Source organism: Hypanus sabinus, chromosome 3 (genome assembly GCF_030144855.1).
Source record: "Hypanus sabinus isolate sHypSab1 chromosome 3, sHypSab1.hap1, whole genome shotgun sequence".
NCBI lineage: Eukaryota > Metazoa > Chordata > Chondrichthyes > Myliobatiformes > Dasyatidae > Hypanus > Hypanus sabinus.
The window spans coordinates 97,988,420-98,060,508 of NC_082708.1; the positions used below are offsets into that span (position 1 = coordinate 97,988,420).

Genomic DNA, 72,089 nt, shown 5'->3' on the forward strand with positions numbered 1-72,089 from the left:
CATAAAATTAAAGACGAAACATTCTTTTCAACATTTTAAGCAACATTAGCGTATTATTTTTGTTTTGTACGATTTTAGTGTGGAAATAAAGGAAATGAGCACTATGCAAAAGCAAAACCCCAAGAGATTTGAGCTCTCAGATAACTTTTACCAAGGTGTCAGACCTTAATTAGCTTGTTAGGGCTATGGCTTGTTCACAGTCATCGTTAGGAAAGGACAGGTGATGCAAATTTCAAAGCTTTATAAATACCCTCACTCCTCAAACCTTGTCCCAACAATCAGCAGCCATGGGCTTCTCTAAACAGCTACCTAGCTCTCTGAAAATTAAAATAAATGATGTCCATAAAGCAGGAGAAGGCTATATGAAGATAGCAAAGTGTTTTCTGGTAGCTGTTTCCTCTGTTCGGAATGTAATTAAGAAATGGCAGTTAACAGGAATGGTGGAGGTCAAGTTGAGGTCTGGAAGACCAAGAAAACTTTCCGAGAGAACAGCTCATAGGATTGCTAAAAGGCAAATCAAAACCCCCGTTTGACTGCAAAAGACCCTCAGGAAGATTTAGCAGATTCTGGAGTGATGGTGCACTGGAGTACTGTGGAATGAAACCTGCACAAATATGACCTTCATGGAAGAGTAATCAGACGAAAATCTTTCCTGCGTCCTCACCACAAAATTCAGCATCAGAAGTTTGCAAAAGAACATTTAAACAAGCCTGATGCATTTTGGAAACAAGTCCTGTGGACTGATGAAGTTAAAATAGAACATTTTGGCCGCAGTGAGCAAAGGTATGTTTGGGGAAAAAAGGGAGCAGAATTTCATGAAAAGAACACCTTTCCAACTGTTAAGCACAAGGGTGAATCAATCATGCTTTGGGCTTGTGTTGCAGCGAGTGGCATGGGAACATTTCACTGGTAGAGGGAAGAATTAATCCAATTAAATACCAGAAAATTCTGGAAGCAAACATCACACTGTAAAAAAGCTGAAGATTAAAAGAGGATGGCTTCTACAACAGAGTAATGATCCTAAACACACCTCAAATTCCACAATGGACTACCTCAAGAGGTGCAAGCTGAAGGTTTTGCCATGGCCCTCACAGTCCCCCGACCTAAACATCATTGAAAATCTGTGGATAGACCCCAAAAGAGCAGTGCATGCAAGACGGCCCAAGAATCTCACAGAACTAGAAGCTTTTTGCAAGGAAGAATGGGTGAAAATCCCCCAAACAAGAACTGAAAGACTCTTAGTTGGCTACAGAAAGTGTTTACAAGCTGTGATAATTGCCAAAGGGGGTATTACTAAGTACTGATCATGCAGGGTGCCCAAACTTTTGCTTCGGGCCCTTTTCCTTTTTTATTTTGAAACTGAAAAGATTGAAATAAAAAAGTAACCTTGCTTAAAATATTGAAGAAAGGTGTCAGCCTTCTGGAAATCAGGACATCTTTTACTCGCTTAGCTATTCACAGTAAGAGAAATTTTGACCAGGGGTGCCCAAACTTTTGCATTCCACTGAATGTGTAGCAGTGATGTCCCAGGTTGCTATTTTTATGTATAATGTGAGACACTGGATGGATAAATTCAACTATAAAGACATCAGAATCTTCAAGTTACTCATGGCAAACACCAATGGCAATCTGAACAGTTTCCTTAAGCAAACCAAGGAATACTTAGATGAATCAAGATATTAATGGGAAATGAGAGAAAATCTGCAGATGCTGGATATCAAAGTGACACACAGAAAATGCTGGGGGATCTCAGCAGGCCAGGCAGCATCTATGGAAAAGAGTGCAGTCGACATTTCGGGCTGAAACCCTTCGGCAGGTTACGGTCAGTGAAACGCCCCAGTACCATATTGGACTAAATTTTCTTCAAATTACACTAATGCTATTGTGTGTATTACTGTGTCAGCTATGCATAATTTATGTTCTTTTAAATCAATGCTAATTTACTTTTGTCTTCTTTGTAATGACAGGTACTGTCACTTCTGGGATATAAACCCTAGGCATGCATGCTCGTGACAATAAATCCGAACTTGATATGGGGAAAGGACTGTCCAGTGGGATGATTAGACTGTTGTACAGGGAGACTGGGATGGGAAAGGACTGTCCAGTGGGGTGATTAGATTGTTGTACAGGGAGACTGGGATGGGAAAGGACAGTCCAGTAGGGTGATTAGATTGTTGTACAGGGAGACTGGGATGGGAAAGGACTGTCCAGTGGGATGATTAGATTGTTGTACAGGGAGACTGGGATGGGAAAGGACTGTCCAGTGGGGTGATTAGGCTGTTGTACAGGGAGACTGGGATGGGAAAGGACAGTCCAGTGGGGTGATTAGATTGTTGTACAGGGAGACTGGGATGGGAAAGGACAGTCCAGTGGGATTATTAGATTGTTGTACAGGGAGACTGGGATGGGAAAGGACTGTCCAGTGGGGTGATTAGACTGTTGTACAGGGAGACTGGGATGGGAAAGGACAGTCCAGTGGGGTGATTAGATTGTTGTACAGGGAGACTGGGATGGGAAAGGACTGTCCAGTGGGGTGATTAGACTGTTGTACCGGGAGACTGGGATGGGAAAGGACTGTCCAGTGGGGTGATTGGACTGTTGTACCGGGAGACTGGGATGGGAAAGGACAGTCCAGTGGGATTATTAGATTGTTGTACAGGGAGACTGGGATGGGAAAGGACTGTCCAGTGGGATGATTAGATTGTTGTACTGGGAGACTGGGATGGGAAAGGACTGTCCAGTGGGGTGATTAGACTGTTGTACAGGGAGACTGGGATGGGAAAGGACTGTCCAGTGGGGTGATTAGATTGTTGTACAGGGAGACTGGGATGGGAAAGGACAGTCCAGTGGGATTATTAGATTGTTGTACAGGGAGACTGGGATGGGAAAGGACTGTCCAGTGGGGTGATTAGACTGTTGTACAGGGAGACTGGGATGGGAAAGGACAGTCCAGTGGGGTGATTAGACTGTTGTACCGGGAGACTGGGATGGGAAAGGACTGTCCAGTGGGGTGATTGGACTGTTATACCGGGAGACTGGGATGGGAAAGGACAGTCCAGTGGGATTATTAGATTGTTGTACAGGGAGACTGGGATGGGAAAGGACTGTCCAGTGGGATGATTAGATTGTTGTACTGGGAGACTGGGATGGGAAAGGACTGTCCAGTGGGGTGATTAGACTGTTGTACCAGGAGACTGGGATGGGAAAGGACTGTCCAGTGGGGTGATTAGACTGTTGTACAGGGAGACTGGGATGGGAAAGGACAATCCAGTGGGGTGATTAGATTGTTGTACAGGGAGACTGGGATGGGAAAGGACTGTCCAGTGGGGTGATTAGATTGTTGTACTGGGAGACTGGGATGGGAAAGGACTGTCCAGTGGGATGATTAGACTGTTGTACAGGGAGACTGGGATGGGAAAGGACAGTCCAGTGGGGTGATTAGATTGTTGTACTGGGAGACTGGGATGGGAAAGGACTGTCCAGTGGGGTGATTAGATTGTTGTACAGGGAGACTGGGATGGGAAAGGACTGTCCAGTGGGGTGATTAGACTGTTGTACCGGGAGACTGGGATGGGAAAGGACAGTCCAGTGGGATTATTAGATTGTTGTACAGGGAGACTGGGATGGGAAAGGACTGTCCAGTGGGATGATTAGACTGTTGTACCGGGAGACTGGGATGGGAAAGGACAGTCCAGTGGGATTATTAGATTGTTGTACAGGGAGACTGGGATGGGAAAGGACTGTCCAGTGGGATGATTAGATTGTTGTACTGGGAGACTGGGATGGGAAAGGACTGTCCAGTGGGATGATTAGACTGTTGTACAGGGAGACTGGGATGGGAAAGGACTGTCCAGTGGGGTGATTAGACTGTTGTACAGGGAGACTGGGATGGGAAAGGACAATCCAGTGGGGTGATTAGATTGTTGTACAGGGAGACTGGGATGGGAAAGGACTGTCCAGTGGGGTGATTAGATTGTTGTACTGGGAGACTGGGATGGGAAAGGACTGTCCAGTGGGATGATTAGACTGTTGTACAGGGAGACTGGGATGGGAAAGGACAGTCCAGTGGGGTGATTAGATTGTTGTACTGGGAGACTGGGATGGGAAAGGACTGTCCAGTGGGGTGATTAGATTGTTGTACCAGGAGACTGGGATGGGAAAGGACAGTCCAGTGGGGTGATTAGATTGTTGTACTGGGAGACTGGGATGGGAAAGGACTGTCCAGTGGGATGATTAGATTGTTGTACAGGGAGACTGGGATGGGAAAGGACTGTCCAGTGGGGTGATTAGACTGTTGTACCGGGAGACTGGGATGGGAAAGGACAGTCCAGTGGGATTATTAGATTGTTGTACAGGGAGACTGGGATGGGAAAGGACTGTCCAGTGGGATGATTAGATTGTTGTACTGGGAGACTGGGATGGGAAAGGACTGTCCAGTGGGGTGATTAGACTGTTGTACAGGGAGACTGGGATGGGAAAGGACTGTCCAGTGGGGTGATTAGACTGTTGTACAGGGAGACTGGGATGGGAAAGGACAATCCAGTGGGGTGATTAGATTGTTGTACAGGGAGACTGGGATGGGAAAGGACTGTCCAGTGGGGTGATTAGATTGTTGTACTGGGAGACTGGGATGGGAAAGGACTGTCCAGTGGGATGATTAGACTGTTGTACAGGGAGACTGGGATGGGAAAGGACAGTCCAGTGGGGTGATTAGATTGTTGTACTGGGAGACTGGGATGGGAAAGGACTGTCCAGTGGGGTGATTAGATTGTTGTACCGGGAGACTGGGATGGGAAAGGACAGTCCAGTGGGGTGATTAGATTGTTGTACTGGGAGACTGGGATGGGAAAGGACTGTCCAGTGGGATGATTAGATTGTTGTACAGGGAGACTGGGATGGGAAAGGACTGTCCAGTGGGATGATTAGATTGTTGTACAGGGAGACTGGGATGGGAAAGGACTGTCCAGTGGGGTGATTAGATTGTTGTACAGGGAAACTGGGATGGGAAAGGACAGTCCAGTGGGATGATTAGACTGTTGTACCGGGAGACTGGGATGGGAAAGGACTGTCCAGTGGGATGATTAGATTGTTGTACAGGGAGACTGGGACGGGAAAGGACTGTCCAGTGGGATGATTAGATTGTTGTACAGGGAGACTGGGATGGGAAAGGACTGTCCAGTGGGATGATTAGATTGTTGTACAGGGAGACTGGGACGGGAAAGGACTGTCCAGTGGGGTGATTGGACTGTTGTACCGGGAGACTGGGATGGGAAAGGACTGTCCAGTAGGATTATTAGATTGTTGTACTGGGAGACTGGGATGGGAAAGGACTGTCCTGTGGGGTGATTAGACTGTTGTACAGGGAGACTGGGATGGGAAAGGACTGTCCAGTGGGATGATTAGATTGTTGTACCGGGAGACTGGGATGGGAAAGGACTGTCCAGTGGGATGATTAGATTGTTGTACAGGGAGACTGGGATGGGAAAGGACAGTCCAGTGGGGTGATTGGACTGTTGTACCGGGAGACTGGGATGGGAAAGGACAGTCCAGTGGGGTGATTAGACTGTTGTACAGGGAGACTGGGATGACTCCACATTATATCATCTCCAGTGCTAAATAGGTAATAAGAGAAACCAGTGACTGGTCTAGAAACTTTTTCTTGTATGTGCATCAGCCAGTTATTTATGCACAAAATCATCAGAAGGGCCCACTTCACTCTCTAGTTATCTGATGTACGTCACATGATACATTTGACCCCTAAACATACCTTGAAGGAAATCTTCAGCTTCAACCAAAATGCTAAAGGAGTTATATGTGTTAGAAATGTGTGATTCTCTGACTTGGAGTGAATTCAAACTGCAATATTCCAGTACTCTTCGGGACCCTGCCACACACCCTGATTGAACTCTGAACTCCTGGCTCATGTTCTGGACTAATGAGAAAGCTAGTTGGCAAACCATTAGGATTTCTCAGCGCTGAATACTAATTATCAAAGCTTTACTCTGCTCATCTGGGTACAGTATGTAAACTATCCAATTTGAAATGTTAGAATCTGAATATATTCTGTTAAATTTGCAATGTCATTTTCTTCAGCACAGCTGAAGCACTTTGAAACTTTATAAAAAAAAGAGCAAGAATAGCTAGCCTTAGTACCTATCAAAGATAAAATTTTAAAGTTGTATTTAAGACATTGGTGTCTATATTGTGAAATGCGATGAACCTTTTCAGATTTGTAATTCTACAAATTAAATTCTTTTTTATTTTCAAGTAAACTTTAGATGTTCCTATCCCTAGCCTGGATAAAAGCTGTCCTGAATTTTCAATATCATTGCAAGAGTAGGCCTTTCTCTATTCAAATCATTCAATGAGTGAGAGGATTCACACACTGATAAGTATGTATAATGTGATATTACTTTGAACTTGCTGATTAGAGATGTCTGCTATAATAGGAAAGGCTCCTTCTGTGTGAAGTTAGAAACAGTATACGATTCCAAAATGTCTGTAGACCACATGCGCGAGTGCCACATATGCCCACACTCATTAATCCTTTTTCACTTCTCTGGCAGAACCTGGAAAAAACTGTGTCACTGCCCTCTGACAGATAAGGTAAGCATAACCTGTAAGAGCCAGTGTTAATGGTCAGTGCCTCTTATCAAATACCAGGGACTTAGAAAGGCAGCTTCTTGCTTTTTGCTAGAAAGAGTTAAATATTGTTATGTTTCAGTGCATAGCAAGAACGTAATGCTATTTACATAGTAAAATCTTGTGTCTTTGAAGAAGATATTTACAGATCAAAACCTCTGATATATCGCAACAGTTATCTGAGCAGTGGTGATCCCTACCCTCCTTTACATTTCTGAGACTTGGTCTATTTCAACACCGAACGAAGACACTAAAACTATTTCCCTGAAACCCATCCACTGGAAGGATAAGCAAACTGTCCTTCCTCCAGGTTCATCAGTGAGAGCCTGTTTGCTCTTAGGTACCTCCATTGTGTAGGCCACATTGTTCAAACTCTTCACTCCCTGTGGTGAACTACATTAACCTGTCTGGAGACGCCCCCCCCCCCCCCCCGCTGACTGCTCCTGTGGCTCCCCCCACTGACCGTGGCTCCTCCCATGGACCCCAATATAAAGGCGATTGGAGACACAGCCCCGGCCTCAGTCTCCAGGATGCAGTGTGGTGGTCATTTACTGCTTGTTCTTTCTTCCAGCCAATAAAAGCCTATATCTCGCCTCACGTCTCCGAGAGTTATTGACGGTGCATCAATTTTATTGGCTGGATGTTTTAAAACATGCAAAGTATTTTACGTCCGGAAAAATTAGACTTGGACCCCCAAGCTCCAGAAGCAGCTCTTGCCTTTGAACTCTTGCATGCTTGCATGCTTCCAATCATACTTGGAAGCGATTCCAGTGACTGAGCCTGCCACAATGTACAAAATCCTCCTTTCCAGAGTCAGTCCGAAAGTATTCTCCCTTATCAGAGACCTGCCGACCTACCAAGAGGCACTGGACACCCTCAAAAGACAGTACCTGCGGCTGGTGAACACCGTCTACGCGAGATATCGCTTAGCGACGTGGCGGCAGCGAACCGGCAAGTCAAGCGGGGAGATTCTCCGAGCCCTACAGACACTCGTGTGGGCCTGTGACTGCAAGGGACCGACGGGGAAACAACATGCAGAGCTGCTAGTACGAGACTCCTTCATTACAGGGATCAGGTCAGTGTACGTGCGCCAGCGGCTGCTGGAAAATGTCGATCTTACCTTACGCTTGGCGATCGAGACGGCCGACACGCTGGAGGCTGCTCTGCACAACGCTGAAGCTGTCCAGCCACGCGATCCCCCGCCAGTTCCATGGACACCTCAGACCCCGCCACCCGCGAGCGAATTCACTGCCACCGCTGCCAGTCACGAGTCCATGAACTCCCCGAAACCGACCACAGCTGCTGCCAGTCGCAAGTTCGTGCAGTGTTTCTGTGGACTCAAAAAGCACCCCTGAAAACGCTGCCCGGCCCGAGAAGCTACCTGCTCCAGCTGCGGAAAGAAGGGCCATTTCACCAAGGTCTGTAAGTCTGAACCATGAGCGGGGTCGGGCAGCGCCGCATGTGAGGCATGGGGGCCGCCATCTTGCCTGCCCGCCTCGTGTGAGACATGGGGGCAGCCATCTTTGTTGGCGCCACCTCGCCCCGCCCCTGACCCACGGGTGCTTACCGGGCACCAAGACGGCGGTTCAACTCTGGCCTCCATAACCCTCGACCAAAGCGCCCCACACCAGCTTGCAAGGTCAATGATGGACATCCTGGTGGAGGGGCACAGGACTAACTGCCTGTTTGACACGGGCAGCACTGAGAGTTTTATTGACCCGGACACAGTGCAACGCAGCGGGGCAAAATCAAAAATGATAAAATTTTGCAGTGGAGTATAGAGCTCTCCACCTACAACTATGATATCCTGTACCGGCCTGGAAGGCTCAATGAGCCCCCTGATGCCCTACCCCGGGGAGCGTGCGCCAGCACGCAGCTCGACCAGCTATACGCCCTCCATGCAGATCTTTGCCACCCGGGGGTCACCCGATTTTACCATATCATGAAAGCCTGGAACCTGCCATACTCCCTTGAGGACATCAGGACGATAACCAGGGACTCTCAAGTCTGTGCTGAGTGCAAACCGCACTTCTACTGTCCTGAAAAGGCACAACTTATCAAGGCCACCCGCCCTTTTGAGCGACTGTTGACTTTAAGGGCTCCCTTCCCTCCACCGACCGCAATGTCTACTTTCCCAACATTATCGACGAGTACTCGCGGTTCCCCTTTGCCATCCCCTGTCCCGACACCACTGCCACGTCCGTCATAAAAGCCCTGCCCCAGCTCTTCACTCTGTGCAGATATCCCTGCTATATCCACAGTGATAGAGGGTCCTCCTTTATGAGTGACGAGCTGAGCCAGTACCTGCTAGCTAGGGGCATTGCTACTAGTAGGACCACGAGCTATAATCCCCGGGGAAATGGACAGATGGAGAGGGAGAATGCCACAGTGTGGAAGGCTACACTTTTAGCCCTTAAGTCAAAAGGGTTGCCGGTCTCTCGATGGCAGGAGGTCCTCCCCAAGGCACTCCACTCTATCCGCTCTCTGTTATGTACGTCCACCAATGCCACCCCTCATGAGCACCTATTCTCTTTTCCCAGGAAGTCTGCCACTGGGACCACCCTACCGGCTTGGCTGACGTCCCCAGGGCCAGTGCTGCTCTGGAAACATGCGCGGAGCAATAAATATTCCCCGCAGGTCAAGAGGGTTCACCTACTACATGCGAACCCCCAGTATGCCTACGTGATCTTACCTGATGGGCGGGAGGACACAGTCTCCGTCCGCGACCTGGCACCCGCAGGTGCAGCAGACCACTACCCCGAACACTCCACGGTAACTATGAACCCTGTACCCGAGGTGACACCGCGCACACCAAGCCCTACACAGACTCCTCATGACACTCCCATACTGGGCGTCTCACACGTGCATATACCAGGCACCTCGTACACACATGAGGGATCACTGACGCCCAGTGGGCTGACATCTCCAGTCAGGCCGGAACCAGCACAACCCCCGTCTCTGGTGCAATCACCGCCGGCACCTGTGCAATCACAGCCGGTGCTACGTAGATCGCAGCGACAGATTCAACCACCTTATAGACTTAACCTGTAAGAAACTTTGCCACATGGGGACTCTCTTTTAAAGCAAAGGGGGGGGGGGTGAATATGGTGAACTACATATACCTGTCTGGACACGCCCCTCTGCTGACTGCTCCTGTGGCTCCTCCCACTGACCCCGGTATAAAGGCGATTGGAGACACCGCCCCGGCCTCAGTCTCCAGGATGCAGTGTGGTGGTCACTTGCTGCTTGTTCTTTCTTCCGGTCAATAAAAGCCTATATCTCGCCTAGCGTCTCCGAGAGTTATTGATGGTGCAGCACTCCCTAAGCAGGCTCTTTATGCTAGGTATTACTAGGTATCAGAGTAAAGATTAGCAACACCCTCAAAGCTTCCTTGAGAAAATGCAACAACATCACTGACTCCTGGAAATTTCTGGCCAATAATCAGTCAAAATGATGAAGGATCATTCAGCACATTATGTGGAATATCCAAGCCCTGCATTTAGAACCACAGAGGCCCTGCTGAAATAGTGGTAAGAGAGCTCAGCTTCACAAACTACTCCCTGCCCCATTTGTTTAAGAATCTGGTTCCCATATTCACCTCACTGGCCATCCAAAAAGAGTGAAGCTAGTTGTCCTCAGTTCCAGGAGACTGCCAAAAAAGGAATTACATAAATTTCTGCAATGTAATAATGACAATTATATGGAACAATGCACCAGAAATCCAGGCAAGTGGTGCCAGCCAGTCTAATATAGATCACTCTAGCAGAAAGGACATTTACATTTCTAGCTGGAAGTGTGCCAGCTGCCTTAATGGGTAAACTGAATGTACATATCATTAACATTAATTAAATCAGGCTTGTTTCTTTAAGGTTGCTATAGCCGGGGGTGGTAATAGGGATAAGCTCCAACTACCCGTGTCTCCGGTAGTCTCTGACAACCAAGTCTATCTCCGTGCGGTTTAGCTAAACTGTTTCTGTTGACAGAAAGAGTTCTCTAACTCAAAAATCAGCAGCAAACTCTTAAGAGAGTGAGAGAGAAAGAGATCAGAGTACAGAGCCCTCGGACAGCTGATTTGCTGTTCCTGATATTCTTTTCTCTTCCTGTGACACTTCCGTCAGTGGCACCAGCATAAAATTGGCTTGTCCCCAGGGCTGCAAAATCATGGAACTCCAAAGGCACACTTGTCTTCCAGGCCGTTTCCTTGGGATATCGAAAAACGGCTAGTCAGTGAGCCCCGAGAGCAGGAACCAATGTCGTGAAGAACCGAAGTTTGTGTGCAGCTATAGGTCAGGGTCTTCGACAGAACCACATCCACCTTGAAAACCGAGCAGAGGGATTAACAGTAAAAATTAATGTTTCCGCAGATGAGTGCGAAGAAGCTGCTGTCTAGCGCCATCATAACAGAGACTAGGAGCAGCCACCAGAAGTGAAAGGCAAATCTGGAAGAGACTGGGAAGATGTCAGAGAGTACTATATGTAACCCATTCACAAACGAGAAAATCTGCACGTACTGGGAATCCAAGCAACACGTACAAAAGGCTGGAGGGAGTCAGCAGGCCAGGCAGCATCTATGGAAAACAGTCAACATTTCAGGCCGAAACCCTTCAGCAGGACAACCCCATCTGAGCTTTCTTGGGAGAAATGTGTACCTTGGGAGTTTTCATTTCACCATCACTAAGGTGTTTCCTATAAACTGCATAGATTTTCAAAGAATTCACAAAATATAATAGCATAACATGCTCTGTGAATTTATAATTTTAACTATTGCATCTGAAGTAGAAGGTTGTTGTCCTACGATAAGGAAAATGTTGCTGTTATCATCTGTTGCAATCTGAAAGGAACCCAGAGTACGGCTACCTGAAGCTTAAAGTTCCAGGCTTGAGTTGTGAGCGCGGGAAGCCAGCTGACAAGAATGCAGTGTTCCTTACTGTCTCTGCCAGCTCACAGGACAGACAGGTATTCAGGAGGCCAGTGAGGCCCCTCTCCTCTCATGCACAAAAGGATGCCATTTGTCACACTTTTACAAAGACTTGTACAATTAGTCCTTCATCCCTCTTCTTTCCCCTTTCTCCCAGAAATTTGTTCTCTTCAATAATTTATTCAATTCCCATCAAACATGTTTATTGAACTTGATTCGCCATCCTATCCAGGTAATACATTCCAAGCTAGACAATAGTCAGGATTTTTAAAAACTCATACCGTGCTTGTTTTCCTTGCCAAAAATTTGTTGAATCTATTCAACGTACAATGAATTCGTTTTTAACACAATCAAACTGGCTGCCTTCCAGATAGAAATCTTCATGCTTGATTATTCCTAATTCATTTCCATAACCATTCTAAACAACAATAATGATTGTTATTCCCAAATCCCTGGCCAATCAGACATGATTTACTTGCAACTTTTTATTTAGAATTGGATAGAGCATTGCATTCTTTCACTTTGTATTGAAAATGCACTTAACCCTGAAATATGTTCTTTTGACGCATTTTAAGTCTGCTGTAGTTCCCCTATTTTCTTTTCCACTGCTTCTCAAGATTGTATCAGAACTATTGTAACACCCCCCTTATGCTTTTTATATCTTTCTACAATTTCTGTTTTTCCTGATTGTAATGAAGTGTATTTGCTCCCCTCAAACGCTATTACCTTGTTTTTCATTTCCTTGATTAGTGCTGCCTTTCCCACCTCTGTTTCCTGCCAATATTTCCTGTGAGATGTGAGATCTCAGGGCAGATAACAGTCTCCCTGATGACTATATCTGCAGGAAGTGCACCCAGTTTCAGTTCCTGACTGACCAGGTCTAGAGACTGGAACGGGAGCTGGAGATACTTGGGACCATCTCGGAGGCTGAAAACCTCGTGGATGGAACTTTGACTGAGGTGGTCACACCCAGAGTGTAGGCTTCAGATAGTAAATGGGTTGCCGCCAGAAATGAGAGCAGTAAGCAGTCAGTGTAGGGTTCCCCTGAGGCCAGTCCCCTCAACCACAAGTAAAAACCTTTTGGATACTGTTGGTGGGGGGTGGGGGGGGTTGCGGTATGACCAATCAGAGTCCAGCAGCAGCCAGGACAGTGACATGGTGGCCAGCTCTGAGGCTCAGCAGGGAAGGGTTAAGTCAGGCAGAGCGATAGTGATAGGAGACTCAATTGTTATGGGTACAGACAGGAGATTCTGTGACCACAATAGAGACGCCAGGATGCTGTATTGCCTCCTAGGTGCTAGGGTCCAGGATGTCTCCGAGTGGCTGCAGAATATTCTCAAGAGGGAGGGTAGGCTGTCAGATATCGTGGGGCACATTGACACCAATGACATAGGTAGAAAGGGGGAAGGGGTCCCCCTTTTCTACTGGTACCCAAGATTATAGCAGTGACTTATGGAATGCTTGCTTTTATTAGTTCAAAAGTCAGGAGGTTATGTTGCAACTTCATAGAAGTGCTGTGAGTATTGGGAATTCAGAAAAAGGTTGAAGAGCAGACCCTCCGAGATAGTAATCTCGGGATTTGTCAGGGCAGGAATAGGATGACAGTACAGGTGAATGAGTGGCTGAGGAGCTGATGCAGGGAGCCAGGTTTCAGTTTTCTGAATCGTTGGAACCTCTTCTAGGATAGGGATAACCTGTAAAGGGGGACAGGTTGCACCTAAACTGCAGGGGAGCAAATATCCTGGCCAGGAGGCTCATAAGTCCTACTCGAGAAGGTTTAACCTGGTTTGGTAGGGGAATAGGAACCAGCGCAGTAGAAGGGTGGAGAGTAAGGCCAATGAAAGCAGGTAGCAGCAAAGTAACAGGTATGCTGGGATGGGTAGTTTGAAGTGTGTGTACATTAATGCTAGGAGTATTTTGGATAAAGGTGATGAACTTAGTGCATGGATCAGTACCTGGAACTATACTGCTGTTGCTATTACAGAGACTTGGTGCTGAATACTCCAGGGTTTTGATGGTTTAGCAAAGATGGTGAGAAGGGCTGGTCGTGATGAATCAGCATATAGGCTGATATCTGGCTGAGTGGTGTCATAACAACTTCATTTCAGCAAGACCAAGGAATTGATTATAGACCAGAAGAGGGTCTATATCCCTTTAAGAGCTCTTTATCTTTTTATCTCATGTTCTTGTTATTTATTGCTATTGTTTTATCAGAATCAGAATCAGAATCAGACTTTAATCGCCAAGTACCTGTGCACATACAAGGAATTTACTTCCGGCAGATGTTGTCTCTCTGCTCATAACAATATTAATGATAAATATAAATGAAAATATAGATTATACATACAAGTAGTGCAATCCAAGTAATAGTTAGCCGACAGTTAACCGGCAGTTAACTGTTCAGCAAAGTGACCGCAGTAGGGAAAGAACTTCTCCAGTGCCTATTAGTCTTAGTCTGGAGGGATCTGAAGTGCCTACCAGACGTAAGTAGTTCAAACAGTCCGTGCGCAGGATGGAAGGAGTCCTTTATGAAGTTCCCCGCCCTCTTCTTCAACCTGGAAGAGTACAGGTCCACAATAGAGGGCAGGGAGGCTCCAATGATGCGCTCGGCAGTCCTCACTGTGCGCTGTAGTCTGGTTCTATCCTGCTTGGTGGCGGCTCCAAACCACACAGTGATGGAGGTGCACAGAACAGACTCAATGACTGCAGTGTAGAACTGCAGCAGCAATTCCTGAGGCAGACCATATTTCCTCAAGAGCCGCAGGAAGTACATCCACTGCTGGGCCTTCTTCAGGATGGAGCTGATGTTATTTGCATTTGCACAGTTTGTTGTCTTCTGCACATTGATCTTTAATTGAGACTGTTGTAGTTACTATAATTTACTGAATGCTTGCAGGAAAATGAATCTCAGGGTTGTATATGGTGACATATATTTAGTTCAATAATAAAATTCACTTTGGACTTGAATTTTTTTTGTAATTTTAAGGGAAAGGTTTCATTTATTTATTTAGAGATGCCTGATGGTAACAGACCCTTCCATTTAATTTATGAGGTGGAAATGGTTGAGTTTTATGAAAACCAGAATTTTTTTCTCAGTTAGCATATGCTTTCATGTTCTTGACCTAAGAGGTAGGTAGCTTGTGCACTTCTCTGTGGGTTGTCACCTTGCCGTGGTGGAGAAGCTTGTGTGGTCCTGAGATCCAGAGAGCGATGCCGTCTGGAGCTATCCTCCTGGTAGGGTCACCCATGGCGGTAAGGTCGAGGGTGAGGTCCCTGACAAAGAACAATCCAACCAAGACCTCAACGGTGGATCAGGCGGACAAAGTTACTTTGAACTCAATTGTTGTGAAGGCAGATGAAGGCTGCAACAAATCTATCAGCTCCAATCGTTGTGGTTTCCATGCCATTGGAATCAGTTGGTTGATTTGTGAAGTATCGTTTGCTTCTCGGAGTGCAACATCAAGTACACATTAAACAAATACATGCACAGGCGTCTTCGCTCTGTGGAAATGGAATGAAGACCATCATCCTCAACCTCGGGGGATAGCCAAGATGACGACGAGCTTGTGGAGGAAGGTAGATGGTGAAAGCACCTGCAGTTTCACACAGTATAGATGTGCCCCCATTGCATTAATCTACTGGCATCAGCAGAGATGTTTTGGTGGCTTGACAATGGAAATTGTGTGATCACTATCCTTGTGTCCTTTGAGTCCTGATGAAGGGACTTGGCCTGAAACGTGGACTATTTATTTTCCTCCATAGATGCTGCCTGACCTGATTTGCCCAATTTGTTTGTGATCCTTGAATCAATTCCTCCAACAACTATCCCAAGTAAGGCAGAAAGTTGTTTATATCTGTCCAAGTCTTCTACCTCAGATACCATTCTGACTGATGTCCTGGAAACATAGTGGTTTGTCAAGAGGTTAACACATTGATCACTCATTGTGATCATTCAAAACAGAGACTGAGAGATTTCTGAACATTTTAAGGGAATCAACGGACTTTGGGATAGTGTTGAATGGTGACACTGAATTAGAAGGTTTTCAGGAATTACAGAATAAAGTTTAACAGCAAAAAGGATGTGTAAAAATAAGATGTAAACTAGAAGCCCCTCCTCGCACACTCAGTGATTCAGGAATAGCTTCTTCCCTTCTGCCATCTGATTCCTGAATGGACATTGAACCCATGAACACTACCTCAACATTTTTTTATTTCTGTTATTTTGAACTACTTATTTTAACTTAACTATTATATACTTAATATAACTGGTTTTTCTCCATTTATTTATCGTGTTATTGTACTGCTGCCATAGTTAACACATTTCAAGATGTATGCCAGTGATATTAAACACGATTCTGATTCCTCCCCTTTCTTCTATGTTCCACTCTCCTCTCCTTCCTTCTCCTGCCCTTTACCTTCCCACCAACATGGCTTCATCTACCACTTTCGAGCTAGTCCTCTTCCCTCTCCCCACCTTTTTATTCTGGCACTTTTCACCCTCCATTCTACTGCTGAAGAAGGCTCTCAGCCAGAAATGTCAGCTGTTTATTAATTTCCATAGATGCTGCCTGACCTGCTGCGTTCTTCCAGCATTTTGTGTGTGTTACACAAATACAATGCTATGTGTGCTAAATCCAGGAAAAAACTCAGCAGTCTGGTCACATTCAACCATGAATAAAGGTTGACAATTAACCAATTAACAAGGAAGTACCACAGACATCCCAGTCCTCACAACACTGGGACCCAACTTGTGACTCTGCAAGACAAGGACAAAGCATTAAAATTGAATTGAATTAGCTGGGACTCGATTCTCAAATTGGTTAACTCAACCTCTCTTTGTGCTCGCCACTGCCTTTTACAGTTTAAGATTGTTCATAGAGCCCATATGTCTAAATCTAAACTGTCTCGATTCTACCCTGACATTAGTTGGCTCTGTGATAAATGCAAGAGGGGCGTGGCCTCTCGCATTCATATGTACTGGTTCTGTCCTAGCTTGGAGAAATTTTGAAAAGATGTCTTCACTACGTTATCGTATATTCTGAATCAGCACCTAGAACCAAACCCCTTAATTGCTTTGTTCGGTTTCTGGGGCGAGACAGATTTACGTCGGAGTCCAACCAAATGCCGAATATTATCCTTTGCCTCTCTCCTGGCTAGACGCTTGATCCTCCTCAGATGGAGAGATGTTGCCCTGCCCACTCATGCTCAATGGCTTAACAACATTATGGCCTGTTTGGACCTCGAAAAAATTCATTATTCAGTTCTCAACTTGGATCTAAAGTTCCATAAGGTCTGGGGACCTTTTATCGAGTACTTTCATAACCTTCCTCTTGACTAGGGTTTTTTTTCTTTTCGGTCCCTTGCTTTCAGCTCCTTTTTTCCCTGGTAGTAGGCATTATTATCCTCTGTTGCTAAGTGTATTCATGGTCTGGGAGTTTGATTGTCCTGATTTATATTCTCTATATTGTGTTGTGGTTGGTCTGGAGTTTTTTTTGTGTTGTGGGGCTTGGGGAGGATACTAAGTTTACTTGTCTTCAATTTAGGTGCTTTTTTTAAAATTCTCTTTCTCTGTATCATATTGTCATTGTATGCTTAATTTTGCACTGTATTAATGTTCCTCATTGTGATTTGGGTTTTTTTAATCTGTAAAATGTATTTAAAAAACTAATAAACTGTGGGTACTTTACAGCCAAAAAAAATTGAATTGAATTGACTATTACTTACATCCTTCATATACATGAGGAGTAAAAAATCTTTACGTTAAGTGTGATGTGCGATTTATAGTAATTTGTAATAAATAGTATGTACAACAAGATAATCAATGTAACATAGAAATACAATTGTATCAGCATTAATTAATCGGTCTGATGGCCTGGTGGAAGAAGCTGTCCCGGAGCCTGTTGGTCCTGGCTTTAATATTGCAGTACCATTTCCCAGTTGATAGCAGCTGGAACAGTTTGTGGTTGGGGTGACTCAGGTCCCCAATGATCCTTTGGGCCCTTTTTACATACTTGGCTTTGTAGATGTCCTGAATAGTGGGAGGTTCACAACTACAGATGCGCTGGGCCCTTTTTACATACTTGGCTTTGTAGATGTCCTGAATAGTGGGAGGTTCACAACTACAGATGCGCTGGGCTGTCTGCACCACTCTCTGCTGAGTCCTGCGATTGAGGGAAGTACAGTTCCCATACCAGGCAGTGATACCAGGCACTTCAGCCAGAAGTGCTGCACATTTCAGCCAACTCTGCTCCTTGGAGGGTCACGAGCTGAGAAGCCAGCCTTCAGCCAATTTGCTTCAGCTGTAGGATATCCAGAAACACGCAGGGGCGGAATCAGAACCAGAACCAGATTTATTATCAGCGGCATGTGACATGAAATTTGTTAACTTTGCAGCAGCAGTTCAATGCAATACATAATCTAGCAGAGAGAGGAAAAAAATAAAATAAAACATAATAATAAATAAACAAGTAAATTACGTGTATTGAATAGATTATTAAAAATGTGCAAAAACAGAAATACTGTATTTTTTTTAAAGTGATGTAGTGTTGCAAAGCTTCAATGTCCATTTAGGAATCGAATGGCAGAGAGGAAAATGCTGTTCCTGAATCACTGAATGTGTGCCTTCAGGCTTCTGTATCTCCTACCTGATGGTAACAGTGAGAAAAGGGCATGCCCTGGGTGCTGGAGATCCTTAATAATGGACACTGCCTTTCTGAGACAGCACTCTCTAACGATGTCCTGGGTACTTTGTACTAAAGATGTCCTGGGTACTATTGATATCTGAGCTCAAGTACTGAAAACGTGTGCCTGAGAACCACGTTTGTATACTGTAGCCACAAACATCTGTGAAGATCCAAAATTGCTCAGGCATACCTTGACCACAATTGAATGATCTGTTTGTTCAGCTTAAACACATAGGCTGGTTTCTCACGAGGTACTCAGGATGTTTCGGGCGAAAGAGTGTGAGTGGAATCAGTGCCAAATGGAGTCATTGCAGCATTATAAAGAGACTTCCATTGAGCAGGAACTTAGTGCAAAGCCCTGTCCATCTCCACATTGCCGTGCTGGGAACGGGTTGAGGGATTAGACCTACTAACACGACTGCAACACTGAAGTACTCAAGGCAATCTCATCGCTGAGGGATCAGTCTAAACTGAGGCAATGTGCAGTGAGTGCCCGTGTAGAAAGGATGGAACATGGAGCTTGGGGCTGCTCTCTGGCTGGCGAAGTGACTGGGGAACTGGTGACACCTGCTCCATGTTTCTTCCAACACCCCCAGAGATCTCTCTATAGTAAGAAGTTCAGTGCTGTTGCTGGTGACTGTGCTTAATACTGGCACAACAATGCACAACCCCAATGATATCTTTTTTAAGAATACAGTAGAGTGTGTTTGGACTCTGGTAGTATAACAATCGGTGCCCTGCATTAACACAGGGTTACCTGTACACAGTGATAGAAAGGATCACTTACACTGTTGATGTATGGAACTCGCACGTGCATAACCAGCTCAAAGAAGCTTTGCTTGTTCCACAAGCAGCAGTAAATTCTAAACCTTATTACAGTTTGATCTGCCTTTTCCGCACAGCTCAGGCATGGGAGGAATATGTGCAACAATTACATAGAAGTTGTTGCCTTATAGAACAAGGCAGCCAAACTGATTTAAGCCAGTGCACCTTTTTAAACTACTGGCCTGTCATGACTGCTCTCTATATAATTGAAAGGGTTCCTTTATAGTAACTCAGCATTGAATTATCATTGCTAGTCAATAATTGTGAATAATATGTTAGTTTAAGTTTGTTAACATCACCAATCTGCTGGAGGGACAGAGCAGGTCAACGTCTGTTGACGTTTTTACCTGAAATGTGGACAATCCCTCTCTTCCCACAGAGGCTGCTTGACCTGCTGAGATCTTCCAGCAGATTATTTATTGCTGTAGATTCCAGCAACTTCTATTTGTTCTCGACCTGTAATGCACTGTACTACAAAATCTCTAATTTTGACTACATTGAATATCCTGTGTATTTATGTTAGTGACAAATAATTAACTTGATATTGACCTTGTAAATATTCGTCTCATTTTAATGTTCACAGGATGCTGAAATGTACCAAATGAGTTCTGATATTGTACAACTGTATTGCTCTAAAATGTCTTGATTTTTGCCCGTTTGGCACATAATCAGATCGAGATTAATGTATTTTAACTTTTAAAATATGCATATCGAAATGTTTATTGTTGATCATTTTGAGATAATATTGGTCTTTGTTTTGTCTTATGAAAAGCTTCCGATCACAAAGTGCATGTTGCAATGGAATTGGATGTAATGCATTGATCGCGGAGGTCGGAGGAATCGTTTCCAATGTGTAATCGGTACCCACTGGTTAGTACGTGACACGGGCTATAAACGGGAAAAAGTTACAGGCGTTTGCCGAAGCGATCGCTCGGCTTTCCGATTAATCCACCGCATGATCAACTCTCGATTACCCCCGCCTGCCCGAATTCGAAATGAACTTTGCACGTCGATCGTTACGCGTCATAGGAAGGACGTTCCTGATTAGCTGGAGCGAGTTGCGTGCGTGGTTACGTTGGAGAGCGTGCGGAGCGATGGCCATGGCGACCTGGTGCTGGGGCACGCGAGCGCTGCGGAGTGGCGGCCGCTTCCTGTTGGCCCGGCCCGGCGGCAGGTGGGGCAGCGGGGTGAGGGCAGCGGGGTTGTTCGGGCCATGGAGCCCTTTCTCAGTCGCATTTACACATGGGTGATTATTGCCGGCCTGCCCACGAATCCCACCATCCAAGCCGCCTGCTTCCGACCTTGTCCTTTTCTTTCCGCTTCATTTCTGGGATACCGGCCTTTGATTTCAGTCTCGTACCCCCGGTTCAAACTGAATCGTTGCTACCTTCGTATGCCTTCGGGGTTGCTTAATATTGCATCAGTATAGCTGCTGCTCCGTCACTGTTTTGGCAATTGGCAGCATATTACTAAACCAGCTTGTAATCCATCTGATTTTCAAAAAATTATTTACAGTTAGTTGTTTCTGAAAGGCCATCATGTTAGCCCATCGTAAGAGAAAATTTATTTTCTTTGTTTCTATTCACTTAAACTATTAATAGAAACATAGAAAATAGGCACAGCAGTAGGCCATTGGGCCCTTCGAGCCTGCACCGCCATTCAGTATGATCGTGGCTGATCATCCAACTCAGAACCCTGTACCTGCTTTCTCTCCATACCCCCTGATCCCTTTAGCCACAGGGGCCATATCTAACTTCCTCTTAAATATAGCCAATGAACCGGCCTCAACTGTTTCCTGTGGCAGAGAATTCCACAGATTCACCACTCTCTGTGTGAAGAAGTTTTTCCTCATCTCGGTCCCAAAAGGGTTCCCCTTTATCCTTAAACTGTGACCCCTTGTTCTGGACTTCCCCAACATCGGAAACAATCTTCCTGCATCTAGCCTGTCCAATCCCTTTAGAATTTTATATGTTTCAATAAGATCCCCCCTCAATCTTCTAAATTCCAGTGAGTATAAGCCTAGTCGATCCAGTCTTTCTTCATGTGAAAGTGCTGCCATCCCAGGAATCAATCTGGTGAACCTTCTCTGTACTCCCTCAATGGCAAGAATGTACTTCCTCAGATTAGGGCACAAAACTGCACACAATATTCTAGGTGAAGTCTCACCAAGGCCTTGTACAACTGCAGTAGAACCTCCCTGCTCCTGTACACAATTCCTTTTGCTATGAATGCTAGCACACCATTTGCCTTTTTCACTGCCTGCTGTACCTGCATGCTCACCTTCAATGACTGATGTACAATGACACCCAGGTCTCGTTGCATCTCCCCTTTTCCTAATCGGCCATTGTTCAAATAATAATCTGTTTCCCTGTTCTTGCAACCAAAGTGGATAACCTCACATTTATCTACATTAAATTGCATCTGCCATGAATTTGCCCACTCACCTAACCTATCCAAGTCACCCTGCATCCTCTTAGCATCCTCCTCACAGCAAACACCGCCGCGCAGTTTCGTGTCATCCGCAAACTTGGAGATGCTGCATTTAATTCCCTCGTCTAAATTATTAATATATATTGTAAACAACTGGGATCCCAGCACTGAACCTTGCGGTACCCCACTAGTCACTACCTGCCATTCTGAAAAGGTCCCGTTTACTCCCACTCTTTGCTTCCTGTCTGCCAACCAATTCTCTATCCACATCAATACCATACCCCCAATACCGTGTGCTTTAAGTTTGCACACTAATCTGTGTGGGACCTTGTCAAAAGCCTTTTGAAAATCTAAATATACCACATCCACTGGCTCTCCCCTATCCACGCTACTAGTTACATCTTCAAAAAATTCTATAAGATTCGTCAGACATGATTTTCCTTTCACAAATCCATGCTGACTTTGTCCGATGATTTCACCTCTTTCCAAATGTGCTGTTATCACATCTTTGATAACCGACTGTAGCATTTTCCCCACCACTGATGTCAGACTAACCGGTCCATAATTCCCCGGTTTCTCTCTCCCTTTTTTAAAAAGTGGGGTTACATTAGCCACCCTCCAATCCTCAGGAACTAATCCAGAATCTAAGGAGTTTTGAAAAATTATTACTAATGCATCCACTTATTTCTTGGGCTACTTCCTTAAACACTCTGGGATGTAGACCATCTGGCCCTGGGGATTTATCTGCCTTTAATCCCTTCAATTTTCCTAACACCACTTCCCTACTAACATGTATTTCCTTCAGTTCCACCATCTCACTAGACCCTCAGTCCCTTACTATTTCCGGAAGATTATTTATGTCCTCCTTAGTGAAGACAGAACCAAAGTAGTTATTCAATGGGTCTGCCATGTCTTTGTTCCCTATGATCAATTCACCTGTTTCTGACTGTAAATGACCTACATTTGTCTTGACCAATCTTTTTCTTTTCACGTATCTATAAAAGCTTTTACAGTCAGTTTTTATGTTCCCTGCCAGCTTTCTCTCATAATCTTTTTTCCCTTTCCTAATTAAGCCCTTTGTCCTCCTCTGCTGGTCTCTGAATTTCTCCCAGTCCTCTGGTGTGCCGCTTTTTTTTGCTAATTTTTATGTTTCTTCTTTGGACTTGATACTATCCCTAATTTCCCTTGTCAGCCACAGGTGCACTACCTTCCCTGGTTTATTCTTTTGCCAAACTGGGATGAACAATTGTTGCAGTTCATCCATGCGATCTTTAAATGCTTGCCATTGCATATCTACCGTCAACCCTTTTAAGTATCATTTGCCAGTCTATCTTAGCTAATTCACGTCTCATACCTTCAAAGTTACCCTTCTTTAAGTTCAGAACCTTTGTTTCTGAATTAACTATGTCACTCTCCATCTTAATGAAGAATTCCACCATATTATAGTCACTCTTACCCAAGGGGCCTCACACAACAAGATTGCTAACTAACCCTTCCTCATTGCTCAATACCCAATCTAGAATGGCCTGCTCTCTACTTGGTTCCACGACATGTTGGTTCAGAAAACCATCCCACATACATTCCAGGAAATCCTCTTCCTCAGCACTCTTACCAATTTGGTTCACCTAATCTATATGTAGATTGAAGTCACCCATTATAACTACTGTTCCTTTATTGCTCGCATTTCTAATTTCCTGTTTAATGCCATCCCCAACCTCACTACTACTGTTAGGTGGCCTGTACACAACTCCCACCAGCATTTTCTGCCCCTTAATGTTATGCAGCTCTACCCATATCGATTCCACATCCTCCAGGCTAATGTCCTTCCTTTCTATTGCGTTAATCTCCTCTCTAACCAGCAATGCTACCCCACCTCCTTTTCTTTCCTGTCTATCCCTCCTGAATATTGAATATCCCTGGATGTTGAGCTCCCATCCTTGGTCACCCTGGAGCCATGTCTCTGTGATCCCAACTATATCATATTCATTAATAACTATCTTTAATCTTTACTAAGGTAATTAGTTTTCATTGTGAATAATCTCATTTTGGTAGAAATAATGTTTTTAAGTAGTACTTTAATTGGGTTGTGTGTGCTCTTGATTTGGTACTGGTCTGTGTCATTGTCTTTAAAAATGAGGTGAAAGCTATTCAACAAAGTGAGGTCTCGTCTGTAATTTATTGCCAGCCTGTATCCTCTTACTTTGTCCGTTAACTTAACAAATCTGATGACTATATGAACAAACAATACATTCTACAAAAATGATGTGAGGTTCTACATTAGTTCTGTTTAATGTCATTGATGTAAACAGCTTTTTACTAATGTTCAAGCTTTATTTGTGGATTAAAGTGAGTAATGTCTGTTTGAATTTCTGTTTTATTTAATGAACTGAAATGAACACATTCTCTAGGTTATTCTGCACTGCTACACAGCAAAAAAACACAAAACAAAGCTATGAAGATGACCAGAGCAATCCTCAGAATGAAGACAAAGGGGAACTAAGCTCAACAGAGAAAACGCTGATAGAAGAAAAGGCTAAGCTAGAGGAGCAACTCAAGGATCTTACAGTAAGCATCAAATGGCAATATTCAAACTTTTCATTGATGTTTTAGTTATATTTCTACCATGCAAAATGGGCTCAAATCCTTAAACAATCTTTACCAACGTATACCTCAGTTTTAAGTAACCACTCTCTTGTAGTTCCGTCCTCTTATTCTAGACTGTTCCACTAGAGAAGACATCTACCCTGTGGAATCCCCTTAGTATCTTGTGTGTTTGAATAAGGTTACTCATTTTTTCTAAACTCCAAGAAATATCAGCCCAAATTAATTAGTTTGACTTGGTAGAACACCTCTTGTCCCAAGGATTAGCCTGGTGAATCTCTTTTGTACTGCTCCGAAAGTTATTTCATTTTTCTTCATGTAACTAATCAGACAGGGCTCTTGAGAACTGTAAAATAGCCGTGAAGGAGCTTAGGGTGCAACTTAGAGCTAGAAGGGGGCTTGGCAAATAGGACTGAGGAAAACCCTAAGGTGTAAACAGGAGAATGACTAGGGTGAGGGTAGGGACAATCAAGGATAACAGTGGAAACCTACCTGGACTCTAAGGAGGTAGTGAAGGTCCTTGATGATTATTTTATCAGTGAGAGGCACCTAGATGTTTGTGAAGACAGTGACAAACAGGCCGATATTTAAAATAAGTCAATGTTTCAAAAGGGGATGTGCTGGAACTTCTGAAAAACATTAGAATAGGTAAGTCCCTGGGCCAGATGGGATTTACCTCAAGCGAGGGAAGAGGTGGCTTTGCCTTTGGCAATGGTGTCTGAGTCCTCACTGGCCATAGAGATAGTACCACATGGTTGGAGAGAGGCAAATGTTATTTCATTGTTCAGGAAAAGGAGTAAGGAAAGGCCTGGGGATTATAGATCAGTGACTCTTACATCAGTAGTGGGCAAACTAATGGAGAGGAATTTTAGAGACAGTATTTACGTCCCATTATGTTTAGTCAGCATGGCTTTGTGAGGGGCCAGGTTGTGCCCCATGAACCTGATTGAATTCTTTGAGGTTGTGATCAAACAATTTGAAAGTAGAGCAGTGGATGTGGTGTATGTCAATTTTAAGTAAGGCATTCGACGAGGTAAGTTTATTCAGGAAGTCAGGAGGCATGAGATCTAGGGAAACTTAGCTGTATGGATAAGCATATAGATGATAGGAAAATAGAGGGTTTTGTAGGAGGGAAGGAGTAGATTGATCTTAGAGTAGGTTAAAAGGTTGGCACAACTCTGTGGGCCAAAGGACCTGTACTGGGCTTTAATGTTCTATTGAGAGGTGGTAGGTTTAGAGACTACTCCCATATGTGTACTCTTTTCTCTGCTATGCATGATTCCAACCCACAAGGATTCTTGTCACTACTCAGTGTATTTATATCAAGGCTAAGCATTGCTCTGCTGCCTTTCTTGATTAATAACTCCAGTCCACTTCTTTTTCCCTTTCTTTTTTTACACTATGGTGTAAACCTAGAATCACATTTCTGTAAAAGCTGTTTCATCACACTCATATGTTGCAATCTGTACATCAACGTGTAGTAATTGTAATAAGATGGACAACTTTTCAATTACTCATTAAGCTTTGATCTTTGTTAATTTATTTACGGCTTTGGATTTGTTCCTGAGTTTTGAATCATCCTACCAGTATCCTAAGTCATTGGAATCCCATTCCCATTGTAGTATTTGTGCTCTGTCACGCATAATAACTTGTATATAATAATGACTTTTAATATGTGTCATGAACAATGTTATTTATAATAATGACTTGGATGTTGGTCATAGACTTCCAAGCACAAAAACAACTACCAACATCATTATCTGTCTCCAGTTTTGGATTCAATTTGTATTAGATTCCATGGGCACAAACCTGACTTCTATGGAGGAAACTATGTCAAATGTTCATGAATTCTACATCAAGTGTTGTCTTTACCTTTACACCTAGCCAAATCTTTGAAGAATTCCGTTAAATTAGGCTGTCCTTAGTTAACTCCTATCTCTAGATTGCTCAATGTTTTTCAAAAATCTTCCCCACTGCTAACAGGAATTTCTGGTCTGTAATAATTTGGTATATCCCTGCTACCCTTGAATAAAGGAACCACATTTGCAATTCTTCAGTCTTCTGGCACCTCATTTTTGGTCTACAATGGTTTTTAAAAACCTGTCGGGTATTTTATCATCACCTTCATTTTGGATATTTTATGGGGAGCCTAGCCTATACACCTTTATGTTCATTAAAACAACTCGCATTTCTTAATATGATGGGCTCTTGGAATAACATCATCTCCCTCCCCGAAATCTCCACAAGTCTCCTTGAAGTTTGTGTAAGTGTTTTAACTATAGCATACTCTTGGCAACTTCACTTTAATTATTGGTTAAGCATACTCGGTTACTATTTTCCCAAGGTAACTTGAGATTCAAATGAATGCAATAATTATGAAAAGCACTTACTTGTTTCTTTCAATCATTTTAAGCGTATACAAGGTTGTGTGTGTGAGTGACAAGCCTTGCCAATTAGCTTAGATTTACACATAACCCCTCAACTGTATGCAAAGTCTCAGAATTTGTTGCAAGGCGTGGACGTATTGATGGGAAGTACTGGACAAAAGCCTAGGCATCCCAGAAAATCTGGCTGTGCTATATTCTTTCATAATGCAGTTGGGTTGTTTTGCTTTAGGACTGTTATTTCTTTCTAAAATCTCTATTGTAAGTGCAGAAGCTGGCTTTATTTTTGCATATGTATGTTTATTCCAAAGTAGTGATATGATCTATTAATTGTTTCCCCATTTCCTCTCATTTCATTTGAACTCCAGTAACTTATTCTGCTAGAAGCTCTCCAGATAGGAGTTTAGAAAGGGAATTTCATCAGACAGTTTGATACCAGCCAAATACAATTCTGATTGCGTGTGTGTGTGCGCGCGCGCTATACCAGCACACAATTTCAAAACAATGGTCAAGATGAACATTTTATTTTTCTACCTCAGAGTGTTCGGGGTAGATTGTACCCATATCATTGTTTCTGATTGGTTATTGTAATTCAGGTAATTGTTGATTTAATTGGGAATTATGATGTAAAATTCTGTGGATAGTAAGTAATAGAAATGGCTTATTTATTTATTGAGATACAGTGCGTAATATCCCCCTTCTGACCCTTCGAGTTGCGCTGCCCGGCAACTTCCGACTTAACCCTTGTCTAACCACAGGACCAATTATATCAACCAACCAGTACGTCTTCGGGCTGTGGGAGGAATCGGGAACACCCCAGGAAACCCATGCAGTCGGTCATGGGGAGAATGCACAAACTCTTTACAGGCAGCAGCAGGAATTGAACCCATGTCACTGGTACTAAAAAAGTGGCGTGCTTGGAACTATGCTACTGTACCACTGGTATAAAAAAAATTGCAGATTTATGTCTATTTGAGGTTAAATGTGTGGATTCTTTTTTAGGACAAATATAAAAGAGCACTGGCAGATACTGAAAACTTGCGTCAAAGAAGTCAAAAGCTTGTTGAAGAAGCTAAGTTGTATGGTAAGAGATCACAGATTATGTAGTAATTTCACTTGCAGATTGTTATTGGGAATTGTGGAATAATTATTGTACTGGCCTGACAAGTACCTCGGTTACGTGTGTGCCTATAGTTTGGATTAATCAACCTGACGTTACTCGGCATGGGTATTTCCTGTAGGGGATGGATATCCTTTAACTATAATACATCTGAACTTGCTGACATGTGGAAGAGGTACTGACTCGCCATTAATAGATCTTTCAATATTGCTTGTAAATATTGTTCCAGTCCTATTTGCTGAGGCATTGGGGAGAGACATTGTTTTGTACTGTCAACTCAAAGTTATTAAGGACTTTTGATTGTCTATGACATTAAGAAATAAAATGTTTAAAAAGTTACAATTTTGGTAAAATTTCAAAAGTACAATGTAAATTGCATTATTAGATTCATAATCAATCACCGTACTCCGAAAACTCCAACATTCTGGTTTGGTGTTATGCTTCTTAGTGTCACGTACCCTGTGACTGGGTTACTGAACCAGCAGAAATGGAATAATACGTTGGAGTCTGGTATTACTGTAACTAATGGTGTTTATTAGTAAACTAAGTAATACAGTACTATAAAATGCAAATATATATAAAACAGGTTAGCACTGATATATACAGAAATGTGAAAATATGAATCAAAACCAAGCTCTATCGAAGTCTAGGAGTAGAGTTCAGTTCAGTTTCTCTGGTGCACATTAAACTTCCTAGAGAAATAAGCCACTGGGTGTCTAGGGAGAAGGGTTTTGAAAAGTCAGGCGCTTTTAACACAGGATAGTAGCACAAAATAGTTTTCAGCCTCTCGAAGGCTTGTTGGCAAAGGTCACTCCACACAAATTTTTTGTTCTTTTGTAAGAGGGAGGGCATTATCTGCAAAGTTCTTACAAAACTTCCATAGTACCCCACCATTCCCAGAAACCTTCTCAGAGCTCTCTTATCAGTCGGGACAGGAACTGCAGAAATAGCCTGCACAGGAGCCAGCTGCCCCTGTCCTACCACATACCCCAGCTATGTGACTGTAGTGTGGCCAAACTCACTTTTGGCGAGATTCACTGTGAGATTGGCTTCAGGCAGCCATTTAAACAGTTCCTCCACAGTCACAAGGTGCTCGTCCCATGTATCACTCCAGACCACTAAGTCGTCAATGTAAGCCCCTGTGTTCTTTAACCCTTTAATCACTGAGTCAATCATCCTTTGAAATGTCCCTGGAACATTTTCCATTCCAAAAGGCAAGACATTATACTCATAGAACCCTGATGGTGTGACAAATGCTGAAATTTCTCGAGCCCTGTCAGTTAAAGGAACACACCAATACCCTTTTAGTAAGTCAGTCTTCGTGATGTACTTAGCCTTTCCCACTCTATCAATGCAATCACCCACCCTTGGGATAGGATAAGCATCAGTCTTTGTGATGGCATTCACTTTCCTGTAATCTGTACAAAACCTTGCACTACCATCAGGCTTCGGGCCAACCACACATGGAGATGCCTAGTTCAAGGTAGATCGCCTGATAATACCTGTAGCTAGCATATGTTCAATTTCTTTTTCCACTAGCTTGCTCTTTTCTAAATTCATCCTATAGGGATGTTGCTTAATAGGCTGGGCTGCATTAACAATAACATCATGTACTGCGACCGTACATCTCCGAGGTACATCTGGACATAAATCTGTATGCCAGTTAATTAGTTTTGTCAGCTGTTCTCTCTGCTCAGACTTCAAATGACAGACCTTATGAGCAAAGTTGGTCAAAACAACAAAGTTCTCTAATCTGGTGGGTACTATATTTATCTTTTCAAAATGCTCTTGCCCCTCATCAGCACTCATTTGTTTTCATGACAGCACTGTGACTGGTGTGGCCTTAGGATCATGATAAGCTTTCAACATATTAATATGAACTAATTGAGTTGGTTTGCGCCGATTAGGGGTTTCAATAACATAATTCAAAGAATCTATCTTCTTAATTACCTTGTATGAACTTTGGAATCTCGCCTGCAGGGGTTGGTCACCAAGGGAAATAAAACCAGGACCTTATCACCAACCTGAAACACCTGTTCTCATGCTCATTTGTCATACCACTGCTTCATTTTGACTTGGGAGTCTTGGAGATTTCTCTTTGCAAGGTCACATTTCTTAATAAGCCTCTCATGGAATTTCAAAACATAGTCAATCACATTGACATGCACTGTCAGGTTAAACCATTTCTCTTTAAATAGGGACAGAGGTCCCTTGGGCCTATGACCGAAAACAAGCTCAAATGTGCTGAACCCCAGCGACCCCTGAACCGTGTCCCTCACTGCGGACAGCAGGCGGGGTAATCCATCATTCCAGTCTCTAATATTCTCCTGGCAGTAGGTTTTTATCGTGTTTTTCAGTCGAGTGAAACCGCTCCAAAGCCCCTTGGGACTCCAGGTGGTATGCAGAGGACAAAATATGTTTAACTCCCATCTCAGGCATCATCCGTTGGAATGTACTCCCCTGATCAGACTGAATCTCTTTAGGCAATCCTACCATAGTGAAAAACTTAACAAGTGCCTTTACCACCGTGTGAGTTTTTATGCTCCCCAGAGGTACAGCCTCCAGGAATCTAGAGGCAGCACACATAATAGTCAGTACATACTGATGCCCAGCCGTGGTCCTAGGCAAGGGACCCACACAATCTGCGATGACTCGGGAGAAAGGTTCCCCAAAGGCAGGTAACGGCTGAAGAGGTGCCTTAGGAATGACCTGATTCGGCTTTCCTACCACCTGACATGTGACTCCTCTTACTATAATCAATAATGTCCTTCCTCATATTTGGCCAGTAGAATTCTCTCATAACCCTATCTATTGTTTTCCTTACTCCAAAATGTCCACCTAGGGGTGTCTTGTGGGCCAGGTTCAATATTTCGTCCCAATAAACCTTCAGAACTACCACCTGGTGTACAATCGCCCAATCCTCATCTGTAGGCACTGTAGCCGGTCTCCACTTTCTCATTAATACTCCCTCTTTAATGTAGAATCCCACTGGTTCCTTTTTAATTCCCTCCTCCAAGAGAGCTGTCTCCTTCAAAGCCACAAGTTCCTCATCTTTCCTCTGTTCCCTCACAAATTCTTTCCTCGATAATGGTAAATCCATCTTGCCCCTCTTTATCTCCTCAACTTCACTGTCCTTTAACCCCTTCTTTCTTTTCAAATTTTTTTATTGTTATTATCCAAAAGTAGCACAAGTACATCGAAATAAAAACACTTACAATGCCTCATAAAAGAGGAAATTATCTTAAGGATTGAAAATTGTGAATAAAAAAAACCCTACTAAGCAAGAAAAGTGAGGAAAAAAGAAACCCATTGGAGGTACAACGCCAGAGCCATGTGTCATACAAAAAGCTTCTAAAAATAAACATCAAACCGCCAACAAGGAAAAAAGATATATCAAAAAAATTTATATTTAGATCGTGGAGGAAATCTATTAGTTAACTGAAATGATAATAATGAGCAAATGAGCCCCATCTCTTCTCAAAATCAAATAAAGGTTCAAAGGTTCGACTTCTAATTTTCTTAAAGCTAAGTCACAGCATCACTTGAGAGAACCATTGTGACAAAGTAGGAGCTGATATATCCTTCCATTTCAACAAGATGGCCCTCCTAGTTATCAATGTAACAAACGAACGCAATAACATGTTGGTCAGACACAGAAATACCATGGATATTTTGAGGAATTATTCCAAAAAGCACAGTCAATTTATTAGGTTGTAAATTGATTCTGAGGGCTTTAGAAATTGTCGAAAAGACTGACTTCCAAAACTGTTTTAATATAGAACATGACCAGAACATACGTGTCAGTGTAGCTATCTCAGTTTTACATCTATCACAGTACTTGTCAACACTGGGAAGTATTTTAGAAAGTCTCTCCTTCATCAAATGGTAACGATGTACAATTTTAAATTGAATCAGTGCATGACTAGCACGGATCGAAGAAGAGTTAACCAGCTTCAGAATCCGTGTCCAATCCTCCCATATAAAAGTCAAATTGAGCTCCTTCTCCCAATCCTGTTTAATCTTAAGTAAGGGACCCTTATCCCATTGTAATAATAAATTATAAATTCTTCCAACAGAACCTTTCAACGAGGGGTTCATATTCATAATAGTATCGAACAAGTCAGCCTCCAATATGTAAGGAAAATTACTTAAATATTTTTGTTAAAAATGTCTAACTTGAAGATATTGTAAAAAGTGTGAATATGAGAGAGAATACTTATCGACTAATTGTTCAAAAGACATCAATCTGCCTTCTTTAAATAAATCCAAAAAAGAATTAATACCTTTATTTTTCCAAAGTAAAAAAATTGGATCATTCCAAGAAGGTTTAAAAAAGTAATTACGATAAATTGTACTGCAAAGTTTAAATTTTTTAAGATTAAAAAAAATTGCGGAACTGGATCCAAATTTGTAAAGGGTGCTTAACCACAGGATATAGAATTAAATTAGCAACTTTAGCTTATTATATAGGTAGAGCAACTCCTAATAACCGAAGTTAAATAAAACTGTTTCACGGCTCTTAGTTCCAGGTCAACCCAAATTGGCCGATCATTCCTATTATCCCTATGTAACCAAAAGGACATATACTGCAAATTAACAGCCCAATAATACATTCTTAGATTAGGCAAAGCAAGACTTACGTCCTTTTTCAACTTTTGCAAGTGACATTTACCAATTCTTGGTCTTTTATTATCCCAAATAAAAGATAGAATAATAGAATCAATCCGATCAAAAAACTTCTTAGTCAAAAAGATAGGAATATTCTGAAAAAAATATAAAAATTTTGGTAAAATCATTTTAAATACATGAATACGACCAACAAGTGAAAATGTAAGTGGGCTCCATCTACTAAAGGAATACTTCATAGAGTCCACTAAAGGAGGGAAATTGGCTTTATAAAGATCCTTATTTTTTTTAGTAATTATAACACCTAAATATCTAAAAGAATCTGTAACTTTAAAAGGAATATTATTATATATAGAGACAGATTCATTTAAAGGAAGTAATTAACCTACTAAAGTTTATATCCTGAAAAGTCTCCAAATTTATCAAATAATTTTAGCAAAGCAGGAATAGATTCTTCAGGCTTAGATATATATATATATATATATATATATATATATACCAATAAATCATCAGCGTAAAGAGAGATCTTGTGCATGGTCTCATTCACAAAAATCCCATGAATATTTTTGGCTTCACGAAGAGCAATAGCAAGAGGTTCTAATACTAAGTTGAATAACAAAGGACTTAATGGACAACCGTGTCTTGCCCCCGTGAAAGCTGAAAAAAAGGAGACCTACAGTTATTAGTGACAACAGTAGCAATAGAAGCTTTATATATAATTTTAATCCAATTATTAAAATTAATACCAAAACCAAATTTTTCTAAAACATTAAATAAATATTTGCATTCAACTCGATCAAATGCTTTTTCAGCAACCAAGGATATAACGCATTGTGGAGTTTTAGAAGAAGGCGAATATATAATGTTAAATAATCTCCAAACATTTGAGAAAGAATAACGACCCTTTATAAAGCCTGTTTGATCTTTAAAAATGATTTCACCCAATGTATTCTCCAACTGATTGGCCATTACCTTTGAGAGAATCTTAGCATCAGCATTCAATAATGAAATAGGTCTGTATGAGGCACAATCAGTAGGATCTTTATCCTTTTTGTGAATTGAAATAGAAGCTTCATAAAAAGTGGAGGGTAAATCACTTTTCACAAAAGATTCTTTAAACATCTCCAACATATATTGAGAAAGCAATTTTCCAAATTTTTTATAAAATTCTACAGAATAACCATCATGTCCCAGGGCCTTACCAGATTGCATTGAAAAAATAGCTTTATGAATTTCGGATTCAGTAATTTGGGCATCAAGAGTTCTTTTGATCCTCAGCAGAAATTTTAGGAAAAGCAATCTTTCGTAAAAAAGCATTCATTTCAGAAGAGTCTACTGGACTTTGAGATTTAGAAAGTTCAGTATAAGAATCTTGAAAAATCTTATTAATTTCTTCATAATCCCAAGCCAGGGTACCATCTTTTCTATGAATTTTCAAAATTTGCCTCTTGGCTCCAGTTGATTTTAATGGAGATGCAAGTAGTTTATTATTTTTATCTCCAAACATATAAAATTGATTCTTTAACTTAAGTAGATAACCTTCAATTGGATGATTTAATAATAGGTTATATTGTGATTGAAGTTCCACCCTTTTTTTAAAATAAGTCAATATTAGGGGAAGTTGCATAGATATTATCTAAATCTTTAATTTGTCTTGAAATTTTACCTAACTTTGCTTTAGTCTGTTTTTTTAGTTGAATAAGAAATAATCTGACCACGTAAAAACGCTTTGAATGTATCCCATATAATTAATTTAGACATACCTGCTATATCATTAGAAAGAAAAAATTCTTTTATCTGGCTTTCGATAAAACTGATGAAGTCAGAGTTTTGCAATAAAGTCTGAGACATGCGCCATGATGGATGGCCAAAAATGACATTGTCATATTCACAGTTTTTAACATTAGGCAAAAGACGGGATCAACTATAATATAATCAATCCTCGAATATTTTTTTATAAACATGATAAAAAAGAATATTCTCTTATCAGGGTGTAAATGCCTCCATAATTCGATCACCCCAAAATCGGTCAAAAAGGAGTTAATAACTGACGCAGAACGATTTGAAAGTCGTTAATTAGTTGAGCTCTTATCAATCATAGGATTTAAACAACAGTTAAAATCCCCACCCATTATCAACATATACTCATTTAAATCTGGCAGTAAAGCAAATTTTTTTTTTGAAAAGGATCATCTAAATTAGGACCATACAAATTAACCAAAACAACCTTTCTATTACAAATCACTCCTTTAACAATTAAAAATCTACCATTAGAATCTGATTCAGTATCCTCGAGTAAATATATTAGATTTAATAAAGATAGACACGCCCTTAGTTTTGCTCTGAGAAGGAGCATGGAGTTGTATTCCATTCCACCAGCGAAAAAATCTATTTTGATCTCCTGCCTTGATATGCGTCTCCTGAGCAAAAATTATATCAGGTTGGAATCGATTAATAATTTTAAGTCTTTTTTCGTTTAATAGGATGATTCCAACCATGTACATTCCAACTTATTACATTAATCCGTTTAACTGCCATACTATAATTTTATTCCAATTTACTTTATACATGCGCAGAACACATACCAATACGGGATTATCAAAAATGGCAGTGATGAAGAATACAGCCATATAGAAAACATGCATGCTCCAGAACCACCCAATGGGGAAAAAACACCTAGCTCTAAACCCACCCACCCTCCCAAAAGCCCGAAAAAAAGGCAAGTTAACTAAGATAGATGCGAAGTCATGGGCTGCTCTGTCGGTCTCGTCTCTCCCTCCCCCCAGACAGTACACAAAAAAAATGACCTTGCAAGAAAGACAGTAACGTCTCGACAAAGGAAAGTGTTTACATTCCATCATACATTAAACAAAAAAGAACCAAAATAATATAATCTCTTAGAGAGAAAAACTAGCGCCATCTTAAGTTTAGCTTTAAATCCCTAAGAAAACTTTAAATTTGTTTATAAGGCGCTATAATAAAACATAAAAAAGGTTAATAGTATACTTAACCAAACTAAATTTATGAAAATATTAATTAGTAATATCATAGTAACTAAACCCTCCCAGATATATATAAAGAAACCCTATTGGTAGGAAAAAAACTACCAGTAATTCAAGAAACAACAAAAAAAAATCAAGCCAAATATTAGATAAAAGGAACAAGTCCTTTTATCCTCTTTTCTCAGTCAAATATGTAATTAACCATTTAAACAATCAAACTTGATCCGTAAATTTTCTTTCCAAAAAAAAAATCCAATAGGGTGTAATGATGAGCAGGTTTTCTTCTTTTATTAATCTGTCAATGAAATATCCAAATAGCCTTCATATATCTTCTTTTCGAAATGTGAGTAATATACAGATAATCAAGCAGCTTTTCAGATAGATCATTCGGTAGTACTGTCGATGGCGGTGACAGGTATCGCCTGGACAAAATCCAGTGTGGGTATGTGGGGAAGAATTAGGAGGAAAAAACTTTAATTCTTGTCGGGTAACTCAAAGAGGGAAATAGTTTCTTATCATATGCTTGTTTCATTACCAAAGCAAATCTTGCTGTTTGTTCCATTACTTCTTTCAGATAATCTTCATAAAAACGAAGCTCAGACTCGTTGAATTTGAAAACTCTCTGTTTTCTTGCCTGTCGCATTATTTGATCTTTAATTTTAAAGTGATGAAAACAAACCAAAATAAATCTTGGTCTGGTTGAGTCTTTAAATTGCGAAGTGGACAGCCTGTGCGCTCTTTCGATAGCAGACCCCTGTGATAAAATAGTCAGAAATAGATCATGAATGAGCTTACCAAAGTAAACCGTTAAGTCTCCATTTTCAGCTCCTTCTTGCAGTCCAATGATTTGTATGTTGTTTCAGCGAGACCTGGTTTCCAGGTCAATAATCTTATTACAGTATTTTTCCAAACGGGTTGTAGTTTCAGACAGTTTTTGCTTAGTTAACTTCAATTCCTCTTCATGTTTAGTAACTTGAGTTTCCACATCTTTAAGTTTTCCCAGAAATAACTTCATTTCATTATTATTCTTTTCCAGTTGATCTTTAATTGCCTTATTCTGATCCTGAATTGATTTCAGTGTATGAACGATATCTTGAGTCCATGTTGGCATTTCATCAGATCTTTCCTTCGGCATCTTTCCTTTTCCATTACCTTTATCAGTAGATTCATGCGGATTCTTCCCACTTCTCGTAGACATAGACATATTACTCCCCTTCAAGAATCAGCAATTAAAAATTTCAAATTCAAAATTACAGCTGGGGGGAGGGAGAGAAAACTAAGAGCAGCACAGAATTAGTGCTACTCCATCGACAGATAAAGGCGGTCTCCTCAAACCCCTTTTGATACAGGGACGGTAAAAACGTCTCAGCTAAATCAACGTCTGCCGCAGCTACATTAGGGTTTGTTTCAGCAGCCCTTCTCGCCATGCTTCGGATTACTGCGCAAGTGGGATAAACTTCAGAATCTGTAGGTGGGTCCTCAGCACTTACAGGCTTACTCGTGAGCTGAACTGTTGGGAACACGTCCCTCCCCTGTCAGGCCATTCCCGAGTAAGACATCCACATCACGTATCGGGAATGTAGAGACCGCACCCCAATCGTGACTGGTCTGGATACCAACTCACACTTCAAAAATATTTTATGCAACGGTACTGCCTCTGTCCCTTTTCCAATCCCTTCTATCACCACGTCACCCGTCTCAGTCTCAGTCTCAGCACTGAAATCCAACACACTGCTTAGGATTAAGGACTGAAAAGCCCCAGTGTTTCTCCAGATTCTCACTGGCACTGGGATTGATCCCTCCTTCACAGATACCAACCCGGTCAAAAGAAATTTCTCCCATCCCTCCTGAGCTCGGCTTGGCTCCTCCTCCTTTAGCGACATTTCAGCCTGCTTAATGCAGGCAGTTGGGGTTGGCGCCTTTCCCTTTCCTGTCTCTTTCTTTGGAGCTAGACACTTAGATGCTATGTGACCAGCTTTCCCACAATTATAACACGTAAAGCTAGGAAACTTCCTTCCAGTCTGCTTTTCCTCCTCCTTACCCTTTCCACTAGTCCCTGGCTTACTCTCTGACTTAGCCGGTGGGCTTTCTCTACCATCCCCACTACCCCTCTGGTAGCTCTTACTTGGGGAAAACTTTACCTTATGGGTTAAGGCGTATTCATCTGCTAACTTGGCAGATTCTGATATGGACTTAATCTTCTTCTCATTCAGGTATGTCCGGGTATTATCCGGATCACAACTTTTAAATTCTTTGGTCAGGATAAACTCCCTCAAGTGGTAAAAATCTTCCTCCATCCTTTCTGCAGCGCACCAACAGTCAAAGTACACACGCTTCTCGTATGCAAACTCCGTGAACGTCTGATTCCACTGCTTTCTTGAGTCCCTGAACTTTTGTCTATACACCTCGGGCACCAACTCATAAGCCTGAAGTATAGCCTGTTTTGCTTCCTCATAATCATCTGCAACCTCCGCAGACAATGCTGCATACGCTCATTGAGCCTTTTCTTTAAGTACACTCTGTAACAACACAGCCCCCTTATCTCGCGGCCACTTCTGGTTTGCGGCCACTTTTTCAAAATGCAGGAAGTACCGATCAATGTCCGTCTCCTCAAACAGATGTACCAACCTAATCTCCTGACTAACATTAAACTTCTCCCCACGGTCTGCCCCGCTATCTACATGTTGCCATCTTTCCCTCTGGAATGGTCGCCGTCTTTTTGCCTCCTCTCTCTGCCTTTCTGCTTCCTCTGCATCTAACTTAATTCTCTCCAGCCGCATCTCTTCCAGGCGTATCTGGACCTCCCCTTTCCCTACAGGAAAGTGCTCTAACACCTCTGCTTTGAATGTCCTCATCATGACATAATATTCAGCTATCTTCTCTTGTATTTCTGCCTTTGTCATCCCTTTCTTAACCTCCTTGAGTTCCAAGGTCTCCACAACTTCCCACGACTCAGCCTTTTTAGCATTCTTTAAACCTGCGTGGTCTGGTCTTGACAGAAATCCCTCAACATCCATTTCTGCTGTTTTCCTGTTTTTGGTTTTCCACGCAACCAAATCAGATAAGGGAATTTACCCCAATCAGTTCAACAGCCCCCTCAATTTGATGTTCAGAATCCCGGACTGAGGCCCCAATTTCTCAGGTACCCCGTGACCAGGTTACTGAACCAGCAGAAATGGAATAAGACGTTGGAGTCTGGTATTACTTTAACTAATGGTGTTTATTAGTAAACTAAGTAATACAGTACTATAAAATGCAAATATGTGTAAAACAGGTTAGCAATGATATATATACAGGTGTGAAAATGGGAATTAAAACCAAGCTCTATCGAAGTCTAGGGGTAAATGAATAGTCTTAAGATGGTGCAGAGTTCAGTTTAGCTTAAGTCGAGGTAGTTGCTGTTGGACAGTTGGGGAGAGAGCGCGCGAGAAGTGATGCAGTTGCAGGCAAACCTTCCATTGTCTTCTTGTCCTGTTGTGGTCACCAACTGTGACCCCTCCATACCAGGCCAGACCGTTCTTCAGTGGTAGGCTTGTCACCCAGGCGAGAATGGACACACACAAGCCCCCAACGGTCTGCCTTCACACACTGTGAGCCTCTGATCGATTCCCCCAAATCGATCCTCCAAACCCCCACTTTTGCATAGGTACACAGTGCTCTTTCAATGTCCCATGGTGTGTCTGCTTGTATCTCAGAAGATTTGCTTTTTATCTCTCCTGATGGGGTACCAGCCATCCATCAGCTGCCCACCTTGTTGTCACAGCAGGAATCCACACAAGCAGGCAAAGTGTCCTTGGAGCAACGTATACAATTATCGAAGAAGCCATAATACTAAATCGCTTTCTCTTTCTCATTATCAGCATCTGCAGCAGGATGCCTCCCCCCTCCTCTTCTCTCTCTCTCGTTAGCAGCATAGTTCACAGTGGGGGTCAACTCTGGACCCCATCTCAGCCTGGTTTGCTCATCACACCTCACATTAGAAACAGATTAAAGTTTTCTCTCCCCAAATTGGCACATGCAACTGATTCATCCATGCTGATTGTGATATGAGACATCTCAGGGAATCAGGTTATTTTTTTAAAAACTAAAAAGATTGGCTACCTGGCAATTAAAATGGGAAAATCAACAGCAGAATAATAGATACTGCCACTTTAATAAATTTACAATGCTTCCTTTGTTAACAGCAAGAGGAAATTCATCTAGGATTTATTTTACAATTCTCTTTCTGGTGCTTTATAGCCTTTTCTGTACTTTAACTGGGATACTGTCACTGTTTTGATTGTATTTTACCCTCTTCTTAGGTATTCAAGGATTCTGCAAGGATCTTTTGGAGGTGGCAGATGTCCTTGAAAAAGCAACAGAGAGTGTACCCAAAGAGGAAATCACTGAAGCGAACCATCACCTTAAGCACCTCTACGAAGGTCTCGTCATGACAGAAGGGCAACTTCAGAAAGTGTTTTCGAAGCATGGCCTTGTCAGACTGAATCCCATTGGAGCCAAGTTTGATCCCTATGAGCATGAAGCTCTTTTCCATAGTCCTGTGGAAGGGAAGGAGCCAGGCTCTGTGGCACTCGTGTCCAAGATAGGCTATAAGCTCCATGGACGCACTCTACGACCAGCTTTAGTTGGGGTTGTCAAAGGAATAGAATAATGGTGATTAGGACTGCCTGGTGCACAGTAATTCCAGAAAGACCATGATAGATCAGATTCTTTGACTAATGGATTTTTATGTCTGACTGTTTCTGAAGTATTGAAAATGGTACTGAATTCTGCAACGAATAAGGATCTGCGATATGTAAAAGGTTTCCCTATTAAAGGTGTGCTGACTTAAAATTAACTACTTTTTCTGTTTCCGGTATTGATCATCAATATTCAGATATTTATTAAGCATCTCCCAAGTTTAAATGTTGCAATGGCCCACTTGCATTCAGTACCTACACAGAGCTACTTTAATGACAATTATCTGTTGGCAGCAGGCCTCATCTCACTCTTCCCTCCTGATTACACTTACATCCAGGTTTTTTTGTTACAACAATCTTCATTTCAGACAGGAAGAAAATAGTCCATTTTTCAAAGTGTTCACTTGTATGGCTTTATATTACAAATCTTGGATTAAAGGGTATTACATCTTTAAAATTGTGAATTGTACACTGTACAAAATTGAATTTATTTAAATTCTTCTTTTGGAAAATCAATTTATCCTTTGTTGGATATTGTGAAAATTATTCCGTACATGTCCTGAGATTTCTGTATGTGAATAGTTTTTCTTCAGTTGTGGAATCTGCAAGAAGCTAGTACATTCATTGAACGTACTGCAATATTTAAAATAAAATTGACCAATTAAGAATGGTTTGAATGTATTCTAAATATTGGATTAAATTGGGATTGCAAATTTTAATTATCAGTTTGAAAGGAATATGTTTTTTGTCCATGAGAGAGAAAGGGGGAGTAAAACTCAATTTTAATTAAGTTATACGATAATACTTTCTTTATCCAGTCTCTAACATTAAGAATGAAATAAATTTAATAATAAAGTCCTTTTTTTTTCAATTCATCTCATGGAGACTTGCACAATTGTATATTACACCATGTTATATTCAATAAAAAGCAAAACTCAAGATACTGGAGTCATTACGTCTGAAGTTGGTGAAGGGCACTATAAGTTAATATTTTGGAAGATTTTGTGGACTATTTAAAACTAGCAGGGTCATGAGAACGGTGTGATGGGGCAGTTGGTGTAAAGGTAGATACTGTGTAGAGACAGGCAATAGAAAGGACAGTAGTCAGTTGGATGAGTTAGAATATGTTCTGCTGGATGTTCTGGAGTTTAAATGGTTCAAAAGGGGCAGGAAGGGAGGTAAAACAGGTGGGGAGTAGCATTGCTAAGGAGGGCATCCTGGAGGTATTGTCTTCTGAATTGGTGGAAGTATGAAACAAGGAGCAATCAATTTATTGGATAGCAACAGACACACTGAGGTGCAGATTTTAGAAAAATGCAGTAATAACAGGATCATTGTCATAACTTAACTAATATTGATTGGCACCACCTCAATGCAAAGGTTTAGAAGGGGCCGAATTTGTAAGATGGGTCCGGGAAGGATTGCTGACACGGTATGTAGGGAAGCCAACTAGAGAAGCCAAACTGGATGTGGTATTGGGCAGTGAATCTGGTCAAGTAACCAGAACTCCCTGACCTTTAGCATAATTTTAGAAAGGAACAGGAATAGACAGTATGGGGAAGTCTTTACCGTGGAGAGCAAATTTACGATGCTAATAGGCAGGAACATAGAATAAATTGGGAATGGAAATGCACAATTGAAATATTGAAGTTGTTTGGGGAAGCACCTACATGGGGTTCGGGATACATTTGTCCCATTGAGGCAGGGAAAGGGTTGTGGAGTGGAAAAAACTATGGTTGACAGGAGATGTGGAAAATCTAGTCAAGAGGGAAGAAGTATATTTAAGGTTTAGAAAGCAAGGATTCAGCAGGGCTCCTGAGAGTTAAAAGGAAATAGCTTAAGAATGCACTTAGGAGAGCCAGAAGGGGGCATGAGAAGGCCTTGGCAAGTAGGGTTAAGGAAAACCCCAATGTGTTCTACATGTATGTATAGAATGGGGGATGACAAGAATCAGGGTTAAAAGAGGAAACCTGCCTCAAGATAGAGGAGGTACTTTGCCAGTGAGAGGGACCTTGATGAATGTGAGCTGACATGCTAGAACATGTTGACATTAAGAAGAGATCGGCTGGAATGTTTGAAAAACATTAGGTAAGTTCCTGGGAAAGAGATTGCTGCACATTTAGCAATGATCTTTGCCTCCTCACTGGCACGGGAAGGTAGAAAATATTATTCCTTCAGTCAAGAAAGGTAATAAGGATCATCTTGGGAATTATAGACCAGTGAGTCTTCCATTGATGTGGGCAGCTATTGGAGAGGATTATTATAGGCAAGATTTACAATCATTTGGAGAAACCTTATCTGACCAGGGATAGTCAATGTGGCTTTGTGAGGGGCAGGTTGTGCATCATAAGCCTGACAGAATTTTTTGCAGTAAATGACAACATATTGATGAATGCTGAGCAATAGATTTGGTGCATATGAATTTTAGTAAGGCATTTGACAAGGTATCCAGAAAATTATTATGTTACTTTAGAAGGTGGAACTTCAAGGCAGAATAGATGGTTAATGGCAGGATTCTTAACAGTGTGGAGGAACAGAGAGGTCTTGTCCATATCCATAGATCCTTCAAAAAAAAGGAAAACAAAAGTAATCTTGGAATAGCATATTTTTATGGTGTACTTGAACATACGGATTGAGCAGTGGCCAGTCTGCGATCAGAAGCCTGAGGAGATGTAGCTCACTCACTCAGGTTCACCAAATCAGTACATAAGGCATTAATTTGCAGCTGTTTGGTGTTTGAGCAGCGGTCAATGAGCAATTGGAATTGATTTACAAGAACAAATTTTCAAAAGACAGCAAGTGGATTGGCTACTGTTAGAGTGGACAGTGTTAGAATGGAGTCAGCAAGGAGTCTTGAGTGCGAGAAGGTGAAAAGCTGTAAAGTTATAGATAGATTCCCCATCCCCAAGCTCATTTATTGCTTTCCTTCTTTATATTTGGACAGTGAGAACAGAAGGGATGCCAGGCAGGATAGCAGAATGCTCTTCCTGTGGGATGTCTCTGATGACTACACCTGTGAAAAATGCTCCAGCTGCAGCTCCTAGTATTCCACATTAAGGAGTTGGAACTGGATGAACTCCAGATTATTTGGGAGGTTGAGGGGGAGATAGGACACATAAGGAGGTAGTTACACCCAAGGTGCAGGACACAGGAGGTTGAGTGATAGGGAAAAGGGGTTAAACAACCAGTGCAGAGCAGGTATAGACAGGTAGGAACAAGTGAGGTACTTCTGGATTATGAGAGATGCAAGAGACCACTTTAGAAATAAATCAGGAGGGCTAAAATAAGAGGCACAAGATTGCTCTAGCAAAAAGGAGAAGGAGAATCCTAAGAAATTCTACAGATAAATTAAGAGCAAAAGGATTGAAAAGGACAAAATTGGTCCTCTGGAAGATCTGAATGGTAATCCAGGCGTCGAACCAAAGGAGATGAGGGAGATCTTCAATGGGTATTTTTGCATCTGTATTTATTTGGAAGATGGGCACAAAGTGTATAAGTGAGGCAAAGCAGGCATGAGTTCATGGACCTGATGCAGATTACAGAGGAGGATGTGCTTGCTGTCTTGAAGCAAATGAAAATGGATAAATCCCCAGGACCTGAAAATGGGGTTCCCTCAGACCCTGTGGGAGGCAAGTACAGAAATTGTAGGGGTCCTAGCGGAGGTATTTAATTCATCCTTAGTAACAGGTGAGGTACTGGAGGATTGGAGGAGAGCTAATGTTCTGTTTTTTTTTAAAAGGCTCTAAAAATATACCAGAAATTAAAGTATGGTGAGCCTGAAATCAGTAGTGGGAACGTTATTGGAAGGCATTCTAAAGGAGCAGATAGATATTCACTGATTAAGGATAGTCAACATGGCTTTGTGCATGGCAGGCCACATCTAACCAATCTCAAAGAATTTACCAGGAAAGTTGATGAAGGTAATGCAATGGGTGTTGTCTACATAGACTTTAGCAAAGCAGTTGACAGTTAGCAAAGATTTAAAAGGGAAACGATCATATTTTCAGCAGTTTGATTGGGGCACTACTGTGCAAGTGCATGGACGTCAGCCAGTGAGAACAGCAAGAAGAGTTTAAAAGAAGACACTTAATAGCGCTTGAATAGATTGAGACAGAATGGGAAGGCTTTGGTTCAACAAAGCTTAGGCGTTAACGGGTCAAGGTGAGGTTGCCTGAGTAGAATACATACAGGATGTATGTGTGTGAGGCCGGTGTTCTGTGCTCAGTGTCAGATGTGGAAGGTCCAGGAGACTCCCAGCCTCCCAAACGGCCACATCTGCACCAGGTGCATTGAGCTGCAGCTCCTTAGGGACCATGTTAGGGAACTGGAGATGCAGTTCGATGACCTTTGTCTGGTCAGGAAGAGTGAGGAGGTGATAAAGACGAGCTATAGGCAAGTAGTCACAATAGGGCCTGGAGAGACAGATAAGTGGGTAACAGTCAGGAGGGGGAAGGGGAGGAGTCAGATGCTAGAGAGCACCCCTGTGGCTGTACCCCTGCTTGAGTACTGTTGGGAGGAATGGCCTATCTGGGGGAAGCAACAGTGGCCGTGCCTCTGGAACAGAGTCTGGCCCTGTGGCTCAGAACAGTAGGATGGTAGGAGGAGTAGGAAGAGGATGGTAGCAGTCATAGCTGATTCTGAGGATGCAGGAAAGAAGCACGGATGGTAGTTTACCTCCCAGGTACCAGGGTCCGGGATGTTTCTGATCAAGTCCATGATATCCTGAAGTGGGAAGGAGAACAGCCAGAGGTTGTGGTACATATTGGTACCAATGACATAGGCAGGAAAAGGGAGGAGGTCCTGAAAGCAGATCACAGGGAGTTAGGAAGGAAGTTGAGAAGCAGGACCACAAAGGAAGTCAACTCGGGATTACTGCCTGTGCCATGCAACAGTGAGTACAGGAATAGAGTGAGGTGGAGGATAAATGTGTTGCTGAGGGATTGAAGTCGGGGTAGGGATTCAGATTTCTGGATCATTGGGACCTCTTTTGGGACAGGAGTGACCTGTACAAAAAGGACGGGTTGCACTTGAATTCCAGGGGGACCAATATCCTGGTGGGGAGGTTTGCTAAGGCTATTGGGGAGAGACTAAACTAGGATTGCTGGGGTAGGGGGTGGGGGGGTAGGAAACAAACTGAAGAAGCGGTTGGCTCACAAATAGAGAAAGTTTGGAGACAGTGCGAAAGGGAGGATAGGCAGGTGATCGAGGAGGGATGCACTCAGACTGATGGTTTGAGATGTGTCTATTTTAATGCAAGGAGTATTATGAACAAAGCGGATGAGCTTAGAGCGTGAATCAGTACTTGGAGCTATGATGTTGTGGTGTTACAGAGACTTGGATGGCTCAGGGGCAGGAATAGTTACTTCGAGAGCCAGGCTTTAGATGTTTCAGAAAGGACAGGGAGGGAGGGAAGAGAAGTGGGGGATGTGGCAGTGTTGCTCAGAAATAGTGTCACAGCTGTAGAAAAGGAGGAAGACATGGAGGGATTGTCTACGGAGTCTCTGTGGGTGGAAGTTAGGAACAGGAAGGGTTCAATAACTCTACTGGGTGTTTTTTTTTATATAGACTACCCAATAGTAACAGGGACATCGAGGAGTAGATAGGGAGACAGATTCTGGAAAGGTGTAATAATAACAAGGTTGTCATGGTGGGAGATTTCAATTTCCCAAATATTGATTGACATGCCCCTAGACCGAGGGGTTTAAATGGGATGGAGTTTGTTAGGTGTCTTCAAGAAGGTTTCTTAACTCAATATATCGATAAGCCTATAAGAGGAAAGGCTGTACTTGATCTGGAATTAGGAAATAAACCTGGTCAAGTGTCAAGTCTCTCAGTGGCAGAGCATTTGGAGATAGTGATCACAACTTTATCTCCTTTACCATAGCATAGGAGAGGGATAGGAACAGACACATTAGGGAAGTGTTTAATTGGAGTAAGGAGAAATATGAGGCTATCAGGCAAGAACTTAGAAGCATAAATTGGGAACAGATGTTCTCAGGGAAATGTACGGAAGAAATGTGGCAAATGTTCAAGGATATTTGCATGGAGTTCTGCATAGGTACATTTCTATGAGACAGGGAAAGAATGGTAGGGTACAGGAACCATGGTGTACAAAGGATGTTGAAAACCTAGTCAAGAATAAAAGAGCTTATGAAAGGTTCAAAAGGCTAGGTAATGATAGAGATATAGAAGATTATAAGGCTAGCAGGAAGAAGCTCAAGAAAGAAATTTGGAGAGCCAGAAGGGAACATGAGAAGGCCTTGGCAGACAGGAATAAGGAAAACCCTAAGGTATTCCAGTAGTATGTGAAGACCAAGAGGATAAGGCATGAAAGAATAGGAGCAATCAAGTGTGACAGTGCAAAAGTGTGTATGGAACCGGAGGAGATAGCAGAGGTACCTAATGAATAGCTGGTTCAGTATTCACCACGGAAATGGATCTTGGTGATTGTCAAGATGACTTTCAGTGGACTGAAAAGCTTGAGCAAGTAGATATTAAGAAAGAGGATGTGTGGGAGCTTTTGGAAAACATCAAGTTGGTTAAGTCACTGGGACCAGATGAGATGTACACCAGGCTACTGTGGGAGGCAAGGGAGGAGATGGCTGATCCTCTTGCGATGATCTTTGCATCATCAACGGGGATGGGAGAGGTTCTGGAGGATTGGAGGGTTGCGGATGTTGTTCCCTTATGCAAGAAAGGGAATAGAGATAGCCCAGGAAATTATAGACCAATGAGCCTTACTTCAGTGGTTGGTAAGATGATGGAGAAGAGCCTGAAAGGCAGGATTTATGAACATTTGGAGAAGCACAATATGATTAGAAATAGTCAGCATGGCTTTGTGAAAGGCAGGTACATTACAAGCCTGATTGAATTTTTTGAGGATGTGACTAAACACATTGATTATGGTAGAGTAGTAGATGTCGTATAAATGGATTTCAGCAAGGCATTTGACAAGGTACCCCATGCAAGGCTTATTGAGAAAGTAAGGAGGCATGGGATCCAAGGGGACATTGCTTTGTGGATCCAGAACTGGCTTGCCCACATAAGGCAAAGAGTGGTTGCAGACAGGTCATATTCTGCATGGAGGTTGGTCACCAGTGGTGTGCCTCAGGGATCTGTTCTGGGACCCCAACTCTTCATGATTTTTATAAATGACCTGGATGAGGAAGTGACGGGATGTGTTAAGTTTACCTCACTATAGGAAGGATATGGAAACCATAGAAAGGGTGTGAAGGAGATTGACAAAGATGTTGCCTGGATTGGGGAGTGTGCCTTACCAGAATAGGTTGAGTGAACTCGGCCTTTTCTCCTTGGTGCGATGGAGGATGAGAGGTGACCTGCTAGAGGTGTATAAGATGATGTGAGGCATTAATCTTGTGGATAGTCAGAGGCTTTCTCCCATGGCTGAAATGGTTAGCACAAAAGGGCACAGTTTTAAGGTGCTTGGAAGTAGGTCCAGGGGAGATATCAGGTTAAGTTTTTTTTGCGCAGAGACTAGTGAGTGTGTGGAATGGGCTGCAGGCGATGGTAGTAGATTTGGATACGATAAGGTCTTTTAAGAGACTCCTGGACAGGTGTATGGAGCTCAGAAAAATATAGAGCTTTATGGGTAACCCTAGGTAATTTCTCAGGTAAGGATTTAGGATCTTACTTTGTGGGCCAAAGGGCCTGTATTGTGCTGTAGGCTTTCTATGATTCTAAGTCTGGCGTGAGAGGTTGGTCAAGAAGGTTCAGTCACTCAGCATTCAAGATAAGGTAGGAAATTGGATTAGTCATTGGCTTTGTGGGAGAAGCCAGAGTGGTAATAAATGGTTGCCTCTCTGACTGGAAGCCAGAACACCGCAAAGATTGGTGCTCAGTCCATTGTTGTTTGTCATGACAAGTGTTATGAGTGATGAACAGACCTGATGGAAAATGGGGTGCAGAGTTAACCATTCCTTCCCCTCCCCCAAGAACTATTAACTATTGCTGTTGCTATGCTGCTACTGAGAGAGAGAGAGATGATGCCCAGGCAAGAACATCTGCTACAGATAAGAGGGAGAGAGAGAGACTGTTGATTTACTGTATTTTGACTCTTCCTGGATTATTCACCTTCCACTACAAGGACTTTACTTTGCTCGTTAACATTACTCAGGAGACAGCAGGAATGGCCTGATTTGATGGACACAGTCATTCAGAGTTGATGGATAGCTGAGACCCCGTTAGTAGGGATAAAAGACAGGTCTGGAAAGACACCCTTCAGACACACCAGTGGCCACTGACCGAGGGTTGTGGACCCACAAGAAAGGTGGGGGTTTCAGAGACCAAATCAGGAGATCGGCCAAAAAAGCTCAGTGATACGGCAGGGCCGGTGGGGACTTGTGTGTGTGTCCACTCATGCCAGAGTGACGAGTCCACCACAGAAGAACAGTCTAGCTGAAGAACAGAGGGGTCATAGCTGAATGACCACCACAAAGACATGACAGAATAAGCCAGCCACAGGTTTGCCTGCTGCAGCTGTTACATCTCGCTCGCTCTCTCTCTCCAACGATTACAACACAACAGCCATAACTACCTCAGCACGCATGAACTGAACTGAACTTTATACTTTTCTATGACAATTCATTTACCCCTAGACATCGATAGAGTTTATTATTGCTTATTATTATTCCTACACTTTTAGGTTTATTATTGCTAACTTGTTTTATATGTATATTTGCATTTTTGATACTGTATTGTGTAGTTTACTAATAAACACCTTTAGTTTTGGTACCACCAGACTCCAACGGATTCTTCTTTCTCTGCTGGTCAGACACCCAGTTACGGGGTACGTAACACAAGAAGATTGGTAGTGTGCTGGACAGTGAGGAAGACTATCAGAGCTTGAAGCAGGATCTGGATCAGCTGGAAAAATAGCAGACATAATTTAATGTACACAAATGTGAGGTGCTGCACTTTCTTAAGACCAACTAGGGTAGGTCTTATAATGTGAATGGTTGTGCACAATGGAGTGTGGTAGAACAAAGGAATCTGGGAATACAGGTTCATAATTCATTGAAAATGGTGACACCTGTAGGCAGAGTTGTAAAGAAAGCTTTGCCACTTTGGCCTTCATAAATCAAAAATAGTATTGTGTACAGGAGATGGGATGTAATGTTGAAATTGAGTAAGACATTGGTGAGGCCTAAGTATTGTGTGCAATTTTGGTGACCTATCTACAGGAAAGATGTAAATATGGTCAAAAGAACAGAGAAAAATCACAAGGATGTTGTTGGGATCAGAGGAGCTTATTTATAAGGACAGATTGATGGGAGATTTGATAGTGGTAGACTAAATTATGAGACACACACAGAGTATAGTGTAAATGCAAAGTCTTCTTCCATTGAGATTGGGTGGGCTAAGTGTGAAAGGCGAAAAGTTTAAGGGAAACATGAGGAAAAACTTCTTCACTTAGTCTTGAGAGTGTGGAAGGAGCTGAAGTTTGGATACATACATGAAATGGAGTAGGCTGTTTAAATAGCTTAGCAAGGACTAGATAGGCCAAAGGGCCTGTTTCTGTGCTGTACTTTTCTATGACTATGAAATCATGATCAAATATACTAGAATTTCTAATGCAGCACAGCACTTAAATTATACTGGTATCAGATTCAACATTGTATTGAAATAGAATCAGTGCGGCAAATAAAATCTGATTTAGAAATCAGTTTGATATTAAAACTTCCACAAGCTGTTTCATCATTAATCAAGTACCTTTGTAAGTGTTTTTGAACTCAAGTCTAACAGTCAATTACTAAAAATAATCTCTTGTAACAAGAATGAGAGATCACTTGTGTTTGGTGATTCAATAATTTCATTTCCTGTACAAAAACAGAAGAAAAAAAAAGACCTTGAAAATCCTGGAAATTTGTTGCATTGTGTCTGTCTCTCGATGTCTCTGCCTGTGTGTGCAGGGATGGATTTGCAGTCCAATATCCAGAGGATGCATCCAATAGTGTATTTTCTTAACTCCAGCAGTTAATAAAAGGAGTTTTGCAATCAGTATTATTCAACCCACTAAATAATCTAACAGAGCTGAAGAGCTTAATGGTTGGTATCAGAAATTCAAATACCTTAATGATGTTTCCTGTGTGGGGGGAGGATTTTATTTTCTCAATGCTGGTGAGATTTGACTGGCACTAGTAGAAATGAAATCAATTTTCTAAGTTTGCCACTGGGCTGCAATGGGCTCATTTCTCAGCAGCATCTGTTGCTTACATTGTGTAATATAGACAGCAATCTGTTCCTCCCATTAGATCCTGAATGACTATCCCTAGGCACAAGGGTCAGTAGATGCTGAAATTTAAGAGCAAAAGAACACTGCTGGAGAAAATATGGGCCAATGTTTTCAGTTGAGTTCCTGCATCGAGGGAGTGTATAGGGGATAGCCACTACAGAGGCCAGGAACATGAGTGGTATCAAGTGAATAGGGATCCAATGGGTAGGAAAGTGAAATTAGGAGACATAACTGGAGGGGTGGGTCAGTGGGTGGGGGTGTGGAAGGGTGACCTAGTTGTGGGGGTGTTGAGGGGTGGGAGACATAACTCAGTGAGCTCAACATAGGTAGGGTATGGGCATGGGATTAGAAAAGGGAGGCTGGAAACTACGTTACAGGCGCTGACAAGGAAGATGTGGAACCAGATAACGGTGGAACAGGGGAAGAGGTAAGACAACAAAGAGCAGTGCATAAGCAGAGGGAACCAGGTGGGGGAAGAGGGCCAGAAGGGCAGAAAGAAGTACAATGAATTGTGGTTACAAAAATTTAGTGTTAATGCCAGAGTTGTAGACTACTAAAGCAATGAGGTATTGATCTCCTACTTTGCATTGCATCTCAGCCCGACAGTAGAGAGATCCAAGGACTGAGTTGACAGGTCAATGGAGGTAGTTGAAATGGCACACACCTGGGAAGTCAGACACAGCGTACATTAGGTGACAATTTTGCATGTTTGAGCTCACTGAGGTAGAAGATTCCAAATTAAGGGCACTGAATGCAGTAGACAATGGTAAATCTTTGACCTACAAGGGCTGAGCAGGTTGAGGATGGTGATGAGGGAGGTGGCATAGGGACAAGTGCTGTACTTCCTATAGTTGAAAGAAAGAGTGACAAAATGAGCAGTCAAATAGATGTAAAGAGAATAGAACCCCTGAAAGCAGAAGTGAAAGATATGATTGATGTTGGAATCCTGCTGCTGCAGGCAGAAATGACAAGGATGCGTATCAACTAATGAAATGAAAAATGGAGACTAAGGGAACTCTGCCTCTGTGCTGGGTGGCATATGGGGTAGAACCAGTAGAGCAGGAAATAGAAAATTCAAGTGAGGGCTCCATCAAGCAGTAGATGAGAGTTCGCATACCCTCAAGATACTTCAAACATCCTAGAATAAAGCTTTCCTGAGAAGAGGCAGCAGGAACAAAAAAAAATTGTCAACGGAACAAAGTTGTTATAAGAGACTAGATGGGTTCAGGTAGCTATGGAGTCAGTGGTATTATTGTAAATGTCAGTAATTCTCCTACAGAGACAAGGCAATCCAGGAGACATCAGAATTGACTACATTGAATTTGAGGGCAAGGTGCAAACTCACAGTGAAGGTAATACAATTGACAAGTTCTGCTTGAGTGCAGGATGCAGCACTAATGCAGTTGTGAACGTGCCAATGAACTATAGTTCTATTACTTTTGTGGGTTTGTCCAGGTTGAAGGACTAAATGGAACAATTTTATGAAAATTTTAATCAATTACTATAACTTCTTGCTACTCCTCTCACCCAAAGATCCATAATGCAACACTTCCTGTTCTGCTGCTTGGATTCGTCATTCAAAACTTCTAAGTTCCACCCACTGAAAGACTAGTCTTCACACTCTACCCTATATACCCCTTTAGTCTGTTATACAGCCATTCAACATTGGGTACCTTGATCTGTCAGTGTTTGGACCACTCAACTCAACTGAAACATTTATATTCTCATCATTCAACTTAACCCCAGCCAAAGCTGCTGAATTCCAATGGTTCCCTTCAACAAAATTAAATCAAATTGAACATTCAATTCCCGAGATCATGTTATTTTCTTATTCAGCAAGAACATTGGAGACAATTTTGTGATCCTAGTGGGAAACAGGAGCTAGATTGTTATGGATCCTGGATAAAATTACCATTCAGTGCAGAAATTACAAGTTGCTTAATAATATGCATCAACAAAAAGAAACATTGAGACTTTCTTTTAAAAAACAAAATGTAAAAACCAAATAATGAACCTCCATAAAGTGGAGGCTATGTTTAAATTTATGGATCAATAACACCACAACAACAGCTTTCACTGAAGTTTTTAATTAATAAACATGACAATAAATTCTTCCTCAACAATTAGGATTGCAGAATAAGCCCATTATGCACAGCACTTAGGCAGTGTAGTGTAACAAATATACATTAGAAAAATAAAAGTTGAAGATATTGGAAAAACAGCACGTTGATTTAATAGGGGCAGCTAGGATGCAAGTTAGTTCATAAAACAGAAAAGGATTAAATCTTTACAATAATTAACCTATGTAATATGCTATGTGGGCAGTAGGAGTGAGGAAAAATAAGGACAACTGATTTCAAAATTATACATGAGTTTAAAGTGATTTATTATCTGGAACACAATAAAAATTTTAAGTAGGCCATTCGCTGGCACATATCTGATCTAGCATCAAGATCAAGGTTGATCTTTTACTTCCATGCTACCTTATCATATCCCAATATCCAAAAATCATTTTCTCACAGGCCTCCTATATTGACTCCCAGAGCAACTCCATCAGTCCTCCAACCAAGGAACCAGGATTTTAAATTAAAAATCTTACCCTGCACTGACAATTGTTAAACCCCTTGTAATGACTTTCTTTAATGATTAAACCATTGCTACAGATAAAAAAAATTCAAGGAATAAATTGTTCAACCAATTTTAAGAGCATTATGGCAGATTACATACCAGCTTCTATAGACGAAAGATAAATAGAGGACTATGTGGGAGTGAAGTATTAGATTGATCTCAGATTAAATTAACAATATCGTGTGCCAAAAGCCCAATACTGTGCTCTACTATCCTATGTTATAATTAATTTCTTATGAAATAAAAAGGTAACAGACATTTGATACCTTTCTGGGCATTTTAAATCGGTACTGCACATACTATATTGAAATGACATACCTTTGCAAAACAATTAAACTAGAATTTAATATCAAAAAAATCCTGGAACGCTATAATTAAATATTTTCAGTGATGTAGCTAGTGGCTACTGCTTCCACAGGTCTAGTCACCCCGGTGTTACTGAATGCAGTTTGTATTCTTCGTAGGAAGAAGCTCAACCCAAATGTTCCAAAGATACAGGTATACAGGTTGGTAAGTGATTGACCACTATAGCGTCCCTAATGTGTAGAAATGGTTTGATGGTAAAATGGGGGAAGCAGAAAATAAGTATTTAATGAAGAGCTTTATGGCTGACAAATGGCCTGTTTCCAAACTGTCCTATATCATTGAGTTTTGACAATGGTCATTACAGAGTTTTGACTCAGTAATACCTTTCTCTGACCCTTATTCTATGCAAGTAGACCAGATGTCTTATACAGCACATCACCAGGAATAGTCAGATGCCAGCCTTGGCAATAGTCATGGTCAGAAATGCCCTTCGACTGGTAATCATAATATTTAGACACTTACATCCTGTTAATAGAGCACAGAATCACCACCTATTCTGTGCAATGCAAAGTAAGCAATTTGATTACGCTTAGAACACATTCACTGTGACGTACATTTTTAATAGTAGCGAAGGGTGGAATGAACAGAAATTACTTTCACAATACTGAACAAGAGGGAAGTATAACCAGAAACTTTAAGCATCCAATTTAAAAATGTTTAGTGTCCTATACATTCATTCCAAAAACAAGCAGCAATGCTGAAAGTATCAACTACAGGCAGCATTTAAACTTTGAAATTAAAAACTCTCAAATCATTAAAAATTGTGAACGTATTCAACACTATTGCAAATGCAAGTGCCCTGCAAATCTTTGTAGGCAGCTAATCTATCCTTTGAACAGCAAGCAATAAAATACTCCAAAATAATAATTTATCTAAAATGTAATTTTAAAAACTCTGAACTGACACTAAAGATTCAATAAAAACCCTCTATTCTTCCTTTAACTTCCATCTCAGAAAGTTTCATCTTTTTAAAAATTGCCACTCACAACCAATATTCAGAGGGTAATAACATTATATAACATGTAATACTTATGTTTACAAAATATATTAATAGCAAAACAAGTTGTTTACAGTGTATACAGGATTATCTTTGCATTGTACCCTGTTGCATGAAATGACATCTGTTTCCCCTTCCAAGGGCAGTAAAGGCAATAAATTAAATGGTATAAGATGAGAAATAAATTCAAAATCCTGAAATGTGTTTTGTCACTGTACTTCTGAACACCATTTTCAAACTGCATTCAGGGTATTGACTTTCCTAGTAAAGCCAAGTACATTTTAAAATGGCATCTTCCTCTTCACAAATTAATTTCAGTACCATCCTTTAAGACACCAAAAGTCAGTTAAAAATAGATAGTCAAAAGGGTTTCCATCTGACACACATCAACACGACTCTACTAACTGGACACATTTTATACTGTTGGAATAGAATTGTCTAAGAGTAATTTCATTCTTTGACCAAAATGTCTTTCTACTCTGGTGGTACTAGAAGTGCTTCCTAGCACTTAAGTCAGATTTTAAGTTCAAGCCAACAAAAGGAAAGAACGTCTCTGCCTTGCCAGTAACAAAAATAAAATTAAGCTACATGCCTTTGATTTTCTAAGAGATACCCCAGCACCAAATTAGGTGCTTTACCACTTATCCAGATACCAATTAACTTAGGCACACAAGATGTAAAACCTTGTTCAAATTATTTATCCTCAGCTGGAGTCATTCCTATCACATTAACTTCCTAAAAGACATTTAAAAAGAATATGATTCATATATTACACTGTATGTTTATACATCACAGTTATGACCTTTCACTATGCTGTCTGCCACATTTAGCTGCTGGATAGGTAAATTGTGCAAGCAGCAGAAAAGTAATTTCACAGAGCTGCCCGAACTTCAACCTTGCATTCAAAGATTAGTCTTCAGGTTGTATTTTAAATATCTCCTCTACACCAAATCACATAGATAGCTTTCTCAGTCTTGTTTCCAAAACATCTTCGCAGAATGTACAGTGAGTAGGGCCAGCAAGTTGACCTATCAGGTCACAGCATCCGAATCTTGTCACACTCAACAAAATGGGACTTAATTATGGAGAAAGGCAAAGGATGTGGACCTTCTAAAATTTTTCCAAGAAACTTGTAAACAATTTCATGATGGGTGTTAGTAACATCCCAGAAACAGTGCAAGAAATCCACTGATACAATTTGATACAGCAAATTCAGAATATTGCTGATTTTATAATTTAGAAAGCATGGTACCCTTTCTATTCAAATAAAGAAATCTTCTAATTTGCTGTGTTAATGTGACATCAACTTATGATGCCTTTGACTAAGTCACAACCCATCCTTTATACATCTTTTCTTTAAAGATTCTAGATATTCGCAAAATAGGAAATTCTGATACAGTAAATGAAGCATTTTTCAGCCAGTAGCAGAAAACAATGGAGTCAGACATACCAATGGTTTGTCCGCTTCTCCTTGTCCCTGGTACCTACCACTTCCAATGATTGCTAACCACCCTAAACTGTGGCTCACTTACTGCAAGGGGTGGAGAAGAGACACAAAAATTGGGAAAGAGGTTCAATCACAACCTTTTTTAAATTAGAGAACAATCACCCCAACAACTCAAATTAGAACTCAAAACTACAAGTCACAGGTGACTATAACTATTTCTAGAATCACAAAAACACAAATAACCAATAATTCAATACTGACACAGGCATCAAATCAGACATTCCTAAGTCAATTGGACTTCCCATTGTACCTTATCTCCACATACCTCATGCTTGTCGAACAAAGCACAAACTGCATAGCTAACCCTCCTCTTCAAAACTTAAAAAATGTCAACTGTGGCATGAACCACTTACAACCCAAGCTAAGATCAGAAAATTCTGCACGAGTCTAGAATTCATCCTGAGCTCTGGGTTTTATATTGCAGGCATTTGTATTTTTATACAAAATTAACAACCAGACAGGAATGAATTACAATATACAAATCCTTAATCTAACTCCAGTTATAATTTAAAAAATAAATTCTGGCAGATGACATGCTTCCAAAATTCTATTGTGACAAACTTTATTCATTTTCATTGCCAATATTTGTTAAAATATCAACTGATGACCAATTCACAGCTTACACAGAGGAGAAATCCACTGAATAAGAAATAACAAAGGTGTCTTCAATGAACCTGATTACATTTTAACTGTACTTTAATTCATATTCAATGGAAGAAATACTAGTGGAAGCAAGTTATCTGTTGAATGCAAACCTGATGGAAATTAAAAGACAATTTATACGAATTAGAAGGTCAAGCAAATTCAGAGTTTGCACGTCAATCAGAGTGATACAACTGCTCTCAATTCACTTATAGGGGAAAAAAATTCCTTGGCCAAGTTATTAATGGAAGCTTACCAGGTCAATCACTTCCCAAAGAGTATAAGCTTTCAAAAGGTTAAAAAATCTGATACAAAAGCAAAGAACGAAGTTCACTTTTATTTACAAAAAACGTAAGGTACCAATACTGTAGCTTTGGTACAAAGGCTTATAGTCTCCATTTTCAGACATCTTGAAAAGAATGCAAAACTGGTAGCTTAGTGATTAGCATAAAGCTTTACAGCACTAGCAATAAATTTGAAGATCAGGGTACATACAATTCCCACTGTTATTTGTAAACTCTCCGTGGGTTTCCTCTGGGTGCTCTGGTGTCCCCCACATTCCAAAGGGTTAGGGTAAGCTGTGGGCAGGCTATGTTTGCACTGGAAACGTGGCAACACATACAAGCATCACCCCCACCCCCCCAACCAGCACAGTTGTTCATTGATGCAAACAATGCATTTCACTGTTTTGATGTATGTGACAAAAAGCTAGTCTTAATCAGTAATCAGAAACATCACTTTTCATTCTAGTCAGATTCTGCAGTTATAGCTGTGCAGTGGCACGAGCATTCTTTGTATAAATGGAATTAAAATGAAGTGAATGGTACCAGAAATTCTAAAGCAAGCCTATCGTTCATCAGTTGGAATGTAACCAAATTTTTTTGTACATGGCAAGACTCTCGGCACAGTAACTTAGTGGTCAGCACAATGCTTCAGAGCACCAGTGATACGTTCCCCCCGTGACCAATTCCATGTATTTCCTCCGAGTGCTCTGGTTTCCTACCACAGTCCAAACACAGTCATTGGTCATTGTAAGTTTTCCAGTGATAAGGCTTGGGTTAAATTGGGGGATTGCTAGGGGGAATGGCTGAAAGGGCCGGAAGGACCTGTTCTGTATTATATCTCAATAAATAAGCTTTATACTGCTATTTTTGATGTATATTACTTACAGGTAACTGTAACGTTACCTATTGAACTGAAAAGAATATATCTTCAGTATATGTCACAAATCTGGAAACATTATACAAACGAAACACCTATTTTGAGTAATTTTCGTAACAGGTTGTGCCTTTTTAATGACACTTCTCAATGGATGTTTACACTCAGGATGGAAGTACAATTTCCTTGTCACCCTTATGAATAAATTTTTAATTCACTCAATGCAATTTATCATTTTTAAACAATGAATTTTCCTCATCTCATTCTGGTAAAATTTTAAATTAGGAAACAGAAGTTAAAACAAGGAGTTGCTACAAAGGCTGATTTCTTTCCCCCCCCCCCAAATGATGATAGGTCCCCATTTCAGTGAGATCTGCACAGTCCAAAAACGGCAACATGAAACTTGAATGGTTTGGGGGGGGGAGAGAAGACGCAGAGCTTTAGTGAGAGCAAATATTTAATAAGTAAAAAAAATCAACAGCCAAATATTGCACTCAACTTTACATAGCAAGGTGAGCAGTTATAAACTAAAATAAAAGCCCATCAAGTTTTTTTTAAGTAACTATTTTATATAAATGTTTTGAGGCAAAAACTGCTGACATTGGAAATATGGAAGAAAAAATATTGGGGAAACAGCATCTATAGAGAGAGAAGCAGTTCAGTTGTCAAATCAGTGATCTTTCATCAGTTCCAATTTAGAGCAAAGTATTAGCAAATGTCTGAAATCAGCACATCACTTATAGATCATCTCCAACATATCCACTGAGTCGGCAACAGTCAGCCGCAAATTTCTCTGATGGAATTGCACAGTGCTGAATCTCTAGCCAAACTGTCAATCCTTTAGAATTCCAGAGACTTAAACTAACAGAAAATAAAATTGCAAACATTTTTGACCTCTTAATAAAGCTTAGAAATGCCCACTAGGCAGTTGCTTGCCTACCATTTTGCAAGACTTAGATCACCTGTGGCTAACCTACCTCATGGGGTAACACTCAACTCTTACTGAGTGCCACAAAATCAATCAGACTATGTGATCAGAAGTCCCTTATTATTTACAACAATAAAACATATTCCTGAATCACATATAACCCAGATCTTGCAGCAAACTAACTTTGCTGAGCTACTGTTTAAACTTCAAAACAGTCTGAAGGATCTGACTTGAGTTTCTGCTCTGGTCTACTAATAAATAGAAAATTATGGTATTCAAAATCACAGTTTTAAATTCCTTAGCTTTGTGGCTGAACAACTTAAGGCTCAGAGTCTGCAGCCAGCACCTAGTCGTCATCCCTGTTATTTAGGGCAAAGACTTTAATGATTATGGGGTCTGTTATGGTAAGGATGCTTCCTGTTAAATAGGATTCATGTGATATTTGTATTCCCTGCACAATTAAAAATAGTTCGATTTAATGCCACCTCATGGAAACCTTTTGCTGACTCAACAGTTGCACACTTCAGTCAAAGTTTGCTGACAAGTTATTTCGCATCAAGAAGTGTCCCGGGCAATCCACCCGCTTTCGGTTAAGAAATTCAATATCCTCTTCTTCAAAACCTTGTCTAGGTAGCTAGGCAGCCGGCTCTTGGAAGGGATGCCCTGCCTTTTCTGTAGGTAGTCCTTGATGATGATGGTTTTGACAGTGAGATAGCGGCCGGGGCTGAGGTTCAGCGAGCCACACAGCACCTTCTCCCGCTCGGACAGCAGATCGAAGCCGGGCAGGTTCTCCATGGCGCTGCTGAACTCGGCGGCCGCCGCCTCCCTTCCCGCTTCGTCCTTGGGGCGCTTGGCCGAGGCCGAGTTGGCGGTGCTGGCGGCGGCGCTGCCCGCCGCCCCGGTGCCGCCGCCGCCGCCGTTGCCCCGCAGCTCCTTGCGGCGCTCCCGCTTGTGGCGCGCCGCCTCGTACTCGGCCGACTCCTCGGTCTTGGCGATGCCGTTGCGCCGGTAGCGCTGCAGCTCGCGGATCTTGGCGCGCAGCGCGCGCTCCTTGTGCAGGTTATCGAAGCAGTCGTCGAACTCGCGCGCCGACAGGAACTGGCAGATGGGCCGCAGCTTGGCGCGCAGCTCGCGCTCCTCCTTGGTCACCTTGCGGCGCGGCACGCGCTCCTTCCGCTCGCGGCCCAGGAAGGCGGGCACCAGGCTGTAGTCGCGCGCCATGTTCTTGCGCCGCTGGCGCTCGCGCAGCTGCCTGACGTACATGTCGACGTGCGCGCGCTTCAGCTCGATGTCCACCTCCTCGTCGTCGTAGTTGAGCGCCAAGCCGCTGATGAGCGTCTCGGCGTCCTGCAGGTACTCGATCTCGTAATCGTCGCGCAGCGGCATGTAGCCCAGCTGCTGCTGTTCTGCCGCGGTGATATCGAGCGGCGGTAGCGGCGTAGTCAGGCTGGGCGACAGGGGCGCGCCGCTCGGACACGTGTGATCGGTCACGCGGTTGGGGATGGTGTCCGGGATACACGCGCGCCCCAGGTTACCGTGGATGTACATGCTGACGTAGTGTTCCATCACTTCCGGCGGCGCGCGCGCCCCTACGTGCGCGGCCATGTCCTCCCAGTTGCCGAACCCGTACTGTTCGATGGCGTCGAGCAGCAACTGCTCCTCACGGCTCGTCCAGCCGCCCTCGGCCTCGGGCCCCCACAGCGTGAACCTGCCACCATCCACCAACTGGTAGCCGTGCCAGCGCCGGTGGTTGCCGATCTCGGCACCTGCCGAGAAGCACTCGGGGCACAGCTCGATGTCCTGGCATTCGGTACAGCGGAGCCGGAGGCTCGTCACGTCAGCCAGGCAGTAAACGCAGTACTTCTTACCCAGCTCCGCCATTGTGTGCCGAGCCTGCGCAGTGCACGTCCGGCCGCTCGCTCGCTCCCTCCTCCCGTCAGCGGCCGGCGCATGCGCGGTCGGCGGGCCCGGCGCCGGGTGAAAGGCCATTACCGTCTTGTGCTGAGGGAGGGAGTGTAGAGCAGAGACAGGCCGTGCACCCACTTTAACCCCCGCCCCCCGAAAAGACCTGAAATAATATCAAAAGCGAATGTATTTCAGAGACTCTTATATCAATGGCAATCATAATCTTAATTTGCTCATTCTGTGCTGTGTTGTGTAATGTGGGCGATGGTGGTCTGTTGACAATGATTGTTCATGGTAAATTTTTTCACAGAAATGGTTTGCCTTTGCCTTTTTCTGGGCAGTGCCCTTACAAGATGGGTGTCCCCAGCCATTATCAGTGCTCTTCAGAGATTGTCTGGCAACATTGGTCACATAACCATAATGTATAATACGTGCCTTGTGCTCATACAACCATCCACCACCTGCTCCTATTACCCTGATCGGTAGTGGGGTGGAGGGGCTAAGCAGCTGTTACACTTTGCCCAAGGGTGACCTGCGAGCTTGTGGAGAGAAGGAACACCATACACCTCCTTGGCAGAGATGTATCTCTACCCTCCTAACAAACTATCATGTTAAACTGTCTGTCCCAAAGCTCTCAATCTATCAATTGGATGTTTCATTTGAATCTCATAGGAACTGCATTCAAATAATATATGCTGCACTGTTGTTGACCACTGCAGTCCCTGTAAATTCCTGTTTCAAGTACATTTGTGAACAGAAAGTATTCAATTTGGTATGTCTAATATGTAGAAGTGTAAGTATACTTCTTTCTTCCTGTTATATCTATCTCCCATTTCAGCTCCCACCATCCTCTGAATGTTATATAAATGCTGTGTTTTTCTTACCCCAACTACGTTGCCACAGTGATTGAATAGACTTTTTAAATAATGGCTTTCACCTCCCCAATACATTTACAACTTTAATTTTAAATGATTACTTGGCTACAATGTCTACTACCTCATTTCCTTCAACCACCAACAAGGACAGGAACCCATAAGAAATTCTGTACTTCTTCAAAGTTCAATGTAAATTTATTTTCAAAGTACATATACATTTGCAAGAAAATGTTTGTAAACTCTTTGCAATTATCTGGTTTTCAGCACTAATTACTCATAAAATGTGGTCTGATCTTCATCTAAGTCACAACTATAGACAAGCACAATCTGCCTAAACGATAACACGCAAATAATTGTACTTTTCATTTCTTTATTGAACACATTGTTTAATCATTCACAATCCAGGCCAGAAAAAGTACACAAATCCTTATATTTAATAACTGATAGAACCTCTTTTAGCAGCAATAACCTCCACCAAACGTTTCATGTAACTGCTGGTTAGACGTACACAATGGCGAGGAGGAATTTGACACCATTCCTCCATACAAAACTGAACATGAACAGCTTGTCAGGTAATGCCATTTTATCCTAATTGTGTCAGGTCTGGACTCTGACTTGGCCATTTCAACATGTGAATTTTCTTCTTTTTAAACCATTCTGTTGTTGATTACTCATGTTTTGAATCATTGTCTTGTTGCATCATACAACTTCTATTAAGCTTCAGGTGACAGATCTTGATACAATTTTGAATTCATTGTTCCTTTGACAGTTGCAGTTTGTCCAGGCTCTGAGGCAGCCCCAACCCATGATGCTCGTTCCACCGTGCTTCATAGAAGGGATGAGCTTTTGGTGTTGGTGTGCAGTGCCTTTTTTCCTCCTAGGCATAGCAGTGTGCATTTCAGCCTAAAGTTCAACTTTTGTTTCATCTATCCACAGAACATTGTCTAATAAGGTTATGAAACATCCAGGTGATCTTTTGCAAATTTGACACGTGCAGTAGTATTTTTGTTTCTGGAGAGTAGGGGTTTCCTCCATGCTGTCTTCATTGTTGTTCAGTGTTTTTCTTATAGTGGACACATGAACAGAGACTTTAGCAATTTCTAGAGATTTCTGCAGGTCTTTTGCTGTTACCCTTGTCTTCTTTTTCACCTCCTTAAGCATTACATGTTGTGTTTTTGATGTGATCTTTTCAGGATGCTCACTCCTGGAGAGAGTACTGAATTACCTCCACTTGTAGACAATTTCTCTTACTGTAGACTAATGAACACTCAGGTCTTTAGAAATGCTTTTTTCCAGCTTCATGCATCTCTACAATTCTCCTCCTAAGGTTCTCTGAAAGTTGTTTTGATTGAGACATGGTGCACATAAACAGATCTTTCCTCAGAAGAGCAGGCTCTTTCAGTAACCTGACCTTGTGTGTCTTTTTGATAGGGCAGAGCACTGCTACAATCCACATCTCCAAATTCATCTCATTGATTGGAACACCTGATTCCAAATAGTTTTGGTAAAAGGCATTACCCCGGAGGTTCACATACTATTTTGAATCCAGACTGTGAATGTTTAAAGGATGTGCTCAGTATTGACGAGAACAAGTCCAATTGTTTGTGTGTAAATAGTTTAGGCAGATTGGCTTTGTCTATTATTGTGACTTAGATGAAGATCAGACCACATTTTATGTGTAATTAATGCAGAAAATCAAGTAGTGGCAAGGAGTTCACAAACTTTTACTTGCAACTGTATGCCATCATATACAACCTTGAGATTTGTTTTCTTGTGGGCATCCACAGTACAAAGAAACAGTGATAAAACACACACAACGAGATGGACAAACAACCACTGTGCAAAAGACAACAAACTGTGCAATGAAAAAAGAAAAATAAATGATAATAAATAAATAAGCAATCAATATTAAGAGTATGAGATGAAGGGTCCTTGAAAGAGATTTCATAGGTTGTGGGATCAGTTTAGTATCAGGGTGAGAGAAGCTGAGTGAATTTATCCCCTCTGTTTCAAGAACCTGATGGTTGAAGGGTAATAACTATTCCTGAACCTAGTGGTGTGGGTCTTGAGTCTCCTGTTCCTTCTTCATCATGGCAGTTGCAAGAAGAGAGCTTGGTGGTGGAAGTCCTGCACCAGGGCTCCTTATAAATGTGCTCAGTGGTGGGGAGAGCTTTACCCGTGAAGAACCAGGCTGTATCCACTACATTTTGTAGGCTTTTCCATTCAAAGGCATTGGTGTTTACGTACTTGGTCGTGATGCAACCAGTCAATACACTTTCCATCACAGTTCTACGGAAGTTTGTCAGAGTTTTAGATGACATGCCAAATCTTCACAAACATCTATGAAAACAGAGGTGCTGCTGTGCTTTCTTTGTAATTGCACTTAGTGCTGGATCCAGAACAGATCCTCTGAAATGATAACACCAAGGAATTTAAAGTTGCTGACCTTCTCCACCTCTGATCCCCTGTTGAGGACTGATTCACAGACCTCCAGTTTGCTCCTCCTGTAATCAATGTTCAGCTCCTTAGTCTTGCTGACATTGAGTGAGATGTTCATCACATTCCAAGACTAAATTGATAGCAACCATATTAGACAAGAACGCTGATACTTTATCTGATAATCTTTTTTTAATAGCCACTTGAAACTTTGGAACATAAACAAAAACACCTCAATGACCTGTCATTGGATCTTTTGAACCATCTGTATTGATATGTAAGAAACCATAATATTTGCCTTTAATATATGTATTGTTGAATTACTGTATCTGTAACACTGATATACAATAAATCTTCATCTTGATCTTTTCTTGAAGGCTTCAATCAACCACAGGCAAAGGGAAAAACAGAGAAGAGGTACACTGGGACTATATTCCACATTAAACAACCCAACGTTTTGTGGCTGTTCATTTCTCCGCCCAAAAATGAAGATTTTATGAATGAAGTTCTCCCAACAATTTTTATTAAAGTTGCCAAATTAGATGACCAACTTTATGCACTATGTTAACCCAATAAACAACTGCAACTGTCACTTACGTAGATATAAAGATAATTGACTCATTTCTCCAGTAATGCCAAAATTGGGGATGATTTAATAGCACCACAATAAAATTTCAATGTTTGAGCTTGAACTTTATCTGGGGGCTTTAACACTGCCTGACGCCGAAGCAACACAACCATAATCAGAGGCAGATTGATGCTCCCCTTTCAGTTACAGTATGTACATGACTATTTAAGAGCATAAGAACAGTCACAGGGCATTTGGACCCAGGATCTTGCTTTGGTGATGTGGTAAACCATGTAAATAGGTTATAACTGGGTTATCTGTCTGGATATGCCTGGACACGCCCCTCCGCTGACTGCTCCTCTCACAGACCCCTGAATAAAGGTGATTGTGTCACTGCTCCTCCTACTGTCCAAGACAGACATACAGCATGGACGTAGATCTGTTAATAAAAGCCTTTCAGTATTTACTCTACTTCCAGTCTTTTGGAGTAATTGATAGTGCATCAGGTGGAAAGCCTGGGATGGGAACGCCAATGCTTTTGAGCGGGAAGTCCTACAAAAGGTAGTGGATTCTGTCCAGTACATCACGGGTAAAACGCTCCCAACCATTGAGCACATCTACATGAAACAGTGCCAGAAAAAAGTAGCATCAATCATCAAAGATCCTTATCACCCAGGCCATGCTCTTTTTATGCTGCTACCATCAGGTAGAAGGTAAAAGAGCACTACCAGGTACAAGAACAGTTATTACCCCTCAACCATCAGGCCCTTGAACAAAAGGGGATAGCTACACTCAATAAAGAATTTTTTATCTTGTTATTTCATGCTCATTATTTATTGATACTTATTTATATCTACATTTGCACAGTTTACGGATCCTGTTTAGTTACAGCCTATAGATTTGCTAAGTATGCCCACAGAAAAAGAATCTTAGGTTTGTATGTGGTGACCTGTATGTACTCTGATAATAAATTTTACTTTAAACTTTTTGAACATTGCTGCTCATTATCACACACAAAATGTTGGAGGTCAAGCAGCATCTGTGAAGGGGAATAACAGTTGATGTTTTGGACCAAGACCAAGATGTTGTCTGACCTGCTGTGTTCCTCCCACGTCTGCAGGTTCTCTTGTGTCCACCGTTCAACAAGCTTGTGATTGTTCTTTCAGTTCAACATTCCCTGCTCTTTACCAATATCCCTTAATTTCTCTAAATTCCAGATATTTGTTCAGTTTTGAATGCATTCGAGGACTGAGCATCTGTAACCATCAGTAGTAGAAAATTACCAAACTCATCTTTCTAAATTTGTTTTTACCAAAACAGACTCACCCTTAATTTGAGACTGTGACTCTTCATCTCCATCCCATATCATTAGTCCTGATGAAGGATCATAGCCTGAAACATCGACTGTACTTCTTCCTATAGATGTTGCCTGGCTTGCTGTGTTCCACCAGCATTTTGTGTGTGTTACTTGAATTTCCAGCATCTGCAGATGCTGGAAATCTGCAGATTTCCTCGTGTTCCCATCCCATATCTATCCTGTTAAGCCTTGTGTCTCAAGTAAAGTCTGTTTGACTTTACTTCACATTAGAAACTGGCAACCAAGGAACCACCCTAATGAATCTTTGCTGCACTGCCTCAATACCAAATGTATTAGGAAAATTGGACACCATACTGCATGTGGGGTTTCATTAAAGCCATGTTCAATGACATTGTAATGTTCTAGTTGGCTTGTTATAACACCTTACATTACAGAATTGGCCAGCTATTGATCTCAGGTGATGCATTGATGGTTTCTTGTTTTCTTAAATAGGCTGCTCACATGTGAAACTCTTGAATCAGCAGGGACTATTCGAGGATCCATACAATCTTGGAGTGCATCCAGGTGCTAAAGACATGGCAACTGAATACTTGGATGTCAGAAGCAGAACAATGGAAATCGTGAATGCTCAAATGGTAGAGGTGCGCAAGATAATAGAGTTACAAAGTTAGAGAAGGTAACATGGAGAGTGCTGGGGCTATGCGGTAACTTAAGGAAAATAAGAACTTGAAATTAAGATATATACAGAGCTGAAGTCAATGTACTTCACATGAAGTGGGGGTACTGGTGAATTGATGGTTAGGAAATGGGGTGTGAGAATCAGTTCACATTTACTGAAATTATTTAGTTTCCTCATGGGATCTGCATGTTGTCAGAAAGGACAAAATTTTGTGCTCATCCCCAATTCCTCTTTGAATGGCAGTGGTGTAATTCATGTGATGAAGGAATTTCCAAGGTGCTATTAGAGAGAGAAATGGCAGTTCATGTTGCAAATTTGAGTGATGGTAGAAACCTAAAATATCGTTTGAAAATACCAGTGATGCTCACTGTTCTCCTTCAGCAAGGTGTTAATTCTGTTTCTCCACAGATGTTGCTTGATAAGGTCAACATCTCCAGCATTTTCTGTTTATATTGTAATTGAAAATTGCATATGTTTTACACATCATGGCCAGAAGATGTCTCTAGATATAAAGAGTCCCTATGGAGGTGGATGCACCTTTTAAAAATATATTAGCTTTATTTGTCATATGTACATCAAAACATACAGAGTAATGTGTCGGTCTGCGTTAACAATCAACACAGTCTGAGGATTGTGTTGGAGGCAGCCCACAAGTGTTGCCAACATAGCAGGCCCTAACCGTGTGCTTTTCGAATGTGGGAGGAAACCAAAGCACCTGGAGAAAGCCCATGCAGTTATGGGGAAATCATACTAACTCCTTATGGTGTTAATTACAGTGATTACAGTGCGAATCGAACCTCAATCATTGATCACTGGCACTGTAAAGTGATTGCACTAACTGCTGTGTTACTGCGTTACCCCATTTAGTAGGCAATGTGGAAACACTGTTGAAAACAGAATAGTCTGGTGTTTGTTTGGTCACTCTGACATGCAACCAGCAAATAGAACAGCTGTCAGCATATACTGCACACTCCAACTATTAAAACTGCAGATGAGAACTCTACCCCAGCTTGGAAAGAGTCCTGACTCTGTGGAAAACATCATGTGCGGTCCCAGTACCCACAAAGGGCCAAGTGAAAGTTTTAAATGACTACCATCCAGTGGCCCTGGCCTCATGCATCATGATGACCCTAGAGAGGTTGGTCTTGGCTCACCACCAAGCCCTGGTCAGATCAGCCCTCAATCCCCTGAGGTTTGCTGACCAGGAGCACATTAGAGTTGACAATGCTGTCATCTACCTGCTGAACAGAGCCTAGACTAATTTAAATAAGCACGATAGCACTGTGAGGATCATGTTTTTGATTTCTCAAGTGCCTTCAACACCATACAGCCCTCACTGCTGGGGGAAAAGCTCTGTTCAATGTAGGTCGGCACTTAAATCGTATCCTGGATAGTGGACCTCCTTACTGGCAGACCACAGTTTGTGTGGCTTCAGAGCTGTGTGTTAGACATGGCTATAAGCAGCACTGGGGCCCCCAGGGGGTCTGCATTGACTCCCTTCCTGTTTACCCTGTACACCTCGGACTTTAGATACAATGCTGAGTCATGTCATCTGCAGAGATTCTCTGATGAGGCCCCAATAGTTTGGTGTATAAAGGGAGGACAAGAGGATGAATGCAAAAGATTGAGGGGTTTGTCAAATGGTGCAAGCTGAATCACCTGCAGCTCAGCATCAGTAAGACAAAGGAGATGGTGATGGACTTTAGGAAGACCAAGCCTGCACTGCTCCCTGGTACTACTGATGGTGAGGACCTACAAGTACTTAGGGGTGCACCTGGATGACAGACGAGTGGAACACCAACACAGACGCCGTATACAAGAAGGAGCAGGGTCACCTCTACTTCCCGAGGAGACTGAAGCCCTCTGGAGTACGCAGGCCTCTTCATCATTTGTTCAACCAGTCTGTTGTCATCAGTACAGTTTTCTTTGTGGTGGTGTGCTGGGGGAATGGCACCAACATGGGTGATGCCAACAGGCTTAGTAAACTGATTAGAAAGGCTGGGTCCTATTATAGGAGTCAAACTGCACACACTGGAGGGTGTGGTAGACCAAAGGACCCTACATCAAATCGTGGCAATTCTGGACAATGTTTCTCACCCTCTGCATGCCACCTTGTCTGAACAGAGGTGCACTTATAGTAATACACTAAGATAACTGCACTGCTCCAAAGAGCGCTGCATGAGGTAATTCTTACCCTCAGCCATTAGGCTCTATAATGAGTCAACCTATAGCCAGGGAAATGATGACCCCCCCTCTTGTTAGACTGTTATTAACCTTTGTTTAAGCTCTTTTTAGCTCTATTTACCACACCCTGTATCTTGGACACCCTGTGCAATACCGCCATCAGTTCTTATCTGGACAGTGTGAATGTGAACCATTACTCAATAATATTACGGTAATTCTTGCACTATCGTTTTACCAGTATGAACTTGAAACTCTTGTAAATCTTGTAACTGTTGTCTTATAAATCTTGTATATCTTATTTTTAAGGTAACTTATTTTTTAATTCTTCTTTCTTCTAATATTTGTATACAGGTAGTCCCCGAGTTACGAACGTCTGATTTACGGACAACTCGTACTTACAAACCGAGGAAGGAGAACGCCGTCCACCATTCTAAGTCGTTGCCGTTGACACTGTGTCGAGTGTGTAACTTTGTATTTGGCTTAAATTTTTCTTCACAAGATTCACCCTGACCCGGCCCCCCCCCCCCCCGCCCTGTTCCAGTCGGCTGGTGGCGCAGTGAAATCAGCGCCGGGCTGGAGAACGGAGGTTCCAGAGTTCAGTCCAGTGACATACCACTTCTGTGCCGGGTTGATATCGATGCAGTGACTCCCGTACCATCCATGCCGGGTTGATGTCGAGCTCGCAACTCGACCTCGTTAAAAAAAAACACTGCCACCTCCAGTTTAAATTTGCATGTGGAATATTGTGGGGGATCAAATACCCAAACCCAGCCCCCACTTGTGTCATTTAACCTGTCTCAGTGCCGTGGAGTTTAGGACCCAGGGAATTCAGTGCAGAGGTCCTTAGGATCCAGTGGACCTCAGGAGCCGGCGGAGGTTGGGACCTGCCGCCCACAGTGTTTCTGTTCCGTTGACAGGAAGCGATCGCGATTGAAAATAAAGTGGAAATAATAAAGTGATTGGAAAGAGGTGAAACACCATTGGTCATTGGAAAAGCGTTAGGCTATAGTCGGTCAACGATCGGAACAATTTTAAAGGATAAAGTGAGAATAATGGAGCATATGAAAGGCCCTGCCCCGATGAAAGCTACAATTATTACTAAGCAATGCAGTGGCTTAATTATTGGAATACATACGTTTCTTAAGTGTTTTATATGCATAGAAAGGTGAAATATACACTTTATACTAAGACAAACATTTGACTAACTGACGCTAAATAATACCGAATGTACTTGTTCTGACATACGTACAAATCCAACTTAAAGACAGACTCAGGAACGGAACTCGTTCTTAGCCTGGGGACTGCCTGTATCTGTACATTTGTAATGCTACTGTGACACTGCAATTTCCTACTGTGACACTGCAATTTCCTTTGGGATCAATAACGTATCTATTTAACTATCTACCTATCTATCCATATCTTGGTCCAGGTCCTAAAGGGATACAGACTAATTTTATAACTTCAGTAGAGACACAGTCATCTGGGAAGATATGATTGGCAGTAGAACTGGATGTGAAAACGTAATAAATGCAAACAATTGCACCCCTCCCAGGCTTGCTCTGCCATTTAATAAGACTATAATTGATTCAGTTTTAAGTTTTGTCACCTGTCACGTCTTCCTGTCCTGTTATGGTCACTGACTGTGACTCCGTACCAGGCACAACCATTCTTCAGTGGTAGGCCTGTCACCTAGGCAAGGGTGGACACACAAACAAACCCCCACCAGTCGTACCTTCACACACTGTGAGCCTCTGATCGATTCCCCCGAATTGATCCTCCAAACTCCCACCTTCACGTGGGTGCACAACGGTCTTTCAGTGTCCCGTGCTGTGTCTGCTTGTGTCTTTGCAGACCTGATTTTTATCATTACTTGCAGGGCATCGGCCATCCATCACCTGGTCCTGCCTTGCTGTCTCAGCAAGTATCCTCACAAGCAGGCAAAGAAAGTGTCCTTGGAGCAAAGGTAAACAATCAGCTAAAGCCATAAAGCATGTCCCTCTCTCTCTCTCATCTGCAGCAGGATGCCTCCCCCCCCCCCCCTTCTCTCTCTCTCTCATTAGCAGCATAGTTCACGGGGGGGTCAACTCTGGACCCCATTTCAGCCTGGTTTGCTCATCACACACCAATGTTCTAATTCAAACAAACACAAGACCTCAGGGCAATATCTCCAAATCAGGGTTGGGCACCTGTTAGAATATGTCATCATCTGACTGAGAAAAAAACAAGGATGTGCATATCCACCATGTGATGAAAAGTGCCATTGACTGTTTGAATGTTTTGTCTTCTCTCCTCAACAGTGGTAGCAACAGAAGTGTAATCTTTAGAAAGTTATTGCTGAAATTCTTATGAACCCCTAAGAAAACATCCCAGAGGCAACCTAATGACCTCCAACCAATAGGAGTCACAGAGTGGCCAATGTGCCTGGAGTGCCCTGAAGACCAGCATAATTTGGAATCTGTGAAGGACAGTGGGATTCTTGACTGGAAATCACCAAGGCTGGTTTGTCAAGAATGACCAGCAGTTCCAACAGCTAATAAATCAGAATTGTGAGGGAACTGTACAGCTCATTGTGGGAAAATGAGCAGGTTTAAAGACACATAGATTGAGATTCAAAAGATAATCTGCAACCTAAGGAAGCGAAAATGGTAGAAGTTTAGAGATTCAAATTTTCACTGATACTAGATGTAATGAGCATGGAAACTTCAGCTTCCTCAAAATCTTCTGTGGTGCAATTACCAAAGAGTCTGCCCTGCTAAGGTCAATGCAGCTTGGTGTGTGGTAGGTCTTGTCTATCCCATCTCATAGAGCTTTCATTGGAGGTTACGAGGAAAGTTGATGAAGGAAAGGTGTGGAGATTGTCTACATGGACTTTAGTAAGGCTTTTCACCAAGTCCTGCATGGGAGGCTGGTCCAGAAAGTTGTTATTCTTGTTATTCAGAATGGGCATTTAAACAACGGCCATTCAGAGATCGGGAGCAAGAGAAGAGGTGACTCACACAGGTCAGCAAGTGCACACTAAAAATGGTGCTTTGTGGGAGTTTCAACATTTGAGCAGCAGCCGATCAGCGTTTGGGAGCTGAGAGAAGAGCTGACTCTCACAGGTCAGTGAGATTGCATAAAACGTTGCGCTTTGCGGGTGTTTCAGCATTTGAAAAGCAGTCGATCAGAGATCAGAATTCATTAGCAAGGGCAAATAAAAATAAAGCAGGTGCAAGCAGAGCAGCCTTTGTTAGAGTGGGAATTAGAGGCTTCAGCAAGGAGAGGCTGGAATGAGAGAAGATGAAAAGCTGTAGGTAGTTTTATTTAATAGTTTATTTATTGTTTCCTTCTTTATAATTACACAGTTAGAGCAGTAGGGGTTCCAGCCAGGATAGTGGAATCAGAAGTGGGAAGGGAGGGAGACCTCCAGCATCCCTGATGACTTCACCTACAAGAAGTACATCCAGCCGCAGCTTCTAACACTCCGTGTTAAGGACTTGGAGCTGAAACTGAATGAACTCTGCATCATTCAGGAAACTGAGGGGATGATAGACAGGACCTATAGAGAGGTAGTTATACCAACGATGCAGGATATAGGAAACTGTGTAACTATCAGGAGGGTGAAAGGGGTTAAACAACTAGTGCAGAGTACCCCTGTGACTATTCCCCTCAACAACAGGTATATCACTTTGGATACTGTTCCTAACAGCGGTCAGTCTGGCTCTGTGGCTCAAAAGGGAACGGAGGTGAAGATGAA

General features: G+C 42.1%; 2 protein-coding genes and 1 long non-coding RNA gene across 3 annotated transcripts; 2 read left to right on the forward strand and 1 right to left on the reverse strand.

The window, feature by feature from the left end:
- The first annotated feature begins 20,087 nt into the window (after positions 1-20,087).
- On the forward strand, positions 20,088-40,849 carry grpel1 (GrpE-like 1, mitochondrial). The gene is made up of 4 exons (XM_059964848.1): positions 20,088-20,242; positions 23,907-24,063; positions 27,486-27,567; positions 39,533-40,849. The coding sequence occupies exons 1-4, from the start codon at positions 20,163-20,165 to the stop codon at positions 39,880-39,882; spliced, it is 669 nt and encodes a 222-aa protein (XP_059820831.1). The 5' UTR covers positions 20,088-20,162; the 3' UTR covers positions 39,883-40,849.
- Positions 40,850-56,625: 15,776 nt separating this feature from the next.
- Positions 56,626-60,562, reverse strand: tada2b (transcriptional adaptor 2B). Its single transcript, XM_059964850.1, has one exon. The coding sequence runs from the start codon at positions 60,375-60,377 to the stop codon at positions 58,944-58,946; it is 1,434 nt and encodes a 477-aa protein (XP_059820833.1). The 5' UTR covers positions 60,378-60,562; the 3' UTR covers positions 56,626-58,943.
- A 31-nt stretch (positions 60,563-60,593) lies between these two features.
- Positions 60,594-68,733, forward strand: LOC132391537 (uncharacterized). The gene is made up of 3 exons (XR_009511258.1): positions 60,594-61,086; positions 65,983-66,131; positions 68,705-68,733. It is a non-coding gene; the product is annotated as an uncharacterized LOC132391537 (long non-coding RNA).
- Positions 68,734-72,089: the final 3,356 nt, after the last annotated feature.

What these genes read in the sequence shown, in the direction of transcription:
- grpel1 (XM_059964848.1), top strand. Translation starts at nt 20,163, where the DNA reads ATGGCCATGGCGACCTGGTGCTGGGGCACGCGAGCGCTGCGGAGTGGC. An exon ending in AGCAACTCAAGGATCTTACA is followed by an intron (nt 24,064 to 27,485) that starts GTAAGCATCAAA and finishes ATTCTTTTTTAG; the next exon opens with GACAAATATAAAAGAGCACT. An exon ending in TGAAGAAGCTAAGTTGTATG is followed by an intron (nt 27,568 to 39,532) that starts GTAAGAGATCAC and finishes CCCTCTTCTTAG; the next exon opens with GTATTCAAGGATTCTGCAAG.
- tada2b (XM_059964850.1), bottom strand. Translation starts at nt 60,377, where the DNA reads ATGGCCTTTCACCCGGCGCCGGGCCCGCCGACCGCGCATGCGCCGGCC.